Here is a 72,089-nt window from a genome sequence, read left to right as displayed (position 1 = left end):
CGCGTGCAGGTTTTAATATTAATATGTATATATATGTACATACATAGTACAATAGACGACGCCGGGTTGCGGTTCGGTGCCTGGGAACCTACGGGAAGTGGGAACATTCCGACAACTCTAATTACGGCTTCTTTATCGACTTACAAAGATTGTTTGTGTTAAATGTTTATTATGAAGCCTCGGTTTTGTTTCGATTTAAAAGGATATGGATACATACAAGTTATATCTAGTACGTGTAATGTATGTATTCTGTAATTGTTATGTTTCGATTAAGTTACACTTACAAAACTAAAAATATAATAAAATATATATGGGAAAAAAATAATTTATTCAATATAAAATAAAAAATGAATCATGTTTACCGAGGTAATATAATTTTTTATGTAATATAATGCATGATTAATAAAATAAATAGCGTGTATTGAATTTAATTTTAATAAAACATAGGTTTTTAACAAACAGCTGACCGACATAGCAACAAAATAACAAAATTACGGTTCGAATTATTTTATATAGGTAATATTTGTATTAATATGTAATAATTCTGTGATAAAAAATGTTCCTTTTTTTAATAATAATAATGTTCTCCAGACCGATTTCGGCCACGGTGGTCAATCTCAAGAGAGATTAGCCAACTACGCAGGAGATATTATAGTGCACAAGTGTGTGCGCAAACACAGGTGCACTCTCTATTCCCTAACTCTCATAATCCAATGGGACGGCAATCCGCCACGACCGGAAAGAGTTCAGGCGCAGGACCAACGGCTTTACGTGCTTTCCGAGGCACGGGGGTGTTAACACTTGCAACTTCCAGACTCCAGGCTGCTACTGAGAATTTTCTGACGGAAAAACCCATTAACTTTTTATTGGACCGACCTGGGAATTGAACCGAGGACCTCCGCGTCTGCGGCCTTACATCAAGCTACTAGACCAACGAGGCAGTTGATCTATCTTATTTTTTTTAAATAAAGATAGATCAACGCTATCACTGTATTTTATAAGACTTATTAAGACCTTGACTCCTTCAAATCTGCTCTACAAAGTTTTGTTGGATATGTTATAGTTTTGCCATAACGTTGATCATCACAGAATAATTAAATATAACCTATAAAATATACACTATAGTTTTTATCAACACCGACTTTTAGATCTCGAAGACGCAAATTTTCAAATTTTAAATAAATATTTACAATGCATTTTTATTTTAAAAACATAAACAATCTAAAACTTGTCATTTCACAATACCCGATAGATAAAAGCTATTTGTTTGTGCGGAATACACATCAGATATCACATTACAACTAATGTTTTACCAAACGGATGTGCGGGGTACATATCCGTTTGTTAGCGTACGGTACAATTAAATATCAAGATTTCTCAAATGTAATAATGCATTAAGTATAATTCATTTCATATGATGATGATTTTTACAACAGAATCTAAATAAAGGTTCGAAATTATTAAATTGCAAAATTCAAAAATCGTTAAATAACGTTTGTGTATTAAGGGATATTATAAAATTAATGACTTCTTAGATGATAACACACCTAGGGAATGAAACGATCGTATCCTGGTTGTTTAAAATGGAATTATAAAAAATTGCATTGTAAATAGAATTGTTTAAAAAAAGTTAAATCCTGCTGTTTCTCCACCCACCTACGTAACTAAGCAACAAGCCTGTATGTTGTATATGTATGTACATAGCCCGTGTACATCACAATATCTATTTAATAAAGTTTTCTTACGTATTTATTTGTAATATTCAAAATTATTGTAATTCAGTTAGTTTTGTCACATTTTTTTCTCGTGTATGCTTCTGTGTGTGTGTGTTGTAAATGTAAATATTAATGTTGGAATGTTGACTAATTTTTTTTTTAGTGTTCAGTATAAAATTGGTCGGACTGACCTCGGATTCTGCAGCCTTATAATGAGGCTATATATACGCTATTAATAGGCTTTAACCAGGAAGAACAAACGAAACCATACAGTAAACGAACACATAAATCATAAAACGAAATGAGTCAATAACTTTTAATTATGAGTATTTACGATAACACGTCAATTACAATAATAACTATAGTAACAGCTAGCTAGGAATAAATTGCTTATTATTAAGTCTTCTGTATTTAAAATAATATTAACACGGAGCTTTTCTCCGTTTAGGAGAAGACATAATAAATGGCAAATAAAACGTCAACAAACATTGATGTTAGTAATTCTTGCATTAAACAAACATAGCTAAACCACTGTCATTCACACAAATTCGGATGTACTCGTTATAATTATTAAGTAACATGTGAATGTCCCACTGCTTGGCTAAAACCTCCTCTCTTTTTTTGAGGAGAAGGTTTGGAGATTATTCCACCACGCTGCTCCAATACGGGTTGGTAGAATACACATGCAGGTTCTTCGCGACGTTTTCCTTCACCGTCAAGCACGAGATGAATAATAAATACAAATTAAGCACATGAAAATTCCACGGTGCTTGCCCGGGTTTGAACCTACGATAATCGGTTAAGATTCACGCGGACTAACATTGAACATTAAGCGAAAACAATAAAAATATTTTTTTAATTTTATTATATAAAATTACCATTTCCGCCGTACATCGCCTCTGTACGTTGACAATGCTTGCCACAAACACGCAACAGACTTTGTCCGTGAACACAATGTATCCCCGAAGAGATATTTGTCTTGCCAACTGTCATCCGCTTATTTGTCTCTGGGCTGTCTTAGCTTCTGTTATTAAATACAGCGGACATGGAGTAAGTTAATAGTGGATTAACAGTTATGTCGTTTGGAAGCATAAGTTTGCCCTTAACTTACTTAAATTCAATGAATATTTATTTTATTTATTTATTGATATAAGAAACACCATCGGCATATTCACAAAATTAACAACGATTACTGCTATCGTTCACTCAGTTCGATCAACGAAAAGTAAATATAACAATCAATTTTAAGAAACATGTTTATGTTTATTATTGTATTTAAATTAAATTTTATTTTATCGAAATAATTTTGCGTTGAGTTCAAGCTGGTAAAAATATATGTAAAGAGATTGATATGATAGCGAGAAAAATGTATAACATAACTTTTCTGTTTTCGTATTCAACGTAATTATTATAAGAAAAATATTCTGGCTTACTAGTATAGATATATCTTTAAATGACAAAAAAATACTTTGTTACTTTAAAAGACAACCGATCACAGCGTAGCTGATAGATTTTACACAGTCGACAAATCGTAATTCTGCGTTGTCGTTCCGTTGCGAGTCGCTTAAAGTAACGAACTGAGATTCTTTATTGACTTAGGGTTGCCAATATTAGTAATTTAAGAAATCAATTTAATAAAAAAAGTGTAGCTTCGAATAATTGTATGGATTTATAAAATATTTTGTGCATGAGTCTTATTATTGAATTTCTCCAGATTCTGACGATAGTTAATAACAAGATGAAGACTTGTAAAGCAACCAAATTTATGTATGTTTCACTAAAGAAGTAAAATAAATTGACACCTGATAATGAGCCTATTATTGTGTTTAAAAAATAAACAAATTAAGATTTCTAATGATTTTCTTATTCATCTTGTAATATTTATTTATGAAGGCCAATTACATACAATAACTAAATTTACAAATATAATTAACAAATATTATTTGTTTTGTCTATTAAAATATCAACCCTAAAATAACTTAAAACTCTTTAAGAACTATCTTTGAGAAATCTCCTCCCACCCTCTTTCTAACGTGTGAAAGTTTAGTGCTGCTGTAACCTTTTTATATCTCCAGTCTTATTCGCTTTAAATATATATATGTATGTTCATATATACATACACATACACTAGTCCAGTGTACTTGATCCCTGCCCGTCTGCATACATACTTCTACTTAAAGAGCTAGACATTCTATTTTCAAAAAATAATCTAGGGTTATGCAATCATATGGGACCTTACTAATGAAAATAGATATGCAGGACGATGCTACGAACAATTATTATAGTAGCGGAATATCATCATCAGATATTCTATCGCAAAACAGCAGTACTTGGTATTGTTGTGTTCCGGTTTAAAGGGTGAGTGAGCCAGTGTAATTATAGGCACAATGGACATAACATCTTAGTTCCCAAGGTTGGTGGCGCATTGGAGATGTAAGCGATGGTTAACATTTCTTACAATGCCAATGTCTGTGGGCGTTGGTGACCATTTATCACCAGGTGGCCCATATGCTGGTCCGCCTGCCTATACTATATTTTTTTTATATATTTTATATATATTCAATATGGTCCAATAATCCCAAGTAGCGTCATTAAGTAAATACAGCTTAATTATTATTATTATTGAAAGAAATTTTTAAGAAGACAATGTTTCAAATACAGCTTTGTTTTGTAGTGCAGAGTGAAGGATGAATAATTGACTGTTAGTGTGGACTGTGGCATTTGTCACAGTTGGCAATAACTGACCCAATGAAAGGCAAATAAACAACTTAGAATGAAATATGTATTATCCTTCGTAAATTAAAAGTGTGAAAACAATATTAGAAGTGGCAACCCTAATCTACTAAGGCGATTTGGATGCGTCTCACGAACGTCGAGTATGTGAGTGCGACGTCTGCGCCATTCAATGGTTATGAGTCTTACTGGAATCCGATACTTGATATCGTTTAGGTGGCAACATTATTATAAAACGTCGCTTAAAGATAAATGATTTTTGCTCATAGCTTTTAAAGGTCTATTACATAACACAATTTTAATTCTATCAATTTTCAAAAATCTTTTATTATTTAAATTTGATTATAAGTACTAAGATTGTTTTGATTTAAATTATCTCTAATTTATCATACTAGCATGTAAAGAATAGAAAAAGAAGTTTAATACAGTGAGTAACAGAATCAATATCTCACTAGTGGGGATCCTCTCCATTGTAAGTTCTGGAGCTCATACCACCACGCTCTAATCTTCTTCTTCTTCTTCTGCCTAGCGTTTTCCCGGCCTAGTAACGCCAGGGTCCGCTTTCCTGCATCTATGCCTCCACTTTGCCCGATCTAAAGCGTCCTCCTTAGTGAGATCGTGCTCTCTCATATCGTCCCTCACAACATCGAGCCAGCGCTTCTTGGGCCTGACGCGGGATCTAGGGCCTTCGCCAACAAAGTCCAGGCGTCGGTTCCCGACATAGTCTGGTGGTCTGCGGCTAATGTGGTCAAACCAACGCAGACGGCTTTCCTGCAACTTATCCGCTACATCGCAAACTCTAAGGCTACCACGGATGTGCTCGTTACGAATGCGATCTAGTCGCGTAACGCCACACATCCACCGCTGCATCTTCATTTCCGCGACGTGAAGTTGCTGAACGTGTCTCGCGAGAGCTGGCCACGTCTCGCTGCCGTACAATAAGACTGGTCGAACAGAAAAGGACTCGGGGCCGAGCCTTGGTGGACACCAACTGTAATCGGGAAAGGGTGTGTGTCGCCAACGACGGTCCTTACTATTGATTCCGAATTATGGTACATGTCTCGGATAATGTCAATATAGATTTGTGGCACGTTCTTCATCTTCAAAGCCCACCATATAATTTGGCGTGGGACGCAGTCAAATGCCTTCTGCAGGTCTAGAAACGCCATGTACAGTGGCTTCTTCTTTTCCCTGTGGGCCTCGGCTAGTATTCTTAGGGCGAAGTTGGGGTCTATGGTTTCACAGCCTGGGCGAAACCCATATTGACATTCCGAGACAGTACATTCTTGCCAGAGCCTTGAATCGATTACGCGTTCGAAGAGTTTCAGAGGTGTGGCACATAACCTTAATACCGCGGTAGCTTTCGCAGTCCTGTACACTACCTTTGCCTTTTTATATTGGAGTAATGATACTCAATCTCCATGAGTTGGGCATCTTCCGTCTAGTAAGTATTTGGTTAAAAAGGTCAGTAAGTAGGTTCACACCATGAGAACCCATCGCTTTCCACGCTTCAATCGGCAAGTCGTCAGAGCCTACGACTTTTCGGGTTTTCATTGTACGAAGACATTTGAGTACCTCGTCAGGTGTTACCGGTGCAACAAGTCCGAGATTAGGAGGCAGTTCTGGAGGAGAGACATTACCGTGTTGTGTTAAGCAACATGTTAAAGTAGTCGCGCCACCTCTCCTTCACCTTAACTGCGTCGCAAACCAAAGTGCCATTTGAGTCCTTTACACAAAGACATTTTGTAATGTCTAGTGTCGCTTTCTCCCGAGCTTTTGCCAAACGGAAGATAGTCTTTTGGCCCTCGTTTGTCTTAAGCGTGTCATAAAGAGGTAACAACGTCTGGGCTTTGGCAACTGGTCGTTTGGTGGCACATTTAACTGCTTTATACACGTCCCGTCTTCAGGAAATTTGGTCTCTTGCCACTTTTTAAACTGTGTCTTCCACCACGCTCTAATGTGTGAACTTTCACTCTTTTTGACACGTGCAGGTTTCCTTACTATGTTTTCCTACATCGTCGAGCACGAGATGAATTATAAACACAAATTAAGCATATGAAAATTCAGAGGTGCTTGAAATAAGAGTAGAGTAGATAGAGTAAGAGTAGAGTGAACAGGTTTCTTTTGGGTGGGCGTGAACCACCTTCATCTTCATCTACACTTTCCATCAGGTGAGATGGAAGACAAACGCCTATTCCAATTTAACTATATAAAAAAATGCGGGATATTATTTTTTACTAATTCGTTTTACTCCTTGCCCAATACTCTTTTGAGTTGTAAAGAAAATTCATGTGCTTCTAACTGACTACAATCATTCTTAAAGAATGCTAGCCAACCGCTGGACGTATTATAGTGCACAAGCGAAATACGTTTACTGTCTATCCGGGGGTTCTGTAAAAATTTAAGGAGCACGAACAACAACTTTACGTCCTTTACGAGGCACGAGAGTTTAAAATTACGAACTTCTAAACTCTGAGCTGTAACTGAGAATTTTTAGACAAAATTAAAAGTGCTTTTCATATGCAGAATGTTAGTATACACAGTTTTCAGCTTAAAGACTAAAATTACTGGGTGTCTTACTTACCAAAGAGTTCCATTTGAAATGGGAGATTGGTAATTTTTTTATTAACTTCAATACAATGTAAAAGTAGAAAGTACTTGTATGTTTGTAAGTATGTATGTGAGACAAAAAATTTTTTTTTACCCCAGGCTTTAATCCCCGGACTTTGGGATCTGCAGCCTTATGTTTGTGCCTTTGATCAATATATATATATATATATATATATATATATATATATATATATATATATATATATATATATATATATATATATATATATATATATATATATAAGAGCCTCCTTGTTATCATTGGGTAGCATTAGAATTTAAGTTTTAACTAAAAATACTTACTTATTATATAAATTTACTTAAAAGTGATAATCAAAATATACCTACTTTATTTAATTAAGCTCTTATACGCAGATTCGAAAGCGGGTTGAGATGCCTTTTTTACTAGAATACGTTTTTGTAGTCAATTGTAATTGTGAGTTCAAACCTGGGCAAGCACTGTCGAACATAAATCGATCAATCGAATAAATTCATCTCGCGCTCATACATCGCAAGGTGAAAGAAAACATCGCGAAGAAACTTGCATGTGTCCAATGAAAATCTTCCACATGCGTATTAACCTTGCGCGTTGGAGCAGCGAGGTGGAGTAAAGTCCAAATCTTCGTCATTTTTCGTGTGTGGGTGAACGAAAGGACAGAGAAAGAAGTCTGAAAAAAAATACGCATAAGCCCTACATATCTATAAATATACTATGAGTTTTATTGTTTACATCACGACAAAAGTTCGTAAGCAACTTAATACAAACTGAACAATTTCAAGCAGTCTACTAAAACGCTAATCGATAACTCGTCTACACTCGGCTATAGTCATGAATCGTTGCAATTATGCGTTGTTTTCTCCCCTTTGTAAGCCGTCAGGGTTGACACATGAAAGTTTTGCTGCGGTGTCAACATGATAACCTTTTTAATTAATTATTATTATTAATAATTTAATTAATATCAGAGGCAATTTTAATTTACATATTTATTAAAAAAAATATCATGTAAATTGACTTACATAATAAATATGAATGCGATAGTGCAGTATTGATAAAAAAATTTGATCCAATTTGAGTGCTAAGTCTTTTAAAAAAAAATTAAAATATATAACTGTTTATTGCAAGATTAAGTACACTGTTTCTTATTGCTCTTATATTGCGATTATGTAATTTAACAATATATAAATCGTATATTAATAAACGCCTATCTCAACGCTGATTCTTTTGATTTTAAAATCACAGACTTTATTTTACTTCCAAAACCCTACCATCGGTAAGTTTTAAGTATATTTTCCTTAAAGCTTTATAATATATCATACACAATATTTATACTAGATCCGTTTCTATTTTTATTATGAAAATATTACTTTCCAAAAACAACAACCCTATGACTTTAAATTCCAGCTACGACACAGCGAAAAGATGTTAAGATTAGAATTTGTTTTATATTATTTTCACGATAAGCTTTATTAAATATTCCGTTACATGAAACAATTTTACAAAACGCTTTAATATTTAGAATATTATACTTTTATATGCGATTAAATGATAATACATTTTCAGTCGAGATGGCCCAGTAGCTAGAAAACGTGAATCTAATCGAAGATTACGGGTTCAGACCCGGGCAAGCACAGCTGTAATTTCAAGTGCTAAATCTGTATTTACAATTTATATCGTGTTCGACGGTGTCGAATGCAAATCTGCCACATGTGTATACCACCAACCCACCTGGAGCAGCATGGTGGAATAATCAATAAGGAGATGGATTTAATATAAAATTGTTAATAGCTAAATTCATCAAAACATTTTTCACGGTTCGTTTCAAACAACGTATTTCAATTTGTAGCATTAAATGTATTGGAATTCATAATAATTTGTAATCTTGACGTGAATTTTAATTTCAATTATGGGTTAGTCACCCTCTTTACCGGAAAGACTTATCGTTAAGCTGAAACCATTTATCAATTTCTTTTAATGGGGATTGTTTTATAAAAAATATCATCAAAAATTATTAACGATAAAATAAATCACGGTTAAAAGAAAAGTTGGTGTATCTTTTTAACAGAAGAAGCTTAGTTTAAAGAGAAAACGTTTACAAAATGTTAATGTGCTTTAATTTGCTTAAAATATTAACTACTTATTTTCTTGACAATATTCTCGATAGAACTTATTGTCTGAATCAAATTTCGACAATTGAAAAAACAAATAAGATTGTACTTTTGAAAATCAATCAACAAACCCTGAAAAATGGCAAATCATTGTTTGAATTTAAATAAAGGTATTTTAGGATGATTCAAATCTGTTAGTTAAGCAGTTCGACAGAAATCGACTCTTGTGAACGCAGAATTAGTTGCAATTCGAAAACATACAAGTTTATTACACCAAACACTGCCGTGGGACATTAACCTTATATTTAACAAAAATTGGTATTAAGTATGTGTTCTTTTAATTTGAAACTTATTATACAGACAGACTTGCAAAATTAACAAATAACTCAATACTTTTTACCTATAAAAGATAAAAAAAATGGATTCTAAATAAACCAGTCTCTAGAGATATTGTTAATTAAGTGACATATGTTTTATTTTATTGTTTACATTTTATAAATTAATATATATCAAACATGTTAATTTGCAGACAGCATAAATACAAAAGCAAATTTATGAACTTATAATAAAGATATATTATTCTTTTATTCCATGAAATGATTTAAAGTCATTGCATTTATTTGTATAATTAAATAAAACATTATACATATATATATATATATATATATATATATATATATATATATATATATATAGCTTTTATACTTTTATTTCATGGCATTATATTTCCATTATTGTGACAGGGCGAAGCTAGCCGGTGACGCAAAGATCACCGGTTTAATCTCTTAGGCTATATCATAAATCACACAGCAAGCTTGATTAATAATAAAATTATTGAGAGTGCAGAAGAATGTAGTGTAAATTTACATAGTAATCAATAATTTTTAATGTTTTTTTAGGGCTTCTTACCTAACACAACTCGTCTGTACACACCCTTTTTGGCTGAGTCACCGCTAACTCACATCGCATTCGTAAGGACACGTACTTCTATAGAAATCACGCCATGGAGTTTTTCGTTTAAGTTGCTCCGTGTTTAATTCTCAGAAAAAGCCTTTGTTTTCATACGTATGTATATGAGAGTGTAAATAATTACTTTTTTATCTTAATTTTTTTTAGACTTGTCCATTTAGACATGTTAGCCCCATCATATCTTAATCTATACAATACACAGATTATTCATTACAGTATAAAGAGAGTCACTAACGAGAAAATGCTACCAAATCATATATGGCTTCCGCAGCTTTCGAAGTTGGAAAACAGAGAATACTTTGCGCAGCACCCACATTCATACAATTAACATTATACTCGTATGTTGCTATTAGGGACTTTCTTTGTGGTTTATTCTTTCTTTGACGAGCCGGTTGGCGTGATTGGTAGAAGAACACTTGCCTTTCACGCCGAAGGTTGTGGGTTCGATTCCCACCCAGGACAGACATTTGTGTGCATGAACATGTCTGTTTGTCCTTAGTCTGGGTGTAATTATATATATAAGTATGTATTTACAAAAGAAAAGTAGTATATGTAGTATATCAGCTGTCTGGTTTCCATAGCACAAGCTTTGTACAAGCTTAGTTTGGGATCAGATGGCCGTGTGTGAAAAATGTCCTAGGATATTATTATTATTATTACTACATTCCATAATCAAATGATACACATCTTCTACCATTACAGACATCGCAATTTGGTGAATCAGTTTTTTTCATTAAATATGCAAACTTGTTGCATAGGTTGTGTCCCGATCGAATACTTATTGCTATGTGCTTATACTTAGAAGAGTGTTTAATTACGTAATTCCTTTTTGCAGTAAACGCGTATGACGATTAAACCACTGGGTTGAAGTCACCCATGTTATCAATAATGCTAAAGAACTTTAATAATTTGTAAAAGTTGTTCTATGTATAACATTTTAAACAATATGCCGGTTAACTTAAGTCAAACTTTTATACTTTATACTAGCTATCCGTACGGGCTTCGGGAATTTTTTTTATAGAATCGGAAGGTGGACCGTATGCCCATACGGTCAACTGATGGTAAGTGGTCACCAACGCCCATAGACATTGGCATTGTAAGAAATGTTAACCATCGCTTACATCACCAATGCTCCACCAACCTTGGAAACTAAGATGTTATGTCCCTTGTGACTGTAATTACATTTTGTCCCTTGTGACTGTACATTGGCTCACTCACCCTTCAAACCGGAACACAACAATACCAAGTACTGCTGTTTTGCTATTTTATCTGATGAATGGGTGGTACCTACCCAGACGAGCTTGCACAAAGATTTGCCACCCGTTAAAAAGCTTTACCACCAGTGTAGAATGAGAGTCTACAGAAAATATTTATATCGTTATACATATCACACTATTTATGCTAATGCGGCGCCAGTAAAGCTCCCAGTCGGCAAGTTTTTTCCGACATCTACAAAAATCATTATAATTTAGCCAATTTACAGAAAACCCTAATTAATAATACATTTTTCATGAATAACTTCGTCCACTGGTGGAAGCGGTATGAAAATCTCTTTTTTTTATATATTCGCCGGGAGGGCAAATGACTCTACTCCTACTACTACCTGATGGTAAGTGGTAGTAGAGTAACGCATAGAGAGGACGCATAAACTCAAAACTACTGACGCTGTACTCAGCGTCAGTAGTTTTGAGTTTATTGCGTTCAGATATACAGTCAAACGCGGCGGGGGACATTGTATTATAACGTGTAGTGTTAATATTTGTTCATAATAGTTATATAAGCAGGACAAATTTTCAAGATTTGGCAACGGATATTTAACACTACGAGTCTATGCCCATTGGCTTATTACAGACTGTTTTAAATCGCATCCATTCTTACTTTCTTGCATTTAACCTCTACGTCAGCCCTTTGACTGTCGCCGTATACTGAGACTAATGATTAGACTTATACACAATTCAAGAGGCTTAGGACTGTATACAATTTCTAGATAACGGGAATATGTAGTTAGTAAACCGCAAGTAACCGCCCGTAGCGATTGATGATAGAGCACCATACAGGATATAATATACAGTACATAAATTTATCAAAAATCAACATACCTTAATTTTGATGTTCAGGATATTTAGTAGATACTCGTATCTCTGAAAGGAAAAAGAACAGTTTTGAATATGTATGAAAAACAGTTAATGTAGAAATAAGTCTCATATAACAGAGGCAAGAATTTTTGATAAAACAGTAAGCCGTCAAAAACTTGGCGGTTCCTGAGTACGTGGTGTTAGGGCTCTGTGCGAGCCCGTGTGTGTAGGTACTCCTCACTCATCACATATTCCACTGTTAAGCAGCAAAACTTAGTATTGTTTTTTTACAGTTTGAAGGCTGAGTGTAACTTTTTACACGTTATATACCATCCAAACAATGTTAAAGGAAGCAAAGGATTATAGTCGATAATATTTCATCTCATTATTTGTTAGGTAGTAATAAATTTGTACTCAATTTATTAAACTAGCTTCCCGGTGAGCTAGAGGCTTGAAAACTTCAAATATAGAAGGAAATACAATATTAACTCCTTTTCAAAAACAAAAGATACTTTATTCAATTAAGCTGTTAAGAATACGCACTAGTGCGTCATGTTGCGGGATTAAATTTAATGTACCTAAAGCTACCACCAGTACGGAAAGTAGATTCTACCGTGAAAAACTGGCAAGGAACTTACTAACTACTCTTTTTCACTCGCAAAATCACATATTTCGACTGTATATAATTATTTCCTGCACTATAATCATCGAATAATAACTCCACGCTTTTATAGCCGTATTTATTTAATATTTTCTAACTAACTAATAATAGTTAAATTTCGAACTGAATTTAATGAATTTGCTTAACGGTGCAAACCGATTGACTAACACAGCAGAAAATATTATATATTTGAATATCGATGTATATTCTATATTAGGTGACCTATATATTCTATTTCAATTGACTAGATTTGATAAATTTGTTTGATGGTGCAAACAGCAGAAAATATATTTGAATGTCTATATATGCAATATTAGATTTTAGTTTATTGTAATACCGTAACCGTACCGTAACAGCCTGTGAATGTCCCACTGCTGGGCTAAAGGCCTCCTCTCCTCTTTTTGAGGAGAAGGTTTGGAGCTTATTCCACCACGCTGCTCCAATGCCGGTTGGTAGAATTCACATGTGGCAGAACTTCAGTGAAATTAGACACATGCAGGTTTCCTCACGATGTTTTCCTTCACCGTAAAGCACGAGATGAATTATAATCACAAATTAAGCACATGAAAATTCAGTGGTGCTTGCCCGGGTTTGAACCCACGATCATCGGTTAAGATTCACGCGTTCTTACCACTGGGCCATCTCGGCTTTTTTTTGTAATACAATTAATTACATTTGTAGCGAACAGTATTGGTTCAAGGACTTGGTATAAAACGTGCAATCTGTTATACAAAATAATTCTAGGTTTCGAAAGAGATGTCGTTAATTGTCACAGTTAACGAAGTACTTGAAGTATATGTGGTTACATACATAAAAGATAAAGGTGTTATTATTGTCTGCATGTTCCTAGTTGGTTGAAACAACTGAGTTTCATCAACTTCACCCAGCATGCCATTGTCAAGTTCACGGGAGGCCGGGAGTGCACGCTGCTCCATTAAATCATTAATTAACGAATCCACGGTGCAGTGGATTTTAATGACTCTTGCTGCGTGATTTTATTGCAATTTGTTTTATTTCAATCCCGAGATATAAATTATTTTTTATTTTAATTACTTCATACTGGGTTCATAGTTTACGATGACACTTACATATTAGGAACATTTTTTAAACATGATTTTATAATATAATAGTTTAAAGTGGAACTAAATTTTATAGAACGCCTATGAAGTTAAAGTTCATTATTTTGTTATTAATTGTGACTGATAATGTGTTTATATTTTTTGAATTTTCTCGCTTACATAGTGGGAGACCATGTCGGTTTGAACGCTTCTCTGGATAGACTTATAGTATAGTTCTCGGGATACTGTGTGATCGACTGTGCTGTACGAATTCACTTCGTATCTCGCTCGAGAAATATTAATAACTGTAGGGCTATTGTAAAAGAACAAAATCGATTCACACCGCAGAAATCCATCATGGAATGTAAGAAAGTGATATGCCATTATAATGATGTGACATTGACCATGATAATTTAATCATTTTAAGATCACACGCATCAAAATAGTATATCACCATAAGTCGGTTGCCAATATAGAATTATATATAGAATTTTTAAAATCGGTTTACAGCTTTAAGCATGAAAGCGTTACAAACAAACAAACTCACACTGAAATTTAACAATCGTGGTCTATGGTGAGTTTCGTTTTTAGTTACGTCTTGATTTCCAAAACGTCAACGTTCTTGTTTTTAGATAGAAACATCTTTTCTGTTAAAAATATGGGACAAAACATACGGTCACTTTACTTCGCGATTAATAACTAATAGATGATTTGGTATTAAAAAAGGCTGAATGGCCACAAAAAGCCGTTTGTTTTTTATTTATTGTATTAATTAATTGTTATATTACTTTCATTAAAATAAAATTGGAATAACAATAGTGTTTTTAAAGTAAATTAAAAGGTATTTCTCTCTTACTCTTTCCATAAATATTATTATCATTGAATGTATATTTGTATAAATAAAAAAACACTATCGCTGCAGCCGTATTAACAAAATATTCGTGTTCATTGATCCGTTATATTGCTCCAAAACTATTCATGCGTTCAAAGTTTTTATAGCTCTTAGTTTTAGCTAGCAAATATTCGAATAGCCAAATCGCTTTTGCTTTTTTTCTGCTTCATGATTTCATCTATTTTTGGCAGAGGGTAGTAATTTTGTTTTGTTTTCAGTCAAAAATATTTTTAACAAATTATGTAATTATGTTTGTTATCTAGTTTGGAAAACCCGATGTGTTTAATACATCAAAGAATAATAAAAACATTTTGTTTCATATGGTTAATTTAATTATTATATAACCCCTACACTATAAAATACATTAATACCATTGAAGTGTTTACCAATAACATATTAAAAGTTTATGAGTTACTTGAGTTAATAATAAGCGATATGATATAAACTCATTTATTTCACACAAGGCACTTTTATATCGTTATAAAAATAAGAAAGTATTTAGTAGGTATTAAGCCTGGCGTTCAGAAAATAGCGAGCTTAATACAGAAATATGTTTTATACCATTATCTCTTTATTCGATAAGTGAATCGCCTCCTGCTGGAGTCTGGCATCCACTGGATAGATGACATACGAAGATATGTTTCGTATTCGAATCGATCAAGTTGAATTTAGCTATTAGTTATAATATCAGATGCATATTTTCTCTAAAATTCTCACACAAGTTGAATATTATTGGTCGTTTATATAGTTTTTAATGAATTTTTATAAATATATCGATTATTAATAAAATAGGCATTATTTCTTTCAGATATACATTTGAGATTAGTCTATAAGTTATACACTATGTACATAATAGTAATTATGAGAGGATACACCGCATTGTAAACATTCTTTTGGACCAATCAACTACCGCGGATTTCCGAATACAATTCATATACCAACTTCATCTCATATAGCGAATATGAGATGTTAAGTAGTCGGTGTGCCTTATAAAACTCTGTGTAACTTCAATGAAAACGTCGAATTTAACTTGCAAAGTTTTCCGGCAACGACAGAGTTATGAGGCAAGTTGGCTTACGAACTTCGAATGGGGGAAAACAAAAATATTTATAACTCACATAAATTGGTACCCAATCGGGAAGTTTTTTAACGGTGAATTATTTTTCGTTGATAAATATGATCCATGTGCGAAGAACAGAACTATACACATATTTTATAACTTGGTAAGTGTGAGAGATGTTTTTATTTATTTATAACTCTACTCGTAAAATCGACAACGGTTAAACTAATAAAAAAAGGAGTGAATAGGCATCTTCTAAGCCAGCGCGATCAGTCGATACTTACCATCCTGTATGATTGTGGTCAAACTTAAGCCTATATTATTGTCAATATAAAATGTGTCTTCGGTTTAAGGCGTAATTACATGGAACCTACTCGTAATTGTTTAACCAATGTAAATATTACTTAATAATACAGTTTAATTTTTATAAATCCGTGGTACAATGACCTGAGTCTTTCTTAATTAGATAGTTAAAATCTCATTCTAACAGCATTTTTCAAAGTGGGGAAAATGAGAATAAAATGTTTTGCTCGTAATTCGTAGCCACGGGGCTCTCGTAAAACAGTACTTACGCGCTTTCGTAAGTCATTTCCCCGTGGAGAAGTGATAAAATAGTTCATTTAGAAAACGTGTTGAAATATGCATATGTTATTTAACAAAACTACGCCAACCATTTTTGTAAAAGTAACAACTGGCTGTATCTATTGAGATTAAATTATGGGATTTGATGCAAAAAATGAAAATTCCAAATTAACAATAGAAAACTGTGATTTTAATCAAAGGCACTATTATAATATTATTATGTATTAGACAAACTTTTTTTCACTACCCATAATATTCATAGTAATATTTAATAAGTCCTAACAAACTCTGGTAAACGGATCGTTATTCCCGCAGTTTGGTTTTTCCCAGAAGTGACCTACATCAGTTTGTGTTTAGTTCAGGATATCTAAAGCTTAAAGATAATGGTCCCCGCGACTTTATGTGCATACATTTATTAACATATACTCATACATAAATATAACGTTTTGATCCTTTGGTGTCTTACAATTTGAGTATAAAAATATTATACGTTTATTTAGGACAGAAATGAAACTGCTGAGTGTATAAAATAAATTTAATAATTTATATTGCTTTTTTATTTACTTTAGATACGGTACATAAGAATCGACACTTCTTTATTAAGTATAACTAAATTATTCTAATATTTTAAATCTTGATGTAAATATATTACAAATAATTTTACCTGGAGTTTTATTTAAAGATTCGCAAAAATGAACCTTTTCCCAGACGTGGAAAAATAATAGAACTATGCTTTATATTGCAATGTTAACACTTCAAATAATGTTGCAGAAAATATTTAAGAAGCATGACGTCATCACAATTCCTTAATCATGTACAACTACCACTTACCAACAAGTTATCAGTCTTATTTATCTAAAATATTGACATAAAAATGGATGTAAAAAGGAATAACAAGATGCATCTCGCAAGTCTTGAGGATGTTATCTAAGGTAGAGTCTATTCATAAGCTTACATGTCAAAGTGACAAAGCTTGAAACCTCTTTTATTAGCTGTAAACTCTTTTGCTTTTACCACCGAGTTACGGGTATAAGTTCAAATTAGTAGACTTTACTATTACAAAAAAGGTTTTATAATTTACATTTATGTAATTCTCTATAATACTCTAATTCTTATTACAAATAATTAATTTTAATTCGAATTCATCATTAATTATCTAAAGGCAAAGGCCTTTTCTCCTCTTAAGGAAAATAGAAAAGAATTTTTAGTTTATTCTACCACGCTGCTTCAGAGCCCGCTACTTGATAATCGTATATAAAATACATAATAATTATATCATATAATAATAGTTGAAAATACCCATTCTAACAACAAAAAATAAAATTACCAAAAAGTATAATTTGATATTAATTAACAAAAGAGGAGAACATTATTAACCTCTAAATCAGTTTTCATTTTAAACCATGTTGCAAACATACGATAATTTTGCATTTAATATGACCTCGTAAAATGAAAATTCTCAAGTGATTGTAGTATATATATAAGTATAGTATATAAGAAAAAATAATATTCTTATTCGTATTGATATAACTGATTCAATAAATCAACAAGAATTCAACACCAATTCTTTTCGTATAATGTAAGTGTTTGAAAAATACTTCATATAGCTCAATGGAACATGTTAGCGTCTGCGTACCGCGTCTTAATGTTGTACGTAAAAATAAAAATGCAAACATTCAAGCCGTTAGTGACAAAAACAGTCACGTAACATTCGTTTCCGATGTCTACAAACTTACGCGCTCGACATAAAGTAACAAACATTCCTTACATAGTACTAGTAGAAACATGAGGTCATCGATCTTACAACCTCGTCACATTCGCATTGAACAGTGTTGCCCACACTTTCCTTGTTAGTAAACATGTATAAAAGAAACAACCACTGAGTTCCCTTGCTAGTTCTACATGTACATATATTTGCAATTATGATAAAAATATATGCGTTTAAGAAACGCCTCATACAATTATTACGCCTTATTTAAGTTTACTTTAACGTTAAAACAAGAAACACGTAAATTGTGTAGAACTCAATAAAAATCGCTATTTACTTTAAGAGCGCTTTTAACTCAGTATGTACATAAAAATAAAAGAATATGTGATGAATAAGAACGAATAAGAAACTTATAAAAGTTTTAAAAACGTTAAACTTATAAACGTTACGTATGTATGTGTAGGTAGAAACGTTATCAAATTTGTAATTCGATATTTTACTCGGATATCGCCCAAAGTAAATTCGTTAGAAATCATACAGAATATGATTTCATTACCCTTGAATGTATTTCGCTGTCTATTTATATTAAGTAAAAAAAATAGTAACATATTCCATTTGAATGAAGACAAATTTGTCATTACATATACATATGCATAATAGATGTATAATTGAACATCATAAGCCTAGAACTGCGTCCCCGAGCCCTCTCGTACGCATTAGGGTGGCGAGTTGGGGATGATCCCTACAACAAAAGATGTTAGGAGCGCATATCGATTTACCACCCCAACTGTTAAACTTTCCTAATGAACGAATAGCATTCGGACGCGTTAGTTAAAAATTTAATCAAAATGTGTGCGCATAAGATATTTTTAATGTTGCTTGAATAATAAATAATGTATTATACATTATAATAAATAGATTTAATATAAAAAAACGTAAATTATGGATGTTTAACTGACTTATATATAAAAAATATATAAAAAATGTATCTCTTTTTATTAATAAATCGATAAGAATAGTACTCTTAAAAAAATGATCTATACACGAAAACATGACATAAGTTATTTGTTTATTTTATGACAACCGGTTATCAATACTAGCAAGTAAAAACTATTAGGTCATTCTTCATTAAATCCATACCGAACCGTTGGTACCTCCACTATAAATGGACACGATATTCTCGTCAAATTACGATTTAAAGTATTTATAGATATATTTTGATAGTAATTTTACTGAGATAATAATGAGATACTGGCTCATATTCAGATCCTGACGCATATCGGTGAGGTCATGTGGTCAGTTTATTGTAGTTTATATATTTCAACATTGAAAGAAAGAAAAACTACATTCAGAACAAAACAGGTATACCAGGCAAAAAATATTAACTAAATTCAAATCAATCTAAATATTCGAAAGTAAAAACAAAGAAAACAAAATGCATAAACATTTAAGTATTACCTAAATAACAAAAGAAAAAAAAAAACAAATTATTCATAAAAAATGCATATCTATAAAAATAATAAATGATATGTTACAGTATCTGGATGAAATTTTAAATATTTATATCAGTATTGTGAGAGCAAAATATAGTTTTGATTGTTGGTCAAAAACCTCCATTCTTGTTTAGGTTATTATCATGTAGTTCCATAGCTTGGCAGATTACCCAGGTATCCGATTACTTTTGAAAATGAAAGTTACAATGTTATTCTGCGTATGATTTCGTATACTTTAGAGGAATCGTAATCACTTCATACCAAAAACATCCCATCGTGATTCTTTTGCCGGTTTCTTTGGAAAAACCAAACGTTTTTAGGTCTGACGTATTTCGTTCCGACTTATTGGTAGATTTTTGACAATCGATATTTAAATGTAATGCCTCTACATTGAGTAAAGAATTTGACTTTGCGTCGTATATATAAAAAGTTCAAAAACTTTTAGAAGCAGTGCAAAACGATAAAAAACAATGAGTTGCTATTATCCAATTGCCAAGGTCGATTCGGATGGATCTAATGAGAGCCGTGGGTAGTCACGGTCATTATATATAAAGCAGTTTAAGTTAAAACAAGCAGTAACAATGGCATCGTTGACAATTGTAGTAGTGTTCGCAGCTCTCGCTATGTGTGCTGCGGCGCCGAGTGACCGTGAGTCAATAATATTTATCACGTAATTTAGGACAATTCCAATCACACCTACCATGTTATTATGTTTATTAAAACTAGTTTTTTTTTATACTACGTTTTGTTTTCATTACTTTTGATGTTTATTTTTTTTGTTACTGGGTCTTGGGTCCAACTTTTTATACATTAATTTATTTGTTGAGATTTCTGTTTGAAATATTATATATGTGCGATTAAGAGATTAAGAACAAAAACAACTAAATATGCCGCTTAATTTACTTTGATAATTTGTATTCAAATGATTGGAATAAAACATTAATCTATGGTTTTAAGTTATGTTAACGGATGGTCAAACTATATAATCAAAGTCTAAGCTAATTTTAATGGAATTAGATTGTGCTCTAAGAGTTGATAAATAGTATAACATTAGCGTGTTATTTTTGAAGAGAAGAGGCTTTAAGTTTTATAGTTTAAGTTACTTCACTTTGCAGTGGAAACTTAAAGAGAACTTTATTATTAACGTTCGGTTAAAAGTTAAACATTATCATCAACTAATTTCACGCTAATTAACTTTTATAACATTATGAATTATGAGTAAATTTTATATACTAATAATTCATAAATATATTAGCTGAACCTTGATACAGACTAAGCATATTATTTAAAATAAAATCGTCTAAGTGTCCGCAATTTAGTACATCTGACGAGTAATTGTCACTTTGCTTGTTACGTATAAAATAAAATTCGTACTTAAAATTGATTATTGCACCAAATAAGTGTCCTCTTGATTGATGTCGAACACGGCGTCGATTCTTTCGGAGACAAGCCAACGGCTCAGGAGATATTATAGTGCACATGTGTGTGCGCAAATACAAGTGCTATCTATTCTCTAACTCTCAGATTCAGACGGCAATGCGACACAAGTGGAGAGAGTTCAGGTGCAGGAAGAACGGCTTTACGTTTTCCGAGACACGCGATTGTAAACAAAACTACAAGTTGCATTTGAAAATTTGTTTATAGGACATTTACACATTCCATGCGATTTGCTAATAGCTCCGCTATTTTATTTACAAAAATTTCTTGATTAATATATCTTTTTAATATAATAATTTTTAATATGAGTATGTATTTACAAAAGAAAAGTAGCATATGTAGTATATCAGTTGTCTGGTTTCCATAGTACAAGCTCTGCTTAGTTTGGGATCTGATGGCTGTATGTGAATAATGTCCCATATTATTTATATTTATTTATAACACAACACTATTGCACAAACTACTTATATCCACTTTAATTTGACTTCCAAAGTTCAAATTATAACTTTGTCGACATTCAAGACGGCAACGCGAATTTGTATTGAATATCATAAATTATTCAAGATCTCGAACAATTATATCACATCAATCCAATAACAAAGTTGTATATTTATATTTACTCTTGTGGTTGGAATAGGCTGTACATACAAAGCGACAAAACGTAGAAGTATAAGTTTGCTTCATCCGATTTAGACAGATAACAATCAACAACGTAGGTGGAACAACGTATGGTGGTAGGGCTTTGTGCAAGCTCGTCTGGGTAGGTACCACCCACTCATCAGATATTCTACCGCAAAACAGCAATACTTGATATTGTTGTGTTCCGGTTTGAAGGGTGAGTGAGCCAGTGTAATTACAGGCACAAGGGACATAAAATCTTAGTTCCCAAGGTTGGTGGCGCATTGGATATGTAAGCGATGGTTGACATTTCTTACAATGCCAACGTCTAAGAGCGTTGGTGACCACTTACCATCAGGTGGCCCATATGCCTCGTCCGCCTTCCTATTCTATAAAAAAAAAAAAAAAAAACGTCAGATACAATCCGATCAGTAATGTAAGAATTCTTGCCACCATTGAATGCAAACATTATTTGTTAAGTAGCTATTTTAAATCCTACTAGCCTTAAGTGTGATTAATTCTTATGTAAATATAATATTAAATAACATAAATTTTGGTTTAAACATTATAGTTTAATTATTTTAAAACAAGTTCAATATTCACTTATTTTATAAAAAATGAACTAGCTATTTCTAGGCGTTTACTACACGTACCGTGATACATAATGAGTAAAACGTTTAGTGATTCACTTAGACATTGTTGCATATAAAACGTTTTTCCAAAATATATATATTTTCAGTTAAAATTGCTTACCTATTCATAGTCAAATTGAATTCATTACAATCGGGAAGCGATTCAAGAATTTCATCAATTCACATTCCGGATTATTTGCAGCCAATGAGAGACAATCTATATACTCTACATATATATGTATATGTTTATATATTATCCGTATCCAATTTATATATGTATATATAAATAGTCTTATCACTTCATTGCGGTTTGACGTATTCAAATTTATTTATATAGTTTATTTAATGTTAAGTTAAATAAAAGCTTGAAATGCTATTTAATAACTTTGTATGTTCAATTTTAAAATATGTTTCTACAAAACGGACGCCTGTATTGGTAGTACATAAGTGTCATTGATGCAAGTAGTTCCTTTAGTCAATATTTGTTGAGAACCCCTTACCGACTGGTCGAAGCTCCTGCATATTTGATACGGAACCGGTTACGATCTCATTCCCGAGATACTATGATAAAAATTTGTAATTGCTAAGACCGGTCGAAGTGGTTCATTGAAAAGTATTTGTGTGTATAATAAAATAAGTCATTTGGCTCTGTAATAAATTTATAAATTGAATGCCGTTTAGAATAACGAAATCGATTAATATTATCGATATTTGTAAAATAATATTATTTAACAAAACGCAATTTGGAGATAGTGATTAAATTGTTAATAGTTATTAATGAAAAGCAAAATATACGCAGTGGAAAAGCGTGTTGAGATACCCCTCAACCATATTATAGTACTTGCATGTGTTAAAAGATACACTGCATTTCTAAAACTGAAGTGTAAGCTAAGTATCTCAAACTTTACGGACTCATTATTATTTATTCAGTTCGGAGATGTTTTACATCTCCAACTGAGATAAATAATAGAGGAAAATTCGTTTTGTATGAAAACACAAACTTTGCAAAGAAAATATTTTTTTATAGTACTTTTTTTCTTCAAATCATACACTGTATAATAAGTCTACATGGGTAGCTTTAAAATAAATTTTTATTATTATATTGATAACATTAATGAGCTTCGACGGAAAAACGGAGAAATGAAATGCTTAGTTTTTTTTTAATTTGTCAGTGACGAGATTTTAGTAGTTTATTGATATATTTTTTATTAATATTATACCCGTCATTAAAGTAAAGGTTACCTATTAATGTCCTTCTTCTGGGCTAAAGTTTCCGAGCTTATTCGACCACGCTGCTCCAATCCTTCACCGCCAAACACGAGATGAATTATAAACACAAATGAAGCCATAAAAATTAGGTGATGCTTGCCCAAGTTTGAAACCGCGATCATCGGTTAATTAAAGCGTTCAAACTAAATATATTTTAAAACGGTCGCCCTTTTTAAGCGTAACGGCGTGACAAACATAAGATCATACGAAAGAGATGCTTAAATCTAAATGACATAATATACAATACTAAAAAACTCTAAAAAGTAACAATACATTCATTCCCTACACTTTGCCTGCCCACACGATAAAGCTATCGACATTTCCGCCGTAAACACCACAATCCTGTCCCGTGTAAAAGGATACGCTAGCCTCGGGACACATCCAAACAAAGTCAAAATATTTTAAGGTAATTTAAACCTTAACTTTAAAACAATAAGAACTATAAGTAGAAAGTAAATTTAAGTAGATCCAACTCGATATAAATTGCCCCCGATTGGACCTCAATGTTTTACGAGGCAAAAACTCAACGGAGTTTTGTTCAAGCGACCTTTTTTAATGTGAAATTTTATTTGTGATAAACTTATGAATAAAAATATTTGAATATTATATCTGTGTACACCAGATGCTTGTTCAAGTCCAGTAGTTGTGTAGTTGTGAACATTCGGTAGCTGCAGCTTTATAAGTAGATTTATGGATTGCGTACAACAAAATAAATAAATGAAAAAAAAAATTAGGAGCTTGATTTTGTTTATGTGTGAGACTTTGACCTCGTCTAAAAGTACAAAGAACTTACTGATTACCTTACTATGAAAGTTAATACGTTCAAAAGTTAAAATGCTCTATATTTATATAGAGATTTAAAGTTCGAAACAATGTTAATAATATATATTAGTTTATAATTTATATTAATATTATATGTAAATGCGAAAATAACTTTCGTCTGTCTGTATTTCTATGTCGCTATAACAGCTAAAGCACTGAACCGATTTTGATGACATTTGGCATGAAACAAGCATAAACGCCAAAGAAGGACAAAGGCTGATACTATTCGATATACCTAGTAGGCGAGAAGTAGTATTACACAAAGCTGAAGAGTTTATTTTATAAACACCAATGTATTCTACAAATAACTAAGTTAAAACATTGAAGTGCTATTATAAGGTTGCCGATTGGACCTATCAGGTATTATACTCGTTTAATGTAAAACATCAATTGGTGCGTTTTGGGATGACACGTTTCGTATGACGTGACGGCATACGGCATGCATCCTCTCCTCTTTACTACCTTGTTTGTGCGTGGCTCGTATAAAACGTGTATACTTCGCTGCTATATATTATTATAGTATTAAGAATATGCGCATTTATACATGTATGAGTAAATTATACAAACTAAGACTTAATAATTCCTCTGCGATAGTCGGACGTTTTACATGTTTTGAATGTTCTCGGTATTGTTATGCAAATACATACCCGGAACAAGTACCGTCCTTCCTTTATATAATTATTGTAAACATAGAAACTAGGACACGAAATAAACTCATTAAAACCAGACATATGCATCGTTTCGCGACATGCGTTTAAATTTACTCATCCCTCTTTTTTTGTGCTTTCTATCTCAACAGACTTGTCCGTACATTTAGTGTATCTTTTTATTGTTAATTATTTTATTGTTAATCTTTTTATTATAATTTGTAAAAAGGTACATAGCATCTTAATTCCCAAGGTTGGTGGCGCATTGGTGGTGTAAGCGATGGTTAACATTTGTTACAATGCCAATGTGTATGGGCGTTGGTGACCACTTACTATCAGGTGGCCCATATGCCCGTCTCCTTCCTATTCTATATAAAACAAAAGTTTATGCTTACTTTTTATATACGACATTTATTGCAGGACAATTTGATAAAGAGCTGAGATGGCCCAGTTGTAAGAACGCGTGAATCTTAACCGATGATCGTCGGTTCAAACCCGGGCAAGCACCACTAAATTTTCATGTGCATAATTTGTGATTATAATTCATCTCGTGCTTTACGGTGAAGGAAAACATCGCGAGGAAACCTGTATGTGTCTAATTTCACTGAAATTCTGCCACATGTGTATTCCACCAACCCGTACTGGAGTAGCGTGGTGGAACAAGCTCCAAACCTTCTCCTCAAAAAGGGAGAAGAGGCCTTTAGTCCAGCAGTGGAACATTCACAGGCTGTTACGGATACGGACAGGACAATTTTGTACGTTCTAGATTTGAGTTTTAAGAAGAAACGCACAGTTTGAAGTATTGCATACCCTATAATATGTTTTATCCTAAAAGAACGTAAGTATATAACTATCAAGTTTATATTTTTTATGGCATGTGTGCGAGAAAGAGGGAGACAATGTAACCCTTACGGCAGCAGGCAATGTTCTCTAGCTATAATGCAACGAAAAAAAATAAAATATAAATCATTTCAAGGATAACTGAGTCATGTATAAAAGTCTCATAGTTTAATTTCTTAAAATAAAAATTAATAATGATTGTTCATTCTTTAAAAAATGGTAAAGCGGGGATAGCGTGTTATTAATAATGGGTTCCAACAAAATCCCCGCCCTTAAATTAAAGTTAAAGGTAGTTTTTTGTAGGCGTTCGTCGTAATTTACTGTGAACCCAACTCAATAACTGTGTTCACTTCACGAGACGAGCCAGGTATTTTGGGATAGATAAAAAAAAAGATAATTGCGTTTTTCTCTATATTTTTATGTGTCAAGAAAGATTCTTTTGCAGAACTTTTAACGCAATTTCTACTTACGTGCAATGCTTACGTGTCATGTTAAACAACCAAAGAGATTTTATTAATTACAACAATAATTCAACCAAATTCTTACTTTGTAATAATGATTCTAGAATTTTCATTAATTATATGCGACAAATCGTTAAAATTATAATGTTAAAGTTAACAATTGAATATAATTAAAACTTAAAAGATTTCAGACAAAACATACTAATTTAAAACGAAGCAAACTTTGAATTTAGCACAATAGCCGAACCCGAAACAAAATGAGACTGTTAAGGACAAGTTCGGGGGAACTTTTCGATGTAATCTATTCAAAATTCATAAAGGGATCCACCGCCTCTCGTTAACACTAATTAAGGATGCTAGGCGCCTCTTAGTACCTAACCACGTCAAAGCCTTAGGAGGTGATCGCTAAATTAACAAGATTACGTCTTTGAGATAATTCAGTACTTTACCGGGTATTACTTGAATATTAGCTTTGAAATTTGACATTACGTTATCTCAACTATTACGAGATTGAAATAGCATTAATCTTTGCTACTTTATTCACTTTGAAATATCTTATTTCGAAAATATAATACCTAAAATCAATTTGTCTGACAGAAAGGAACGGATAATATAGAATAATTAAAAGTTTATTATAAAGTTTTGCCTATACAGAGACAGGCCGTGTTGCGAATTTTTCGACAAAAATTCCAACTTTTTATCAGCCCGACCCAGAGTTCGAACCCAGGACTTCAGAATCTGCGGCCTTATATCTAGCCACTAAGTCAACGAGTAGTAACAGCCTGTAAATGTCCCACCGCTGGGCTAAGGCCTCCTCTCCCTTTTTGAGGAGAAGGTTTGGAGCTTATTCCACCACGCTGCTCCAATGCGGGTTGGTGGAATACACATGTGGCAGAATTTCGATGAAATTAGACACATGCAGGTTTCCTCACGATGTTTTCCTTCACCGAAAAGCACGAGATGAATTATAAACAGAAATTAAGCACATGAAAATTCAGAGGTGCTTGCCCGGGTTTGAACCCACGTTCATCGGTTAAGATTCACGCGTTCTTACCACTGGGCCATCTCGACTTATTAATTTAACGAGGTAGTCGAGTTTAAATAAAAATAAGATAAAATTTACTGATCTTACAATTTTTACTTTGTTATGCCCCTATTTATTATTTAATAGCTAACTCGGGCGACACCAATTTTATTTTGGTACTACATATATCAGTATTCTTCAACGATAAGTAAATGCTTAGAATAGGACACACTCAAGAATTTTTTGTACATATATTATAAAACAATCGATGTCCAAATAGACTGGCCACTAAGTATAAAAGTAAGAAAAATATTTGTTACTTTTAAAGTCCTCTTTTTACAAATGCTTTTCTAAAAATATGTCCTTGAAATTTTTTAACTACTTTTAATTCAAAAGTTTAAATCTCTCTTTCGCAAATATAATGACAATAACCTTAGACCATCTTACATTTTTAGAACGCAAACTTCTGTATTTAATTTTTTATATTATTTAATAACTTAATTAGTCTTTCGAGTGTTAAAAAGTATAAAATTTAATCTTTCATACTTACTAATGAGCCAAGATATTACTTAGAAGCTTATAATGTAATTTAAGTTTCAAATACCTATTAGTAACATATGTTACAGCAAATGCGGCATTTAACCAAATCCCGGTTTGGGTACATTTCCAAATCCGTATTATACGAAAAGCCTAGGTTTCAAAGGAAATTAGTAGGGTCTGCCACGGAAGGGCGATTCCGAAGTATGGACAGAATGTTCCAATTAATATTAAAGCCTTAGAAAGCGATCCCGAATGTTTAATATATCGCCAAATTATTCTCGAACTCCGCTTTCAACAGACTAGTTCATAACAAAAAACAGTGATGATTTATTATACGTTAATTAAAGTTGTTTAAAAAAAAAATTACGTTTTCGTTTACCGACAAATATGCCTTATTATATTAATTTTTTTTCATAGATACTGACTTTGATATTTTACAAATTTATGTTAAGTTTTTATTATTTTTTGGACCTGATGATCGATCTTCTTATATACTTCGGTCAGGTCACGGCAGCCATTCTCTAGAGAAAGAACATTGTATGCGATACTATAGTGCTCAAATGTGAGTGTGCGCAGACTAATTCAACACAGGAGCACTGTCTACTCTTTCACTTACATAATCCGATGGCAATCCGAAACGATCGGAAAGAGTTCAGACGTTGGACCAACGGCTTCCCCTGCTTTCCATGGACAAAAACCCTCAATACCTTTTGTTGCCCTGACCCAGGATTTTTAATCCAGGGCATCTTTAACCTTATATGCTAACTTTATGACCAATAAGGCATTTATATTACTAGATTTCTGTTCCAACTTCGTACGGGTAAAATAAACAATACTAGCTTACCGATATATTCTGATACAGTATATAATATGAAATTTACATATTGTAAATGAGGAAAAAAAAACATATCTCTTTTATAATATTTGTATCATTATACCTACTAATATAATGAACATTCAAATTGATTACAAACACATATAAAATAAGAGCAATCCAATTTTCTAGTTATAAATTGCGCAAATTTTAATCCCTTTATCGGACAGCCCCATTCTGCCCTTTGTCCTGGGCCAAACAAGAATCATACAGGATTAGGGACTGAACGAGCTCGCGCTATGGAGATTTAAACGTTCTATATCAGGATTAGGATAATGCGTGAAATGTGTTAATTCGTCTAAAATTATTAAAGAAAGGGAAAAGAACAGTTTTCACAAATAAAAGTATATATCATATCTATTTGCAAAGAACATATTCAGTAAATAGTATTTGCATACAAATAATTAATCGGATTTCGACATTTCAAATCCTTATAACACCAGCTAATGTTCAAGAGTAAAGGTTAAAGATTTCTTCTGACTATAATTCTAGTAAAAAGTTTTTTCTAATTATTAAACCACGTCATAGACAGACTAACAGAGGGGTTACGATTATCCGAGCGGAACTGGAGAACCCTCGTTTAACCTGATGAGGGTGGGGGTTAGAAGCAGCTGCTCTTGCACCACTGTATGTTTTGACATGAGATTTTAATAAATATGAGATTTAATTTTCTAAATTAATGCTTGAATGAAGTATATATATACAAAGAAAATGCTTTTGTTAAAACATAAATAAAAAAAACAAAGGCTGCTAAAGACGCGCATGACTTTTTGGCGCACTTGTAATTAAACTACATATTCATCACCTAATCAGGTATAACGCTTACTTGTAGATAAAATATTCTCAGTCTCTCTCTAAAAAATATAAGAGGCATATATAATATTTTATACGAAAAGAGGAATTTGGTCCTTAGTTAAAAATACAACAGACCGTCGTATCGAAATATGAGTGAACTCGTGGTTTCGCATTACACATTAGCCGTATCGAATAAGTGCATGCAATTACACAAGGGACATTAATATAGCGCAGACTAAAATGATCGATATACAAAGGGAATACCAGCTATATTGGCGTTTTCGTTATTCAATGGACAAAACGTTCTACACGAAGTCATGGGTGCAATTAACGCGGTGAATGTGTTGTTTGGTCGTTACTGTGTCTATACGGCTCATCCGCACTTTGTAAATACTATAACATATAGCCGTCCCTCTCTTTCCAAATTTGATCTATGTATAGGAAAGAGGCAAATCGAGAACTAACTTTAACAATTTCGAAATTATTATTTTTATAATATGACAGTATATCTTTTATTTGGTAATGAAAAAAATTAAATTTGTACGTTTATATTATATTTGCAAATGACGATTATCGCAACTAGTGAGAATTTTACATATTTAATTCATACTATGTATGTTATTTGAAGTAACATTTTGATTAATCGATACAATATTACATTACACGTCTGACTGTCCTGAGTCTGGGTGTAATTATCTATATAAGTATGTATTTACAAAAGAAAAATAGTATATGTTGTATATCAGTTGTCCATGTCCGGTTTCCATAGTACAAGCTCTATGCAAGCTTAATTTGGAATCAGTGTGAAAAATGTCCCAGGATATTATTATTATTATTATTGAAGCATATCGAAACGTTCTAAAGAAAAATAATATGCAGCTGTATAATGACGAATTTATCATACTTGGAACACGTGTTAGCATTTTGCATAAAAACAATTGAATTAAAGATGTACAAAAACAATTGAATACATAGGATACACAATTACGTAACGGAATAAACACACATGCAAATACGTCCGTTCAATGGAACACTTTTGCAATATAAACATTTTATTTCCGACGAGAAACCCTCGGTATTTTTAACCAAATTTTCATTGGATGGATATATTTTTTTAATCCGTGCCCGGCACATCTCTATATAAAGTTCGTTAGCATTAACATAAAAGTTTATTGCGTTTGTGCGTGAGAACTTGTATAAACACGAAACAAGCTATGCTTAATAATAATATTTCATGAGGTTATTATAAGAGAATCGTTAATCGGTGTTACGGGACGAAGTTGATCGTACGAAGAACAGTGTATATCCTCAATTATCATATTTATCAACACTATGGTTTTTATTTAACTAATTGCGGTAAATAACAACTATTAAATAAATATTATTAAATCAACATTAATTTGTTGGAATTAAAAGGGCTTGAACCTGACCCGGAGTTTGAACCCAGGACCTCGAGATGTGAAGCCTAATAAGCCAGTTACTAAACCAACGCAGTATAAAAACTATAAACAAAAACTTGAATCATGATTTATAAGGTTTTGATAGTCGTGTTTAGGTATTTAAAATACTTAAAAACTTTTTCAGGTCAACCAAAGTTGAAATTTAGAATTGATAAGTTAGAATTATTGGAGTTGGCGTGTTGAAAACTTGAAATTTAAAACTTAGTTTGCAGTTCACGCGGACTTATATTATTTTCCTTCACGTAAATTATACTTTCTAAGGGACTTATAACTAACTTAGTAACTGTAAGAAGTTCTACTGTTATGTATTATTTTGCACCTTTTTTTTACATAAACTTTTATACACAAAAGTTTGTATCTATGTCGATGAACGTTGAGGAGTAACTTCGTCTGAAGCCAATACTGGGTACAGCATCAGGTCATGATTACCATAAAAATTAATTTCCATCAAAACTGGAATCAATTTCAACTATAGACTAAAAGGAAATGCTTCTAATGTAGCTTGCAAGATTTGAATCTTAACAAACTAACAAACATTGCAAGTTTAATAAAAGTTGTAAAAAAATTAAAAGTAAACTTTAGAACTACATTTTTTATATCAGATACTTAATTTGATGACAAGTTGAGGTCAATATCTTAGGCGGACATTGTGTTATCGTTTGCTTAATTTATAAGGCATTTCATGCTCGCCGGTAAGAGAAACCATCATGATATTCACGAAACCGCATTGGAGCAGTGGGGTGGAATAATATTGTATCCTTAATAGACGAGGTAAATCCTGTATTACATATACAGGGTTTATCAAATAAACTTTTTAATTTCCAAATATAACATATTAGCACAAATAATAAATCAAATTAAACAGTTTCAGCAACAAGCTCATTTCTGTATACTAGGTTTCAGCTTAAAGTAATGTCACAAACAGAAACAGCTAGAAGTAGAAATTTTGTACGTAATTGCTGGAAGTTTAATAAATTCGTTTTAAAAATGTACGACGGCAATAGAAGCTTTTACTTGCAGTCTTCTTACGTAGGAATTGTTAAATGAACAGGATAGGAACTATTTTGTTAAGAAAAAGTATTAAGCTAATGAAAAGTGTTAATATAATTGTAGGAGCCATTTGAAGACAACATGTATTTCAATCTCTATATATTCTATACATTTTAAATAAAAACTTTATGTTGATAACAAAATTTAATCCAACAATTTTATCATATAAAATATATGTTGGACACTTGTATTTTATCAAAGATATAAATAAGAAGAATAAATGCATATAAAATCGTTCCAAGAGTCTCCCATTTGGCAAAGTTTTAAATATATTAAAAACCGGAGTTCACTCGCGTGTCAGTGACTCCACACTATTCGATTGCAATGATCACCGACAAACCCCTTGTAATCAAATGCTAGACAATCCCTTGCGTACAGTTTTTAATTTAAAATCCATTTACAAACAGCATACCCTAGATGTACGGCGAGATCTCTTTGGAACTAAATTTTTGTATGAATTTTTCATTACTAAAGTGCAGCATTTATTTTAAGTTACATTTTAATACCTTTAGACATTAAAATTAAACGTACATTTCGATGAATATTTCATAACATTTCCATTATTTATTTTATTTTTTTAAATGAGTGTTTTTTAAATAAAATAGTCTCAAAATGTATCATTTAAAAAATTATAAGTCGGTTTATTCGAAAAGTATTATGTTATTACTTTTTATATACGCGATTTTTTTTAAATAATTCAATTGCTTAATTATATCCACTGTGCCTAACTTTAGTGTTATATTTAATGTATGGAGAGGTGTAAAGTCAACAATTCACTTGCTCATTTACTTGCCAACTCTAAGCTTTTTTGAGATTGGTTGGTTTCTCGCCGTCATACGAGTACGCGCTTAGGAATCAACATACCCAATTGAAGTGTGCAATAGACAATATTTTTTTTTATTACGCACTACATTCAAGTGTTTTTATAAATTAAATTAACAAAGAACGTTAGTCCTTGAACCTTAATATTAAATACGTAATTTATTACGGTAATACAGAAATCATAAACGAATACGGACGCAGGTCACGCATTAATTACTTTTATTTCTCTTTTCACCGATGTAATACTCTCGGTCACGTGTGAAATAACGATATAACAGATTAATGGCGGTCATTATTGTTTTATTGCGACTATTATTCGTCTTCAACAGTATTTATACGAAATTTTTACATTTATTTTATTTATTTATTTATTTGGGAAACATACAGCATAATATAATACACTAACATTTGGTAACAAAATAAGTCTCACATAAGCCAACAAAGTTTCCACTTTTACATTCAAACATGGAGTGAACCTAACAATAACATGTTATTTAACAATTAATTAAAATATATGAATAATACATATAGAACATATTAAATTTACACAATATAATACAAAGTAATAATATAACTGATAGAGTATTTCTGTTTCGATTTTCCTAAATCGCTTAGCGATTGATGCCTAAGATCATCGAACTGAGGTAATCAATCAAATTCCACAAAAACTTTGTCACTTTTATTGCCATTTCGAAGTAAAGTAAAAGATTTACAGCTATCGGCTTACCGCGCCTTCTTACAACTGTCAATATTTCGTTTATGTTTTTTTAGTAAAATATATAAGAATTTATTTATTTACTTAATTCTCAAGACATTCTTTTAGAATAATTTTTTTAAGAAATGGTTTAGACAAAACCAGAAATATCACAATCGGCCTCTTTTGTCATATTAAAATTATATTTATTATCGAATGTGATTGCGCAACAGACTAAATACTTAAACATTTTCGAAGCTATATTATTTAAGAATAAAAAAGTAAACTTTTTTTTCTGTTTGTATTTTTAAATATTTTTTATTTGAAAATAAAAATTTGTTTGCAATACATTGACAATATGGTTTGTAGTGGTTTGGAGTAATCGTATAATGATTATTCAATAGTGTTCGAAAATCCGTCATCAACACATTTGTGCCGTAGCGCGGTCGTTAGTCATGCTTTCAACGTCAGAACGAACTGGTACGTTGACGGGCTATCCATTTCCTCAAACCATTTACTATTGTCCATAACGCAGGATTATATGTCATAAATTTTCTAGCTAATAAATTTTAGCGATGATGCCCTAAAACTTACATCATTTCTCGAGTTACGTGTTCGAGTCGAGAACGTAATGTTGTAAGTAATTTATTTGGGTACAATGAAAGTAAAATATTAATGTATAGTTTCAAAATGAAATAAGCACCTAATTTATTATGTTAAGTAATTATTAAAAGATACATCACCAAAAATAACTTTGCCGTTTGCTAAGTACGCATAAGCTATATCTACTATAAACATCAACTACATTTTCATATGATAATATTTTATTTTAATCAATATTACCTTTACAATTTAATACAAAAACAAGAAACATTTTTAAAGAGAGAGTTCCTTTGAATATGTTTCAAAATGAATTATTCACAGTCGCATTCGCAGCAATTTCACTAATAAAATAATAGAAGGTAATTCAACAAGACCATTTCTCCACAAAGTAGGTTTCAGCTTAAAGCGATGTCACAAACAGAATCCAGAAGTACGATTGTCTCTTGAACTTTGTATTCTGAATTTCGGAATCTTATTCTCTATTCATAGGAAGTAAAATAATTCGGAGATAATCATTTTGGCTAGACAAAGTATTGAGCCATTAATCAAAATGCAGATTTTAACAAAAATGCACGGGCACTAACAAATGCGTTATTCATATCTGTAAAGTTATTAAAATAAACTTGTAACTCAGAACGGAATACAGCAAAACATCGTGAAATATCAGAAAGTGACATGCGACATTGACTATAATTAATATTACATTTAAAGGATATATGCATCAAAATAGCGTAGCACCATAAGTCTGCTTTGAACACTTCACGAGTGGATATGATAATTCTAACAGAATAGCACCGCTGAATTTCATTATTTGTTGCTTTGTAGTAATAGACTAGAAGTAACTACGATTCCCTATAGAGTTAAATACAGCAATTGAGTAAAGCTTAAATATGCAATAATATTATTAATAGTAAGCATCAATAGGCAAATTAAGTCATTTTAGAATTTCTAATATAAAATAGCTATGTATTATTTGTTTTGACCGCACATGTAACTAACATATTCTTGGGTACATAAAAACTTTATAATTATATTAAGATCTGTAAAATGAGACAATTATCCAAATATAATAGACAAATATTAAAATAGATTTCGAAAAAATATTAAACGTTTAATGGTCTATTTTGTATAGGTAATAATTGACTATAATCAATATTTTCAATTATCTCTTTAAAACCTAACAGAAATTTCCTAATATAAGAATTTAACCAAATCGAAATTAAAAAAAAAAAATACAGCAGAATCCAATTTGTGTAAACCGAGAAAGTTGGCACAAGTACGCCGTGAATGAATCACAAAATCGATGTTGCCGGCGGCGTGTAAACAAACTTCGTGCGTAAATCTTTTTACTTTTACCGGCTAATGGTCACGTACTTACCGATTAACATTTGAACTAAAGTAAAATATGGCGACAGATAAGATAAGTTATATGATAGAGAAAATTAAAAATGAATTGAGAACCTTAGGTGTCGTTGAAAACAAAAAAAAATACCCTAATGACTATATTTTGTATAATACAACATAATACATATCTGCTATTAACCAAATATTCGTATTGGGTTAAAAAAACGAACATTATACTTTTATCCTTTTTAAATTCTATACATATGTAGATACATAGTTACATGCAGTTCAATTGAATAAAAAAAACTAATCATTTTCAATTATTATCATCAATCATCTTTTTACACGACTGCCAAAAAAGGAGTATACTGTTTTCAGGGTATGTATATAAGTTTCTTAATTACATTACATTTGTTGTGATGTATATCTGATTTGTGATTCACTTGGTGGTAGGGCTTTATGCAAGCCCGTTTGGGTAGATACCGTAGAATAATTTCATATTCTACCGTCAAACAACAAGTTCCGCTTTGAACGATGAGTAAGCCAGTGTGTCAACAAGCACATAACATCTTAGTTACCAAGGATGATGGCGCATAGGTGATGTAAGGAATGGTTTATATGTCAGACAGCTCCAATGTCAATGAGCGGTGGTGACCACTTATCATCAGGTAGCTTAACTGAATTTTGTAAGAATAATGTTTTACGTTGTAGGTTTGTAATGTATTTTTAGCAGCAATAATATAATTTTAGCACCCCATGTGGATCCTACACGGAACGTAAAAGTTTAACGTACGTACAAGGTCATAATTTTCATGGAAGTCGTAAAAAAGGCACGTTCCACCATGTTGGATGTTTGGCGGGAAAACGTTAATATTATTTTTCTTTTGTGTACAAAAAGTTTTGCCTTAATTTGATGTAAACTTTTATCAGGTATCTTGAGATTCAGAATTTTTTAAATATATTTTTTACTATTAACTTTAAAGTAGGTATTACTATAATTTGTAATAATAATTTGTTTGTTATTTAAATAAATTACTAACTATATATGTATATTATAGTTTAACAACATAAACTAAAACACAAATGTTTAAATTACGTTAAATGGCAACACCAGTATAAAAACACGAAGTGTTCTGGATGAATGCCTGTCTGCAATCTTTACTGCAATAAAATCCATTAATTTTCCGACGCAACGAATTGTCACTAATCATACTTCCAGACAAAATTTTAATAAGGATTGAGCTCCGAACACATTAATATTCCCCGAAGAAATTATTCAAATGAGGTTTTAAAGTAAAGGAGCGTTATGGCGTGGACACGTCATTCATTTGATCCGACAGAAGCTGTTACTTCATAACACACCCCATGTTTACTAATATGTATGTGGGAGAGGACAGGATGATAATGGAATTTGTGTTATAATCTCAATCACCTGGAAGATAGCGGATTCCCGGCGATCACTTTTTTTTAGTGTGTTCACTTTTTATTTAAAACGTCGTGCTTGACAAAGAATACAAATTGAAACTGTTTGATGAAAAGCTAGCATATTTGTATCCTCAAACCAGCACTGAAGTAGCGTAATGAAATACGCTCTGAACCTTTTTCTTGGGAGAAGAGGATGCCTTTGTTGTTACTTTATTTTTTTTTACATTCCAATGCTCCTTTATCGCTTCGTTTACATAGACTTTAAGGAGTTATTGACTCTTTCCGTAGCTTGTGTATAAAAGTATATTATTTACTAGATCAGTATGTAATATACAAGTAATAGCAAATGCAACGTAATAAGATTACCAATGTAATTTTACGACGTAACGACATACAGGACAATCAGTATTTTCAAAAAAAATTATAATTTTTGCTTTGTTGGTAAGTACTTAGATATATACAACCTTTTTTTAAATACAACTATTAATAAAATATTATTTTATCTATAGAATTGAAAGGAACAGAACACAAAGACAGTTTAGTTACATTTAGTTTTTACACGTATATGTACAACAAGCGGAAGATAGGCTTTTAATGCTATGGAACACTTAATAAATCTTTTTATTATGAATTTCTACCCTGAATGATAATAAAATCAATAAAAATATTTTCGTATAAGAGTAAAAAGTTTTTCGTTAAATTTAATATTAAAAAAAAATAAGCAAGTCTTAAATCAGATTCAGTTTAAAAATAAATCATAATTTACATCTTAATCGATAATAAATGTCCATTGAAACTTTCTCGAATTAAATTTATGATAATTGTAAAAATATTCCGGAATCCTGTTAACTTAAAAAATCCTCTCTAAAATCATTTTAAATATTTTTAACGTTTACTAGTTGGTACATTTAGTTATATCACATATTTCTTACACTCAATTAATCAAGAGTCGAAATCAAACACGTTTGCAGATTCTCATAAACAGATAAAGTTATTTACGTGTACCCAAATACAATGGCACTGCGATTAAAATCGGAAATATTTTAATTGAGACATAGGAATAAATTCTTTGCAATACAGCGTAATTACAAATGTGTCGGTGCCCGGTATCTCGACCGCAACGCGTTACGAACGAATTAACCAGATTTATAAAATCGTGGAACATTTAACTGGAATAATTTTTAAATCACCACAAATTTATATATTTTTATTAATATATATATATATATATATATATATATATATATATATATATATATATATATATATATATATTTTAAATACTTTCAATGTTTGAAACTTTATACTAAAAATAATGTATAATAGAGACGAATAAATATACTGCTGATAGTGTTGTCCTCCTGGCTGATTTTGCGACGGCCATTTTCAAGAGAGACTGACACATTGCGGAGGAACGCAGGAGGAAACGTGGCAGATTTTTAAGTAGTCACCACCGAGTTCAACTTCAATATATCTCAAATGAATATAAAAATAAACTATTGTCTTGAAAGTGAGTTAAAATTGTTACTTTTGAAATTGATACCGTCAATGTGGTGGAACATACCACACAGACGCTATTCACACGAGTCTTTGTCAAGCCAATGTAAACGGAAGTAAATTTTATCCGGTTTAAAAAAAAAAATTAATAAAACAAACAATACAACTAAACAAACTTATGGCATTTGAAATCGTGTTCAAAATTTAATAATATCTATATAAAATATAAAATGTAAAAAAGATACTTTGCCTTAAGTGTTATTACAAAACCCTGAACAATTTGGGGTCTCCCTTCGAGACGTGAGTCTTGACAAAATACTGGCGGCTTGAACGAATCACGTAAAAAAGTTTAGTAAACTACATCAGAGGGATACATTTTAAACATAACTCGTGGCGCGGATGATGACTTAGTCCTAAGGGAATAAATTTGGTTGCAATTCATAACTTAAAACTACGAGGATATATCATTCGGATATTTAAATGTATGTGTATGTAAAAGTCGAGATGGCCTAGTGGTTAGAACGCGTGAATCTTAACCGATGATCGTGGGTTCAAACCCGGGCAAGCACCACTGAATTTTCATGTGCTTAATTTGTGTTTATAATTCATCTCGTGCTTGACGGTGAAGGAAAACATCGTGAGGAAACCTGCATGTGTCTAATTTCATTGAAATTCTGTCACATGTGTATTCTACCAACCCGCATTGGAGCAGCGTGGTAGAATAAGCTCCAAACCTTCTCCTCAAAAGGGAGAGGAGGCCTTAGCCCAGCAGTGGGACATTAACAGGCTGTTACCGTTATGTATATGTAACATAATTGTTTTACAAATGAATGAGTTATCGAATGAATGTAAATGATTAATAAAGAACAGAGCTCATAAGATAAACCATTGTACGCCTAACAATATTATTTAAAATCTCGACAATACTCGAAAATGACTAAATAAAAAACATTAATATATACTAATAGTATAAATGCGAAAGTTACTCTGTCTGTTACGCCTTCAAGGCTATAACTGATTTTAATGAAATTCGGTATAAAGCAAACTTGAATTCCAAGGAAGCACATAGGCTACTTTTTTATCTAATATCTGACCCCAGTCTCCTAACACGCGGTCGAAAACTAGTTATATATATGTATATAAAACTGATGATAAGATTTGTAAGTAATATTATGTAAATATCAAGCGAACAGAGTAGATAACAGCTTCTTATGTACGTAATATGATTTTTATAGCGGAAAATAAAATGACTTTTAGGGGAATGGCAGTATACTAGATTATACCAAGGCTTAGACGCCTTTATGGTAACGTTTAAATAAGATGTGGGCGCAGAAGTAAAGAATATAACGTTAAAAACGTTAAATATGTTTAAATTATAATTTTAAAAATGATTTATACTTTAAAATTGAAAAATAATGTATTGTAACTTATAATTTTGGCACAATATAACTACGCAAACAATTAAAAGACAAAAAAACGATGGACTCACCTTAAACTTAAGTAATTGTAAAAGCATCCACAAATATCTGAAAAGGAACATTTTTTTTTAATTATTAAGCGGATAAGTATAATTATTCTAATTAAGTAACAAGCGTACTAAAATATATTTATTTCGCTAATTATATGAGTTTTAATTGAATTTTTATCGTGTTATATGATGATGAATGACATTTCAAATCGTAATTTGTAATTACATATTAATCAGATAATTTATATAATTTTTAAAGTGTTTCTTTATGTTCAATCACTTTGAATTAAAAAAAATATTTAGATGTGTAAAAAAATACGATATTAATTATAAAAATATTTATTTACAACAATCAAATATAAATATAAGACTAATAAATAAGTTTTTGATGGGTATGCGAATAAAAATTCCATGCCCACAGTATGGTTCAAGCATTAAAAAGGAGACATCACAGTGCCACTATTAATACCTCGATTAAAATCACAGAAAAATAAACAAAAACTATCAATAGTATCTATACTAATATTATAAAGAGGTAAAGTTTGTGAGGTTGTAGGGGGTAATCCCTAGATCTTCTGAATCAATTTTGAAAATTCTTTTACCAATAGAAAACCACATCATTTGTGAGTGTCATAGGCTATATATTAACTCGAAGAATGAAAATACTTTTTCGTGGTAGTCGGATGTCGTGGCCAACGAGACTTGTCAGGAACTCGGTACTAACCGAACCACAATCATAATTTCATCACAAGTTAAAATGTTTACCGCCCAACGAAGTTTGCAAGGGTCAGCTAGTAGTAAATATAGATAATGTTTTTGATTTCACATCATGAATTTTCAATATTTAATTTCATAATTTTTTAAAAGTTTCAATTCAATCGAATGAATTATATATAAGACCGCATGCGACACAAATAAATAAACGGAAGTTTATAATATTCCTGTGACCGTCCGCAGCTTTATCCGCGTTAGGTTAGGCGTGTTTTAACAGTTGTTAGAACCAATAATCATTTTTTGAGGATAACATATGTACTTGGTAGTAGGCCTTAAATTAAATTCCTTAAGCCACTTTTCGTCATTTAGAAAAGCAAAGTGGAACCTAACGGCAACTTAGGTAAGACATTATATTCTTACATTTCCTTGGTGGTAGGGCTTTGGGCAAGCCCGTCTGGGTAAGTACCACCCACATCAATTATTCCATCGCCAAAACAACATGGTGACGCATTGGCGATGTAAGCATTGGTTAAAAATCTTTTCAGCGCCAACATCCATCTTACCATCAGGTGGCCCATTTTCCGGTCTATGCAAGTTTATATAAATTTTATAAAATATATATGACCTTGCATGTTTTACTCCTTTTTCTTTATACTCTTATACCCACTTTTTTATGAATACCAATAAATATCTATATATACCATATAAATCAAAGAAATCTGTTGACAAACACAGGAGAAAAAGATACTGAACTATTGTTTTTGCCTATTTATATTTAGATTAAGTTTTAAAGAGTGACTACCAAATAGTTGGCGGTTCTACTTAATCCAAGTCACATTTTAAGCTGTTCGCTTTTTATATAAACCATTAATGTCTTTTAAAATTTATTGGAATTAGCCTGTTTGACTCGTGTCTAACTTGAATGTAGTATTCTTTGCATTTATTTTTTTATCAAATAGGAAGCCAACGTTATATATTTAGAAAAAAACATTGTCTTATTGCATGTATTAAATTATTGTAATAAAATGTATATCAATTATAGGCTAACTTAACATTGACGAAAAAGAAAAAAAAAACATTTTTAACTTAAATAACATAATGAATAACTGAATTGTACATTTTGTGTATATAATCTCGATGGATAAAAATAAAGAAGTGTTATTGTAGTAGATATCATCTTTGAATTTGTCACAAGCTAGAACTCTTGCTGTGGTCATGGATTTAAGTGTATGTTCATTTGTATAAAATTGTGATTTCACTATATTATAAATAAAGTTAATCTGTCTGTCACGTTTTTATGGCTAAACCACTGAACCTATTTTGATGAAATATGGTATGAAGTAAGCTCGAATCCCCAAAGAACATAAGCTACTTTTTAGCATCTACCCTAAGGCCTAACAATATTTGATATAAATTAATCATTACTAGTATTTATGTCGATATTGTTTGTATACCTGAATTGAAACACTAAATATTATATCAAAATAATGTAGTTTATTAAAATATTATATAAGAAAATACCTTTTAAGTTTTATTTATTTATAATATAAAATTTACGTATATATAATAAACTCAACAGCTACATATACATATATACGTCAGAACGACCCCGAAATAAAAATGGCTGATAGGTCAAAAACAATATTAGACGGGTCCAAATGCCCAGATCAATAGGGAGTGCATGCGGTACGGTGTACTAAGGGTACAGTACGTGCAAGGGTCCTCCCCTCTGACTCATAAAGAGGGTGGCGGCTCCCTCTCACTTTTGAAGGTTTGGTCGATATAACTCTCTTTTGTTTTCGCGTTCCGAACTCCGAAGTTCTAAGTTGATTTTAGATAGTGATAACTATTTTCTTAAATAATTTGAAATGGTAACAAGCACGAGTTCTTTTATAACCATTGCCAAGTGAGGTACCATCTTAAGAATTACAAAAAACCCATTGATATGCTGATATGTGCCTCAGATATTTATTTTATGTCATACTAAACTTCGTCTGAATAAGTATAAACATACGATCGTAGTATATAAAAGTTCTGCCGCCAAATTTTAATATTAAGACTTTGTTAAGGCAAAGCTTTAAAGGCAAGTGAAATAAGTTATTTAATTTATTTCAAATTAATAAGTAAAATGTTTACTTCTTGAATCTATACCCACTGACGAATGATAGCTCTACAATTAGTAACTTATGTATTCAGAAGAAATGAATAAAAGCTTTTTCATGAGTGTTTGAAACTTTTGGGTGTAATTAAGTGTTTGGTTAATATATAAATATTTGAAATGATAATTTTTAAATAACGTTCAGAGTTATTAATGTTCGTGACATTAAAACAAACGATTGCAAAATTTAGAAAGATCTTTCAATCTCAGGCTTATTAAAAGAGATGTTGTACCAACCCTAAAAATTTATATCCTCGGTCATTGAACTTGAGGGTGTATCATTACAATGGTCAATAATAATGCTGTTTATAATCATAAAACTTACACATTCAAACTGTTTCACGCATATTTATACATTTGCTACTTATTAACTTATTTCAAGAAAATAATCCATGTTACGAAACAATAATTTATTAAATAAAAATACAAAAAATCACCCAGTGCAGAAAAAGCAACACATTATAGCTCTACAGGCTTCCATACATAAAATACAAGGACTCCATACAACAACAGCTAGTAAAAATAACATTATATCAGTGAACTGCTTCCACACGTTGAGAAGAGACAAAAAGTGAGGATAGAACCGTGGCCATCGGTCATAAATTGATAAATATGGCCTCTTTCTAAGGGAACCCATGTATAGACTACATCCGTAGTCAAGTCGTTCCCGAAGACGGACTGGGGCTGGCTTCTTCTTAAGGACTCGACGTCTCGGGTCATTATCAGCAATGTGTAACATAAAATTTGTAACTGCGTTTTCTTCTAGTTTATTTTTAATTCGTTTAACTCCTCTCATAGACAAGCACCTTAATCTTACCCGTTTCGCCGTCGCCGCAACACCACTATCCTGGTAAGCTGATTTTAAAGTACTCATTATTACCTCTGGATCTTCTTTCATAGATTTAAGCGTGTAGTAAGCTTGCTTGGGATCTGAAGTACATCTTGCGACTGAACGTAATATATCAGTACAAGCCGTTATTCCTAATTTGCCAATGTCAATAAGCGACTCTGCTGCTAAAATTATATCGCTTGACTTTGTGTTAATTTTTCTCTCCATTTCTTTATCTCGTCGCATTCTAAGTTTTCTACGAATTCGATCCTCTGCATTTCGTTTTTTCCTTATATCAGCGCGACGTTCGGCCACCTGTTTTTCCTCTTTCTTTCGGATTTTTAGTTTCCTCGCCTTTATTTTTTCCTGGCATATACACGTCATTTCTTCGGGGCGAGATGATAAGGATTTCATAGTTGCAGATTCACGGTCACAAATCGGACTACCACATACACATGGTTTCCAGCGTTTTTCACGAACGGGTACTTTGACCAAATCTTTATTCATTTTCTGGCTTTTTTTAGAGCAAACAAAACTGCCACAAGTACATGGTTTGGCCTTTTTCTTTTTTTTTTCAGCATCCTTTTTTTTAGCATCAATTTTTTTGGGCGTCAGTTGTTTTGGTATCAAGTTTTTCGCCATTAGTTCTTTTGGCGTCAGTCTTTTTCTTTTACCAAGACATATACAACATCGACATGATTTTTTATGAGACTTGGTCAATTCAGTTTTATCTTTTACTCTCATTTTACTTAATTTAGTTATATTGTCGATAACTTCATCTTTATTTATGATGTCATAGAGCTCACTATTTAACTGCATTTCAAATAATGGGCTTTCTTCTTTTTGTTGCCTACAGTTTTTTAAATTGTTATCTGTATTTTTAACGTTGATAAATTTAAATAAATCTTTTATTTTTTGGGGATTAACTATCTTATTTCGATTTTTGAGTGATTCGTCTATCAAACGATCACCTGCTGCTTTTAGTAATTCTTCTTTATTAAATCTTCCACCACAAAAATTACAACATGCGCAGTTTTCAGATTCTATTAAATTTACATTTCTGTTTTGTTCTTTTTTTACTGGCTTAACAACTTTTCTTATACCTTTCGTCTCGTCTAAAGATATTCTGTCATCAAAATGGATGGATTTTGCAGGAGGCCAACTACTTTTATTCTTTTGTATTTCCACATTACAATGAGAACACAATACTCTGTAATTTTTTTTATTTTGTTTTATTGACACAGTTATACCATTATTATCAGTATTAGGGACCTTAACATATTTTGAACTCACTTGAACTTTGTTACTTTCTTTAATATTCTTCTTTTCATGATTTCGTTTCTTATCTATAATTAAGTAAACAATGAAATATTTTATTTATTTTTTACTTTACTGGAAGTTTAAAATTTTATAGCTATCATGATACTTACTTTCTAATTTGAGACTCTTTGATTTCCTCACTTTCGTATTTTGATTTACATTTTGTTCTATTGGCCTTCGATCACTTTTAGAGCTTCTTAGATTGTCAAAGCACATATTTTCACATAAACGTTTTGGTTCATCATTATACATATACTTTTCATTTTCATTATTATTTCTTCTATGGTTTGTAGTATATATTGAATCCTTTTTCTGTTTTTTTAAAAATACACCAGCACATCTACATAAGAATCCTTTAATATTAGAAATACTTCCTACTTTTGGTTTACCGTCTTTAAGCAATTGTTCGTTATAGTTTATTTGTCTTTTACTTTTTTTCTTGTTTAATTTTAAACCTCGCTTTGTTTCTTTACTACTTTTCATTTCATTTTGTAAAGGCAAGAATGTTTTACTAGTCGTGTCTTTAAATTTATTTGGTGTGAATGGCAGAATTGTCTTCATTTCTTTTGTGTTCGTACCAGCTGTACATGCGCAAACGTTTTGATTTGCTTTCATGTACTTTTCATTTATTCGAGTCGAAACTGATCGCACTGGCGTTTGATTTTTCTTTGTTGCCCATTTAGAATTTGGTTTAACAGACACTCTTCTTACTTCAAAGGATTGTGGGTACTGTGGATATTTGTGGTTTTTTTTAAGGTAGCTTGATTGTTTATTTTTTTGTAATTTCAATGTGCAGAAACATCTGTTTAATTCATTTTGTACGTCTAATATCTTATCTTCTGATGTAATAACCTTAGCTTGTGATCCACGATTACGTCTAATTGCTGATTTGGTGATAATATTTTTATTATGGCCATTTTCAAAGGTACTTCTTCCTTGAATAATTTCCGGTGTTATAGGTGCTATTGTTGGTTGAGAATTTTTATAAAATTCTATATTGAAACTAAAATTCGAGCCAATTTTTACAGCTTGCTTATTCAAATTAGTAGCAAGTCTAGGTTTATTTACTGTACTTTTTGCTGTAGCCGAGCGAGCTAAAGATGATTGATTTTTTTTCTTTCTATATTCACCTGCTCTTACACCTATACATTTGTCCATACATGGATTATTTATCTGGGTACATATATTCTGCGATTTTTGTGTCATATAACATTTTTTATCACATTTATTTCGAATACACAATTCACGTGCTTTTATACGTTTTTCACACTCATAAGGATCACATTGTCCAGGTATGCATACATTTGGTTCACATTCATAAGGCAATAATCTTTGTTGTATTGCAATGTTATGTTTTGGCACAAAAGACAAGTCTTGTTGTTTAATTCTTTCATTGTCAAATGTAGTCGCAGCATCCTTGCGTCGATTTCTTAATTTATGTAGTTTTAAAACGCAAAAACATTTTTTTATAAAAGTGGATGATTTGTTATTATTTACATTTGTTTGTTTTTCTTTTGGTATATTTTTTAAATTTGGACAAGTCAATACGTCACACGTTTTCTTTTGCAGTTGAGATTTAGCGTTATGAAATGATTTCTTTAGATGGTTTTCTTTAAAGTCTGATTTTTTTATACCTCTGTGTACTTCTATTTGATTGTGCTTTTTTGTTGCGCGATCGAATGGCGCATTATCCTTATAAAATTCAATATTAAAATTAAAATTAGACCCTATTCTCACAGCTTGTTTCTTTAAATTTGTTTTATTTTTGGTTCGAAGTTCACTAACCGATTTAAATTGACTTTTTTTTGCCTTAAATTTTGTTTTTCCAGGGGTCATAGTACTAGCACTAAATTTTGTCTGTGAAAAATTTGTGTTTGCTCCAAAGTGTTTATTTCTTTTCATTATTCGCTCTAAACATTCAACGGGGTCACATTCTCCAGGTATACATACTTGTGGTTCACATTCGTACGGCAACAATGTACTCGTATGTGGCACAAACGGCTTTTGAGTTTCAGTACCAATATTAGATATTTGGTGTTTTTTGATAGGTTTCTGCTTATCCTTCGCAGATTTCATAAGCAATGTGCAAAAACATCTTTTGAGCTTATGTGAGACATTAATCATTTTTGATTGGGATTTCGTCTTTTTGTCACTAATCTTCGCAAATTTTACTTGCTTCTGCATTTGTGTTTTGGCGTTACTCACGTTCCTTTTAGTTTCATGTTTAAGGTTTATTTGGGCAGGTTTAGGTTGTTTATTGATTTGAAGACCATGATGTTGATTGTTTTTATTTTTGAAAAATTCAATATTAAATTCAAAATTAGACCCGATTTTTACTCTTTGTGATGAGATTACTTCTTTGGGCTTTGCATTATAATTTGTGTTTTTATGATACTTTCTATGACCTATTGTTTGAGTACTTTGCTTATATTTTTTCAACGAATGTGTTACATTACTAACAGTAGACTTCTTAGGGCTTCTAGTCGACATTCCAAATTCTCTATATTCCTGTTGCTTTCTTCTCATTTTTATAATTCGTTCACATTCGTAAGGATCACATTGGTTCGGTACACAAATGCCCGGTGGACATTCAAAATCTTCAAGAATAAATTCATAACGTTTAGGTGTTTTTGTCATTATACTTTTATCACGTAATTTTGTATCTTGTTTAATTTTCTTTTTCTGAATTTTTTCTTCATGTGAATATTGATTATGAAGTTGTAACGTACAAAAACAGCGTTTCAAAAAATGTTTCTGTCCTGTTGAAGGATCTATTTTGCCAATTGGAACTGCCTGAGACTTGTGTGTACGAGTAGCAATTACCTCAGACTGCTGATTTTTCAATTTCTTTCTAATTACTTCTTTCTTTTCTTGTCGTATCGGTGGTAATTTTATGAGATGCTTTGATGGTTTATTTTTATAAAATTCTATATTAAAGCTAAAATTTGACCCAATCCTCACCACTTGCCGATCAGAATGTTTTAAAGATGACTGCGAAAGACTTCTTTTGCGCGTCTTGTTAACTTTATAATTTTCCCTATTTTTCAACTGTATTTTAGCATTTTTCGTTCTATGCTTCTGACTGTCAATAGAAACAGAACGCGAATCACTCATTTCTGTAGTACCAGATAGCTTGGACATTGTTCTCATTCTGTTTCTCTTTAGAATTTTTTCACATTCGTATGGATTACATTCTCCTGGTATACAAATGCCAGGTTTGCACTCGTAAGGGGCAAGCTGATACCTTATTCGTTTTTCATTTTTAGTATTATTTTTTTTATCTACATGATGTACCTTATTTATATGAATTCCTTCATTTTTTACTGTTGAATGTTTTATTGATTTAATAAAACAAAAACATTTATTTAAAAATGTAGGCGAAGAATCTTTCTTTAGTTTGGCGGTACAAAAACAACGTTTCAAGAATGTCGATGTCATAGTCGAAGTAATTCGATTTGGATTTTTTTTTATTTCAGTGTCTTTATGTCGCTTTAATTTAGAATCTTTAGGAGTGCTTATAGCTGTTTCTCTGAGATTGGATAAATATTTTCTTTGATTTATGTGTTTATTATCTTTGAAATCTTTAGTTGTTTTATGTGTACCTACTGGTGATCCCTGATCTTTAAAAAAATCTATATTAAAGCTAAAATTTGAGCCTACTCGTACTAGTTGTCTTGATGCCTTAAAGACATCGGATTCAGAAGTGTTTCTGTATAGTTTCACCGAATTTGCCTTTGGTTTCATTTTTAATTGATTACTTTTCTGCGTCTTTTTAGAACGACTATCATCAGTTATATTGGATGCAGATTTTTTATTTTGTACTGTAACTATACCAGATTCTTTTGTTTGCTTAAGGAGATTTCTTCTTTTCATTATTTCTAAGCACTGGTAAGGGTCACAGTGGCCTGGAATACATATATTCGGTTCACATTCATAAGGGTTTAATGATTGGGCTATTTTCATGGGCTTAAAATCTGTATTTTGCCCTCGGCTGATTGTGTTGTTTGGTGTTTTTGGAATAGTTATACTTGGTACATCTGTAATATTTGTGTACTTTTGATTATTTTTCATATGTTTTCTGCCCTTCTTGTGTAATTTTAATGTACAAAAGCACCTTTTTGATAAAGGCATAGCAGCCGATCCTTTATGGATTAATTTAATAGCTGCTGATTGCGATTGTCGTTCAAAAGATGTATTGTAATTTCCTTTTGTAAAAATAGTTTCTACTTCTTTAGGTTCAATCCTTATCGGTTTGTCTAATCCAGTATGAGAGGAATATTTTGAAGATAGATTTTTACTGAACGCTATATTAAAACTGAAATTAGATCCTACTCGAACAGAGGATTTGTTACCTTTCGAGAATTCCTTAATTCGTTTACGAGAACCAGTGGGTATTGTACTGTTTGGTTTTTTCCCGGCCATATTTTTATTTGTTAATTGTAAATTCATCGTGCAAAAACATTGTCTTATATATTGACTTAGGTTTGTGATTTCCGTTTGTTTTAATGACATCAATCTCTCTTCTATAAAACTTATTCTTGATTCCCAATTGTCATCACCTTTATGGTTTAAGCTATAACATTGCGACTGTTTTTCTAGAACAATTAAACTTTTTTGACATTGTTTTGACTGGAGGCGTTTTGGACTAGAATCTTTAACTTTGCTTTGTATGCCACTTGTACTATTTGTCTTTTGGGATGTCAAAATGGTATTGAATGCAGTCGTTGCTCTATTTATCATATAGTCCCTGGGAAACATAGAAGTTGTTAAAATGTCCTGTTTTCCCTTTTGATTTTTACGGTATTTTTGCAAATTTAGAGTGCAAAAACATCTTTTTATTAAATGGTCAGCCATGGAAGATTTAGTAACTTTATTCCTTTGTTTTGATTGCGTAGTTATATTAGCAACATTCAATTTGCTATTTTTCCTCGTTCTACCAATTTTTTGTATTCTAGAACGCATTTTAGTTTTCTGTTCAATATGTGGCTTAGAATTTATTTTATTTACAGATGTGTTGGTTTTAAAGAATTGGATATCAAAACTAAATGATGAGCCAATTTTTACCGCTTGATTAGAATTACCGCTAGGTGAATATTCTTTTATTTCACTAGCATTGTTTTTGGTTTTCACCAAAGTCTTACGATCTTTTGACTGAGGTTTAGATTGCACCTGAATAGCTCTTAAGGGTTTTTTCAAATATGTAGTGCTAGAGACAGATACTTTCTCTGGAGGTTCCGTAACTGAACCGACTTCTTTTAAACGATTTCTATTAATTCGATCTAAGCATTCATAAGGATCACATGCACCTGGAATACACACAAATGATTCACATTCAAAATAATTTAAAGGCGGATTTTTCTTTGTCTTAGTACTTTTATTATAAGTAACTATAGTGTTTGAATTCATGTCATTTACAATATTAGTTCCTATTGTGACCATTTTCTTCTTTTTAGTTTTGTTTTTCTCTTGAATTTTCAATGTACAAAAACATCTCTTAAGAGTAGTATCAAATCCAGCTTTTTTATAGAGTTTTTTATTAATATGAGTGGTTGCTTTGTCTGCTAGAACTTGTTGGCTTCTCGTTTTTTTATTTAATTTTACATTAGATCCGTTTGACAATATTTTGATATTGGGCGAGCTAATATGATGAGGATTTTTAGTTTTATAGAATTCTAAATTAAAACTGATATTTGAACCGATTCGAACAACTTCGCGGTTATTTTTACTGTAATTTGTTCGGTTTATATATTCTTTTTTATTTATTTTTTTATTTTTAATTTTTCTTCTTTTATATGAAGTCAAAGAATTTGCAAACTTAGTTTTCAAAGATGGATAAGACGTTGAAGATAATCTTGGAATAGATTTGGTTCTTTTAGTTTGAGAAATGTTAACTAAACAATCGCACTGCACCGACTGCTCTTTTCTTTTTGTGTTCCTAGTATATATTAGTTTGATACATTGGTATGGGTCGCAAATTCCTGGTATACAAACGTTAGGTTCACATTTATACGGTAGCAATATTTGTTTTTTTTTTAACCTTTTATGTCCTTTTTTCTGTAATTTGATTATTTTTTTATGTGTATTATTGGTGACAGTATTGAAAGTCGATGAAGATTCTTTTATATGCGTTCTTTCATTCATACTTGTGTTGTTTTTGGGTTTTTTTCTTTTGGACGTAAATTTTAGAGGACAGAACGAAGAGCAACTCTTTGAATGATCTCCACCAGTTTTTGTGTATTTCAATTTTATTTGTGAACCTCGGTGGCGGCGATGAACAGTTTTAGTTTTTTTTCTATTTTTTCTTTCTCTATGATCGTATTTAATTGGCGATTGTTTCGTTATATCGGGTAATCTTTCTAAATTTAATCGAGATATATTTGTATTAGGTTCGCCTTTGTTTTTATAAAATTCAATGTTAAAATTAACAGATGACCCTATTCGTTCGACTTGCTGTCGACTTGCAATTTCACGAGGTGGCCCTATATTAAAATTCGTAGCTCTAGTTTTATTTGTAACGGCAATACCCGGTACTCGTGCACTTTTATGGTCTCCTTTTTCAATATCTTCATGAGCTTTTTTGAGTATTTTCTCTTCCTTGTTGGTAAAATGGAGCCAAGGGTTAACTCTCTCACGGGTCTGTTGTGCTCGTAAACGAGGTTTTTGTTTATTCATTTTAAACGGCATAGTACCTACTTCACCTACTTGTTCCGGTTGAACTTTGATAATAGGTTTTATTAATGATTCACGAATCATTTCATCTCGAATAATTAATTTGTCTTCATTTTTTTTACGTCGTGAGCGTTTATGTTTTAGCTTGACATAGCACTCTTCTGGAATACAGATATCTTCAAAACACTCTGGATGACACTCCCAGTCTTTTAACATTTTTTTCCGCTTTAGGTTATCCTTAAATTTGCTTATAGAATCTTTTTTTATATGCAACAGTAAATTGTTTTCTGGACATTTACAAATTATTGAACTATTCTTTTTTGTTACTTTAAAACTCTTTACTTTAGATTTTATATTTCTTTTTAATTTGCTTAATTTTTCTAGAGATTTTTTTTCATGTAAATCAATTTTTCTTTGAATCCTTAACTTTGTCTCGCTGAGTTTTCTAATTCCTTCCAACATGGTCTCTTTTAGATGTGTTTTAGATTGTTGTAAGTTTTCATTTGAGAGAAATGATAAATAGCTATTTTTGTGGGGTCTTTGATTTATTTCTTCATCAAAAGTAAGTTTTAAATCGGCAAATGGTTCACGATGATCATCTACAATTTTTTTTGGTGTTCCTTTAGACAAATGTTTGAGCATACCGCTGAATTTAAATGTACAAGTGCAAGGATCAGATTTGATGTGCTTTGTTTTAAATCTCACTCCTCTTTTCATGTAGTCACCAATTTTATGTTTAACATACCTGTGCCTGAGAGCACCTGGGTAGGCACGTTTTAGTCGGTGCTTATCAATATGCTTGTAATGATCATCATATTTAGAAGAGCAAGTACAACAACTACAACAACCGCTTAATTCTTTTGATTCTAACTTTTCACCTTTATCAACTAAATCAACTAATTTAAAAATCTCGTTAGAATATTGTGGGTCTTTTTTTAATTTTTTTGGAGATACATTCCTATTAAGTTTTAATACAGATTTTTTTTCAAGGCTTATCGTACTATTAGATATTAATTGTGCCCTGATGTCATCATATACACCTCTAGTTCTAACTAGTTTTTCGAGGAGCTTTCTTTCACGAAGCGGAATATATTTTCCATAGTAAAGCCGATCAATACGAGTTCCTTGAGAAATTATACGTCTTAAAGCTGGATGATCCGCCTCGCTTTTATATGTACAAGAAGTGCAGGAGCAACTTTGATCACCAGTGTAACTTATATCTGTTGACTTCATATTGTGTTGCTTTTTCTACATTAAAACACTACAAATACATCAACTTTGGGCCGTACAAATTGAACATAATTTTCCAATCACAGCTTAGCACAACACATGCCACGATTTTGTACACCTGAAAATACAGGTTTTTTTATGTAAATATCAAAAAAACCGCTAAGTTTTTATAGTAGGTACCTACTGACTTATTGAACTTATATATAAAAAAACATTTGATGGGGTTTTCATTATACGCAAATATCAATATCACGAAAAATATTCTACTTATCACATAATTTAATATATAAACATAAAATAGATATAGAAAAAGCGTTAAACGTATGTAACGTTTAAGCTAACGATAGGAAGCAATAGATACATTTTACTGAACTATTGTGCACGAATTATGATATCGAAAAACTCTTACCAGACATAAACGGACAAAAAATACTTATACACGGACATATTCTGTCGGACATAGAAAATCCTAAGTTACTGTCAGCTCTCCAACATTTTAATCATCGTCCTCAAGAAAAGACGATAGTAAAATAAATAGAAAAACACAATAAAGCGCGAAATTCGAAACCTTACAATTATTGACAATTTGAAATATTATTGACGAGTACTACTAATAGCTGTGACATCTATTGCAGCCAGTTTTATCCGAAAACATATATTTAAATAAGTTCAATATATAGTTCAAAAAAACTTCTAGAGACCTAACAATTTAAGTTATAAAATAATAACGAAGCAACAAATTAAACATGTTTTTGCATATACATAGCGACAATAGCATATCAATCATTTTTGATAAAATTAAAAAAAGCTCTATCGTAAATCGGTATCTTGAAAGTTATAGTAGATATTTATTCATCACGGAGGTTAGTGACTTGTGAGACACCTGCGTGACAGGTTGCACAAAAGTCGAGTCCCGAAACAAACTTACCTTGTTAGTTTCTAACTTTTATCCGAACAAAATTTTGTTACTGTACACACACACATATCATACACAACACTATAATTTCACCGCAAGTACACTTTAAAAGTAATTCAAGAAATAGTTATTCCGCGAGTTTAGACCGAAACTCTGCACGGCGTGAACGAACTCCCCCACTCGAGCAGTTATAGGAAACTAAACTAACGGACGCAAAAAGCAAGCACGTTTCAACGTTCAGACAGCGAAATAATTTCAAAACAATCATAGTTACGCCATCTACACTACATTTGAATAACTAGTATGACATCCATGATGAACATAGTTTAAAATGATTCTCAGGTTTCATAATAGATGGCGCTTTAAATAACTATATGTAATGATTTTTTTTTACATTAGTCTTAAATAACTACAAATAAAAATTAGTTACTGTATAAATCGTGACCGCGTGAAATGATGGTAAGAATTCTAGCAGCATTTTCCTTTTTAATGGCAATTCCTATTCTCTGGACGAAAAATGAACCAGCCCTCTTGTCACCAGTATATCCAATAAGACGGAGTGTAATATTTTCTTAAAGTTTTTGCACTATTACTCCAAAGTCTAAGCATTTCAACTGCGGAACAATAATATAATTTGGAATATGAAACAAATATTTGTAACGTTTATTCGCTTCAGCTTTTTCTGTAACAGCTCTGGCTTTTAACATTGTGATATATAAATTATCTTTATTTAACAAAAAGCATTTCACAAAGTGAAACCCATATTTTTATTTATATATATAGTTGTGACAAATTAACTTTTTTCATATATAATACTATAACATTACTTTTGACTATTGTATTAAATAATTTACAAGTTAAAAATTTGCCCGAATTTTACCTTAAATACTAACAAAATAGATTTTATAAAATAATAAAATTAAGAGGAATATATGGAATGAAATATAATAAATATAAATTATTTAATATCAGAATATGATTACAAATAATTATACTTTTTACTCAGTATCATCACTTTCATTGTCTGAATCACTTGACGGCCACATTTTTCTAGTATCTTTTTCATTTGCAGCAGATTCTAAGTATTTGCTTTGTGCTTCTATTACACTTTTACTATCTGTACAATTCGAATACATATCTAATGCTTCAGAATTCAGTTCTAAAAACGAATGTCCCCATGAGAATTTTGATAAATAAAAATTGGCTTCTTTTTTATGACCTGTAATAAACATGGCTGCGGCCAAAGCTTCTACACAACTTAGTTGGTATGGCCTGCCATAGTTTATGGGATTGGCCGCGACTAAAAATGGTAATAGCCTTGGATGAGGAGATTTCATTCGTTGAAATGGTGTCTCATCAATTTTAGCCCACGAACAATCTATCACAGCCAATCCAAACTTTTCTATTATATCTTTATCACTTGGACTAACACATTGAGTTCCAACTGGAGAAAGCACAACCCCTTGAAATTTTTGACCAAGTTTTAAATTCTTGATAAGTTTATGCCGCAAGAGTTTTCGTCCTGAGCATTTCTTTGGGTCACAATGGTTTAAATCCCACATGCTTACTGCAAATGTAGCTTCTACGCCTTCAGTATCTGAACTGTCTGAACTATCTTCACTGTCTCCAGACGAATGCATGCTTAAATCGTTGAACCTTTCTGCATAATCTCGTTGAGTGTGTTGGTTAGATCGTTTTCCACGGACTGAACCATTTTTAGTAGGCGCCATAGAGACTTTATTTAATGGAGGATAATGATATGTAAATCAATTTATTTTAAATAAAGATAAAATAATTGTGAAAAAATAATATTTGTTTAGTTTAAGATGCAAAGCTGACACTGACAGCTTGCTGTCAGTTGCTAATTTCGTCATGGCTGCCAACAAACAAAACCTTTGTAAATGACACTCGCTTTATCGTGCTAAATTGTTATACCATAGTAAGCTAAGTAAAATAAAAATAATTTCAAGTGAGTTAGAAAGTTGTTTTTATCCTTTCGATTGAAAGTTTTGCAAATATTTAACATTCTATACATTACTTTGAAGAAATAACATTAACGTTAAAATATACAAGACTTGTTATTTCATTAATATAATTGAAACTTAAAAGAAAAATAAAAAGTGACATCATTGTCTGTACTGTTTTTTACAAAAAATTGAAACTGCATCTGCTTTGCATATAATTACATACTAGTAAGAATATATTATATTTCAAGATTGATTTTACACGCGGCAGGATGAGCAGCGCCTCAATGGCGGGTAATTATGAAACTTAGCTTCTATTTAATATGTATAATTTTCGATAGTTTTTATTATAAAACACTCGTAATTGTTTTCAAAATTCTTATATAAATCGTCTTGTGTAGTTTTTTTTTTGGTAAATATTTCTTGCGATTAGGGCTGGACGGCAGATTTATTTAGTAGTAGTGAAGTACTAAATTTTTGGCACATAATACCAGCTATATGGTGCTGGCACCTCTTTGTTCTTCCGTGATATTTATTGAAAGGGAAGTTGTTTAAAAACCTGAAAAAACGTTGTGTCAAATTAATATTTCATTATCAACGTAAAAGTGTGACGGCGCATTTATTTTCTATAGATATTCAGATCTACCGACTTGAGAAAAAAATCTTTGTCCAATATGTTTACATTACAATTTATAAGCAAGTTTAATCTTAACTGTATCATGCACATATAATACAGTACATGACCCTCTAACTATTTTATTCTAGACATATACACTATAATGATTTTTGATAACAATGACAAATGATGATAGCTCGATAGATAAGAGACTTTAATTTAGCTGGAACTGTCTGACTCAGGGTAGACTATGATATCGTTTATTGTATTAAATTTTAATTCTACGAACAAGTCAAATACCATAGGTTTGCTCTGGTTGAAATTGTTATTTTATATAACTTTTTATTTTACAATAATAGTTACTATAATACCATCTTCTTATTGGTAAAGTCATTTCCAAACGCTTGCATATTTCCATAGTGTTACCTAGATCAATTTTCTTGTTAAAGATCTGGCTCAATCTCGAGCCAAATAGAGAGCAAGGCTAGACAATACCCCCGCCTCCTTTGTACTCATACTATGCGTCATGCGTTCTCAGTAAAACGACGTTTTTACCTAAGTTGTGCAATAAGGTATAGTGAATTATTTAGTGTTTATTTTTAAGGCTTGCGTAGAATGTATTCCCTGTTTTACCTAAGAAAATCTTAGCCCAAGAGGTAATTCGTAATTATATTGTGTATTCAAGAAGTCGGGATATATGTTAACTACGTTTTTTCGTGTGTGCTTTAAAAAACATGAGTATCTAAATTATATGTAATAATATGCGGTAAGTCAAGTGTATATAAAAATATATATAGATACTCTTTAACATGTACTGAGTTATATAATTGAATTTTGTACGATATAAATTTTTTTAATTTGTATATATATATTCGAAGCTTTTAAAATAATAAGGCTTAATTTACTTCAGACAATACATAATACTAATGATCGTACATAATTTAACTGAGTCGATCGATTCACCGGCGTGTAATTTCATTCAAAAGCATCATTATTGACACGGGAGTGATAGTTGAATGCTGTTTTTTATTGCGCTTACGGAATTTTCACATTTTATAAATTAGGTAAGATAAAAATTTATATATTATCAGGGTTTATTTAAGGTGTCTACTTGATTTTATGGAAATATATTCTATATTTTATAATTCAAATGTGGACTTTTATACATTAATATAATAAAATTTACCTATAAGGATGAAAATATAGGATTAGAAAGTTTTAAATCACGTTAGATGATAATTAAAAAAAAAAACTTTTAATAATGTTTATTTATTTATGTTTTATAAATTATTCCAAATTATTCCGCAGCTACGTCGTCGTCGTCTTATGCGCAATATCGATACCTACTGGATGACATCGTTTTTTAGTAACCGCTTTTATACGTCTTCCCTTGCTTAAATTGAATTGATCAAACTTAGTAATATCGAAATTACGAAAAATGTTTTTGGTATGTTATATTTAGCTAATCATTCACAAGCCATAAACTAATACCTTATGTCACATTATTACGAGTATACTAATACATAATATTCCGTTTTTCAAATATGTAAAAAAAAAAAACATTTAATGCCAAACACAATCCATTATCAGTTTTTTTTCTGCTTGTTTTTATTTTTTTATTTTTATTAGCGTACTATGCAAGTCCCGTCATTTTGGACTTTAGTCAAAACACGTAGCCTATGTATGACACGCGGAACTTGCACGAAGCGAATACGACCTCATTTGTCCTATATGATTAGTAGTTTACTTACATACTTACATAATACTTAATTCTTAAAAGCACAAAATTGATTTTTGCTAAACTAAATTTTCTAAAGCTTGTAATAAATATATGAATATACATTAAAATCTTTCTTATAGACGTTGTTCACTGGATGTTTAGTTAAAAACAATTTTTTCTCTTTCTGTCATCATTGATTAGACATTCGAAAGTAAATTAAACACAAGATTGTTTGATCTATTCAACCCGTAAACAACGTATAGATGAAGCCAATAGTGTTAACTTGTCACACACTAAATGACTTTTCATTTAAATATTCAACACATATCATGAATTCCTATTACTTACATGTGAAGGCAGTAGAGTAGGTAGAACTGTTCGTCATAACTTGCATAAATTATGACTAAATTAACTATTACTCAATGAAATAATCAAAGAAAATTAACGGAAAATATTTTATTTTTGTTGACAAATTTCAACATTCGATTCATTCTATTTGATATAAACTTAGTAGATTTGAAAGGAAATTGACAATTTGTCATTGAAAACGTTCGTTAAGGATGAACAAATCTTGGCGAATTGATATGGTCTGTTTAGAATTTTATAGCGTGGGTTCGGCTGAATCGTGTAGAGCGTTTGCTAGACCGTGACGAGTCTAAATTAACTAATGTATAAACAATAGGTCTTCAATCTTTAACCACTATTAGATGATTTCAAGAACGCCTACGCCTTGAATTAAATCCATTAAATCACTTATTTTTTAATTTATCTTAGAAGTGGTCATCAGCGCCTATATATGTATATTGTAAGAAATTATTTTCTTACCTTTATTTGGTGGATGCTACACTGTATTTGTAATATTTTGCTCACGTTGTTCACGACAGATACAACTCACGCAAATAAAGGTAAATCTCAATATAGTGTTTGAAATGGATATCATACGTCGCAAAGCTTAAAGTGTACAAACCAAAGACATTAAAACCATAAATACTTTCAAAAGTATATTAAATATCTATTGTTATCTTATAATAATTTAGATAATGATAATACTTAAATAATTGTATTATAATCGAATCGTTGGTAACTAATTGATTAACTAATTCCCTGTCTATACAACTTAATATGGTAGGTACATTAAAAGACCATATGTGGTATTCTTAATTTTCCCAACCGATTTAATAGCTGTATACAATCTAATCAAATATAATACATAGTTTACTCTGTAATTTAACGTGACGTACCCATTCCTTTGTATTATATTTGGGTAAAAGTATTTGTATTTAATTAATAAATAAGCGCTACACTCGGTTCCGTGTGCGTAAATGCGGAGCACCCGTCGCCGTAAGTCGTAGCTTTTTATTCACAACTAGCAAAAGCCAAGGCTTCGTCAGCGTGGAATTCAGTTTGTTATAAAAATCCTTTAAAATCTGCCATTGTAACGCACAAATTGCCTAATTGAATTGTACATACTTGTAGTCTAAAATAAAGGAATTCTTTTTTGGTTTCGATAACTTGTAAACTGTATTAACTAAAAAAGAGGCAGTTATTTTGAAATCATAGAGGGCACTTCAATATTACTTACTTGTATAGATGTATATATAAATATTTATTTCTTCTTTACCGGAAACTAGCCCCATAAAATTTTATACCACAAGAGTGTAAGTGTGAATAAATTTTATATCTCATAATCCGATATGATGGCAATTTTAATTCCAACATGACAGAAGATAGTTAGGACAACGTACTAACGGCTTTTTTTATAGTATAGGAAGGCGGATGAGCATATGGGCAAGTGGTTACCAACGCCCATAGACATTGGCATTGTAAGAAATGTTAACCATCGCCTACATCGCCAATGCGCCACTAACCTTGGGAACTAAGATGTTATGTCCCTTGTGCCTGTAATTACACTGGCTCACTCACCCTTCAAACCGGAACACAACAATACCAAGTACTGCTGTTTTGCGGTAGAATATCTGATGAGTGGGTGGTACCTACCCAGACGAGCTTGCACAAAGCCCTACCACTAGTAGTTTTGCGGTAGAATATCTGATGAGTGTTTCTGATTTTAAATAGGTACTTACTTTAAATATTGGTTAGAATACATATTAACTGAAATAATAACATAATAGAAAATCTATTTGTTATCCATACAACAGTTACCGTTCGCATACCTACACGTCAGTATTTATAAGCTAACTTTTGTGAATTTTTGTGTTGCTTCTAAGAATTATTAATAAAACAATAAGTTTAATGAAGATTCCCTGGAGTCATGGAGTGTTGTCAAAGTTAGTGTAATTTCCCTTGACGCGAGTTTAAGTATTTTTTTAAGGTTAATAAAAGCACACAAGGTAACGTCGCGTCAATTGCTCGTTATTATGTAGTTACGTAGTTGAAGCAAACAATTAATCAATAATTGATAGATTAGGCTATTATGTTAGTTTGTAAAGGATACCATGAAGTAGTGAAGTCTAAAATTATTTAGCAAATTAATTAGTTTTAATGCTGGCCTGTCCAAGCATTAAAACTAAATAATTTGCTCATAGTCATTTAGGGTCTTAAAGAGGATAGTTTGTAACATATATACGTAAATATTTCCCTCCAATTTTCTTGTTCACTTAGAACAAAAACAATTAATATTTTAAGGATTTACTAATATTCCTATTTATCCACCCAATTAAGCGTAAAGCTTATGCTAGGAATGAGAACGCAATAGCAATCGGAATCAACCGTTGCGGAAATGACGCTTTTAATTTTAAGTTCTAACCGATATTGGTTTTTAGAAAAGTCAATAACATTCTGTGTTCTCTACAGCCTGCTTCAACTACGGGGACGCACCTAATTCCAGCCGAGGTGACAAAAAGGACAACAGCTTGAATATAATGGACGCCGGATGTGAGTACAAATCAAAATATGTTTTACAATAATAAAATTTAATTTAATCGTATAACGATTAAATTAAATTTGAAGTAACCGCCGTTTCGGAATGTATATTCTAACTTAGGTAGTTAAGTTAGGTATTTTTCTTGAAGAATTAACTTCAAGCTTTTTTTTATCGGCATAGCCTTTTTTGATATATGTATATCTATATAGTATAGTAATTGTAAAATTGATAATCTATTACTCTGATTTTACTGGCTTGTTCTGACTCTGGGATCCACAGCAAACAACGCAACTTCACAAACTCCAGCAGCGAGACAATACGGGCCGTTTGCTTTGCTTTATAATTAACGGCTATGTGTAACATTAAAATCAATACTGTAAATGAGCTCCCGCCCTTAATACTTAAGCCGGTAGTTTTACGTAGATATGCCGATACATAAATTTAAAATACTGTTGGTATTATCTTTAATTACCGAAGCGTAAACTTAATGCGGGTGGGTGCGGAGAAATTTTAAACCCAAGCAGAAAAGTAAAATCGAGCCTCTAGTCATCTTTGTAATTTGACTAAAGTTTACTGCTATAACTTTAATTAAATTAAGTTCTTTAATGAAATGAAAACGATTTATTAATATTTTAATTCTGATTTTGTGATTTTCGTTTCCCTTCAATTTTATAATAACGATCAGTAGACATTTTTTTTGTAAAAACAAGTTCTAAACTGACCATGAATTTAAAATGACATAAAGTGATGTGTAGCCTTAAAAAAAATTATAACATACAACAAAAAAGCGTATACCCACCCGTATACATCGCGTAACTCGGTTTTCCATATATTACGAATAAGATACGAAGTGAGTTCTTACGAACAGTAGGACTATTCTGTAAGAACAAACTCGAGATTTGCCGCAGAAAACGGTCGTGAAATGTCAGAATGTGATATGGGATATTGACCTTAATAATTATAACATTTTAAGAAAAAACGCATCAAAATCTCATATCACCATAAGTCGGTTGTTAACATTTCACAGATAAGTAGTGAAGTGTATTCTTACAGAATCGAACTGCTGCACTGCGGTAGTTTATATATTTCAATAACAATATATGATGGGTAAAATTCCATTAGTAAAACTCTTATCAAAATCAATTATAAAACGATCGTGTATTTATTAAAATTAATAAGCTTCGCTAATTAGAATTTTATGTTGCACGAGTCTACAATTAATTATAATATTATCATAACATTACAAGTTCAATTTACAAAATATGTTTTTAATCTTCTACATAGTATAATGTTTAGCAATTTATACTTTCGTGTTCAATGTACTTAAAAAATACAATTAGCCATCGCCATTAACCACGGACACGTACCTATGCTTTTAATTATACGATGGGCGGGGTTCTAATAAAATTGAGGTTAAAGGCATTTTATATGACACAAAATTTTGATATATGATTAAATATGCTTGTCGTCCTTGTTGTGTCTAGGTGTGTTTCTTAATTGTTGGGTTTTGGATTGTAAAGTTAATCTATGGTTCTATCTATGGTTGGTTATGGTAATTATAAATTCTAAGCTATTTTAAAAAGTAGGTCTTTGGTTTTGTTTCGATTGCTACTGTTTTAAACTATATACATTTTAATGAAACTTAGAATTCATGTATGTACGCTTATGCCCTTAGAAATATATTCAAATGAAAAAGAAAATGCTCCCATTTTATAATAAAAAGAAACTCTAACGTTAACGCATTAAGTAAGATCCATGAGGATCTGTTTAAAAAATGTATGAATATAATATAGTTTACTTATATAATATTATTTATTTATTAAGACAAACAAAACGATAGCATAAACTCTATACACGTGGTATATATTATCGGCTTTGCTTTGAAACATATGCATAAAAAGAAGTAACGGATTAAGCAATGAAATGTTATCGCTTGGATCAAATAAAAAGGTAAAGAGAAAAGTAAAATTTATTAAGGTATTGCGAAGGAACGATATTGAATTTTATTAATCGTTAACCGTTTGCTAGTGTTGACGGTAACATAATCGCTCGCATGTTGCTAATGATATTCAAGTTGTTACCCCACACGCGACTACAGCGCAATCCTTTCATGTTCTAGAAAATAAAATATCCTGGACCCGAAGTGCTTAAACAAACTATTCTAGCTCTTTAGTGCATTACACTTGCTTTATAATTGCTCTAATTTCAAGATAGACAGGTTATTTATTATAAAAAGGGAATAGATGTTATAGATTTCTTTTTATATATTACGTAATTTATACAAGCAGTGATTGCCCAGTGGTTAGAATACGTTAGTCTTAACCGAAGTTTGCAGGTTTAAAAACAACACTGAATTTTCATATGATTAATTTGTGGTTATAATTTACCTTGTGGTAGATGAAGGAAGGCATGAGAAAGTGAGGAAACCTGCATGTGTCAGATTAGAATCTACTACGTGTATGTAGCCAGTCCGCATTGGAGCATTGTGATGGAATAAGCTTCAAACTTTATCCTTAAAAGAAGGGGAGGCCTAGCAATGCGTCATTTTAAGGCTGTTACTTTACTTTTACTTAAGGAAAGTAAAATAATGTTGTAATACATGCTAATGGTTTTTATTACGTTTGCGTCCTTATATTAATAGTTCGTTCGTCCTTGATGCCATTATTATATTTGGCCTTTATTTATTATTAAATTTGAATAAATAGTCACGGCCGACTAACCCCATGACCCCAAACATACAGCATAGTCTGTCAGAACTTTTCTTATGAAGGAGTCTGTGACGGTACTTCAAACACATGTTTGAAGTAAAGAAGAAAATTGCAACTCAGCGTTCCGGAACAACATTTCTGCAGATACTTGCAGGAATTTAATAGCATCCATGCCCCGTCGATGCCAAATGGTTATAACCAACAATGGTAACCACACGGGTTACTAAAATATTCTTACAGTATATTTAATTAAATTATCATTTACAATAAAGATAAATTGGTAATTTTATAAATTACTTTAATATGATTCCTGTTAAGATGTATTTACATACATTATTTACATGTATTACATTACAAAAAGTATTTAATTTATAGTTATTGTTAACTGTTGAAAAAATAAACCAACTTGTTAACAATGCAAAACAATTTCACTTCCACCTTTATTCAGGGTTAATTGTGCTTTCATTTATTAACCAAAATAAGCATCAAAGCTCTACAGATACACTCGTAATATAGACTTAAAGTAAATATTTAGTCGCATAGAACTATTGTCCCTAATTAGTTGGCCACGACTGTATATTACCTTAAAAACATACAAATGCAAACAATAATACGCAAGTGTTTTCTATAAAATACATAAAAAAATTCTGTTAACTAAAAAAATATGTTAATGATATTTCTTATAATACCTAGTATTCATAGAATCTACATTTCATTAAGCGTCGGTGTGTTGAGACTAATTAAGTCATTACTGTAAGATTAAAGTGGAATATAAATATTACAAAACAATGTAGAGACACGACTTAATTCCATTTTCAAAATTGGTGCCGTTGTTAGTTGCTAGCTTATATAATAAGATTAATTTATATTCTTTAAAACATACAGCGTCGATCCACGGGTCAGTGACTCCGCTACGAAATTGAATGTTTTGAGTCAGTCGTTCGTAGCACCTTCTACGATGAAGACGTGCGATCGTTAAAATATACAATAATACATAATTACATTAACTTTTTTGTGACTTATAAATGAACGCTTTAGAAATGTATCGAGGAAAATCTAAAATGAAATCCAATCGTAAGTACCGTTATTTATTTATTTTACAATTCACATTATATATAATTTACATATATAGTTTTATTTTATCAAGATCTATGAAAGTGGGTGATTTCTTAAACAGACAATAGACGTTACTATCTATATCGACAGCCATTTATTACATAAATATGATATAACATTCATATCGATTGACGTTTTAAGCAGAATATATAATGTGGACAGTTCATGGCATATAACGGAAGTTTATATCACCGTTTAGTTTATAACTTTGTAAAGGTTTTTATGATAGGAAATTTATACGGGATTGAATAAAACATTGATACAGACAATTATAGTTGAATCATAAATATTTTATCGTTTGATTTTTTATATTCCAATAGATGCGATTTATAATTCATCCATAGACTTGGAAGCCATTGGAAGTTTAATTTTTTAACATTTAAATCTGTATATAGATACTGCGTTTTAAAATAATTACAAAACGAACGGAACGATTTCACCACATGTCGCATTTATCGATTCCTTAACAGCCAATTTGAAGGTTATATCGTTTCCATAGATCGTATTTAATGTAAGTACTTTATATACGTATTTAGTATTCTTTCTACGGGCTTAAAAATACAAATAAGTAGAAAATAAATGTAAGTTGAAAAATAAATTATTGTATTTTCAAGTAAAAAGTTACATTTGTGCATTATGAAATATGGCATGGATACATTTTTTTTTATATAAACATTCGCCAACATATCTATTCGCCCGTATTAACGCGTGTATTTCAATATCTTGTCATATTTATAAAACTACTGATTCGAAAGTATAAAACTTATATTTTATTTTTTTAACAACTAACCTAAAGTTGCCATAATTTTTTGTCGGATATCTATTAATTGGCGCTGACTTTTCCATGGACAGCTAAAAGATTTTATTTTGTGAATATTTTATAGTTTTGACAGCGTTCACTTCGAAAATGCCTTGACCGAGAATATCTCTTGTATTACGATGGATTAACACAGTATATAAAGCCCATGTCTTTCCTGAAACTGTAAACTAAAATAACATAAACGTTCCAATATTTGTCCAATTAGTAGTTTATTGTTTATTGGTAACAGCCGGTGAATGTCCCACAGCTGGGTTAAGGCCTCCTCTCCCTTTTTGAGGAGCTTATATTTTGTAATATTATTATGATTACACTACTTTCTTAAGAATTATGACATAGTTGCAGGAATTTATTATCGAAAACATAAATATATGTGCTTAGAGACATATTAGAATCACCATTACCTTATTATTTTAAGAAATAAATAAATTTAAAATATTTCGTATTTCTTACATTGAAATTAAAATATTATATTTATTTCTTTATTGATTACATATTTTTATGAAGCATACAACTTGTGCCTCAAATTTGTTGTCTATGCTTAATTTTAATTTTATCCGTTAAGAAATGTTCGCGTAATATCACAGCCTTTATACCGCATGTGTTTCTCTTATAATAGTATTCGTTTTAATTATGATATTTTTACCGACAGTTCTATAACCTCATTGAGAAAAAAGTTTAAAAAAACTGTTTCGATAGTTTAAATTGTTTAGCTATTAAAAAAACTTATAAGCTTAGGTATTTGTTGCTGTGTTTTGTATATGCTTTTTTTGCACTTGATCAAAAGCGCATGTCGTGTCTACATCAAGAGAAATGTAATCATTTGAATTTTTTTATTGTCATTTTGCATCGTTGACCTATATACATAAAATAAAATCACATGTAAAGACAGAATTTTTTTTTGAAATTTGAAAACTTTATTATTTTATTTAAACTGTACCTATACAATGTTTGTCTTCTCGATTACTCTTAAATGAACTCTTTGTTCCATAAGTAAAAACATAAATCATTTATTTTTCACGTTTCCCTTAACAGTAGCAATGCACCGTCCGCAATCGGCTTCCTCCCGTCAAGAGGAGGAACTGATTCAAAAGAGCACGCGTGCTCTCTCCAACACCACCGACCCGTTGGAGAAGTTGCGGCTCCTGTGTCTCTCTCGTGGCGCATCAGGAATCGTCGGACTTGGAAGGTGAGTTTACATATAATATTAAATATAATTTGATGCACAAGTGAGTGTGCAAACACAAATGCACTCTAAATTCCCTCAACTTTCAAAGTCCGGTCACCAATCATGCACTATCGCAGGAACATTTACATGACTTCTGAGGCACGCGAGACCAACTTTGTAACTCTGGGCTGCTACAAAAAATGCTTTCTTCAACAAAAAACTTAATAATTTTCTTACAGTCCCGAAATCAGATTCGAACCCAGGACATTGTGGTTTAGCCTTCTAAGCTAGGCACTAGACCAACGAGTGAGTTAAAATAGTTTCTAAATAGAATAAATAAATGCTGTGTATTTAATTATAACATATATCAGTAAATATCATTCATTAAACTCACTGAACATTTCATGCGAAGCAAACAGATTAAACATTAACGCTCTTTGGTATTAATTAGGTCAAGATGTTACTTGACACCCTTCAGTGCTCCTAGTCTAAGAATAGTACCTTTGATATAACTACAACTGCCACTAGACAGAGCTTTGAGAATGTTATAAAAATATGTTTTTTTTTATGCGGCTTCTAATGCTTACTGTTATAAAAGAAAAGAAAAAATTATAATTGTTATACCTTATACCTAAATGCTTTCCATTTAAAAATTAACCAAGGCAGAAGCTATCGTCAGATTTGTAGGCTCGTGTTAAATTATAATTAACAAGTTTCCGCCCGTGACTTCGCTAGCGTTTGAATGAGGGAGGGGTCAGGTACTATAAAAAGTAGCCTATGTCCGTTTTTGGGGTTCAACCTTGCTGCGTATCAAATTTCATCAAAATCGGTTTAGTGAAAGAGTTACAAACAAACAGAGGGACGCATTTATAATGTTAGTGTAGATCCATAATAAAAACGATGACAAACGTAAAAATTCAAATCGAAAAATATAGCTCTGTAACAAATCGAAATAAAATATGTACATAATTGTTTTTTTTTTGCTTCTAAATTACTTCTCGTAATTACATTTGTCCGTAAGCAGGCCCGGACTGCCGATATGGTTCCATCCGATCCATTCCGAAGTGGTTACAGTAAAATTATATTATTTTTGGCTGGCGGACCCTTAGGTACAAGGCACCGCTTGTAGGCCTAGACATATATCGAGGGTGTCCGTAAGCAAAACGAATCATCATTTTGATAATAAGTAATTTTAAGTAATTATAATAGCTGGACTCGATCTTCTCAAGTTTACAATTTCATTTACATTTTAATTAGAAATGTGTGTTATTTTGATTAATTTCAGAGTTTTCCGCCGAATGGATGATGATGGAAGCAAGCAACTTAATAAGGAGGAGTTCCTCAACGGTATTAAAGAGACAGGATTGGAAATAAGCAAAGAAGTATGATTATCTTTTGAACCCTAAAACATAAATGTACATAATTTATACCTATTGAAAATATTAAATGTATGTGATTTCATTTTTTTTCAGGAAGCTGAGAATTTGTTTAACAAGTTTGACACAGATAAAAGCGGCTCGATCAGTCTTGACGAATTTCTTGTCCGGATACGGGTAAGATATCACACATTCTACCCTCTCGCTACATTGCGCTATTGTATGTTCCAAGCGTCCTATATAAATGTTGTACTACATAGCGAAAATAACTAATTATCTTGTTGTGTTTTATTAAAATAATAATTGTGCAATGCGCACAAGCGTGGTGAAATAATCTCAAGCCTTTTTCTAAAGAGGAGAGATGGCCGTAGCCCAGCAGCGGGACATTTCTGTTACTTTTTCACTAAATATATTAATAATAATAATAATTTTCAGCCACCGATGTCAGAATCGCGTCGCGCTATCGTCGAGCAAGCATTCAAGAAACTTGACAAAACAGGAGACGGCGTCATAACGATCGACGATGTTCGCGGAGTGTACTCTGTTACAGCACACCCAAGGTGAGAAATTTTGAAGATAATCAATTATCAACTCAAAGATTTAGATATTTATTTATGTAGGTACATATAAATATTGCTTAGAAGATGATTAGGTTAACAATTATATGTCAATCATATCAATGATGAAGGAAAGATAAGTTCGTGTTTTAATTAAATCACTGATACATAAGGTTTATAAGTAAAATCGTTTGTACCAGTAACAGCTTGTGAATGTCCCACAGCTGGGCTAAGGCCTCCTCTCCCTTTTTGAGGAGGTTTGGAGGCTTATTCCATCACGCTGCTCCAATGCGGATTGGTGGATTACACATGTGGCAGAATTTCAGTGAAATTCGACACATGCAGGTTTTCTCACGATATTTTCCTTCACCGTCAAGCACGAGATGAATTGTAATAAGAAATTAAGCACATGAAAATTCAGTTTTGCTTGCCCGGGCTCAAACCCACGATCATCGGTTAAGATTCTCGCGTTTCACTGGGCCATCTCGGCTTCGTTCCATTTTCGTTTATTAATATTTATTATATTCGTCTATCTTTCTATTAGAATGAACTTATCACGACCAAAATCAGATCCCATAGCTTAACTATAGCCCATCCAAAACCGTAACAACATTACATAACTTTTATACGAGTATCGTTCTACTGGTGGTAGAGCTTTGTGCAAGCTCGTCTGGGTAGGTTGGTACCTAGTGGGTGGTCCCACTCATCAGATATTCCACCGCAAAACAGCAGTACTTGGTATTGTTGTGTTCCAGTTGAAGGGTGAGTGAGCCAGTGTAATTACAGGCACAATTGACATAACATCTTTGTTCCCAAGATTGGTGGCGCATTAGTGATGTAAGCGATGGTTAACATTTCTTACAATGCCAATGTCTACACGTCCGCCTTTCTATTCTATAAAAAAACAAAACTCTTAGTATATAAATAATGTATATATATCGTTTATGGTTTGATTAAAAGATATATTTATACAAAAATGAGCCGAGCTCGCCCATCGACACGTCCATCTTAATCTTAGTTCGCGAGTTTAACAGTAAACACTACAATTATTTATCCTTCACCAAGAACAAGAGATGAATTTGAAACACTAATTAAACAAATTACAAAGAAGTGATGCTTGTAAGGTTTTAATAGTTTTCGCTTAAGATAGGGACTGTGTCATCTCGACTCTGGATGAATTTTTATGATTTATTGTAATTAAAATACAATTACGAATATTTTGACGAGCCGGTTGGCGTGGTTGGTGGATGCTTGCCTTTCACGCCGAAGGTTGTGGGTTCGAATCCCACCCAGGACAAATATTTGTGTGCATGAACATGTCTGTTTGTCCTGAGTTTGGGTGCAATTATCTATATAAGTATGTGTTTACAAAAGAAAAATAGTATATGTAGTATATCAGTTGTGTGGTTTCCATAGTACAAGTTCTGTACAAGCGTAATTTGGGATCAGATGGCCGTGTGTGAAAATGTCACAGGATATTATTATAATTATTATATTTTTATTTTATTTGTTAAATTTTATCCACTCAAAATTATATTTGTCGTCCGTATTTTACTATAAAACTAACGATATGTCCAAATTCCTAAAAATAATTTTGTAAATTATTGGAGTCTTCATTCTTCACTTTATAAATAGTGCTCATTATAGTGTCCAAGAAGCAAAGAAAAACTTATGACTCAGTCTAATTATTTAATTATTACAGATACATGAGTGGAGAAGAGTCCGCTGATATGATTCTGCACAAGTTCCTCGCAAACTTTGAAACCGAAGGCTCTGTCGATGGAAAGGTAAGTACTACCGTCCGAGTTTACTACATAAATAACTTTGTTTTTACAGACATGGTATATTAAATATCAAATTTAGAGAGAAAATATATTTATTTCTAAAATTATTTAATGAAATAAATCTAATGTTTTTAGAAACACGAATATTTTCATTGAAACCCATGACTAGGGAACGGGCGTACCGAACCGAACCGAACCGAAACAGCCTGTGAATGTCCCACTGCTGGGCTAAAGGCCTCCTCTCCTCATTTTGAGGAGAAGGTTTGGAGCTTATTCCACCACGCTGCTCCAATGCGGGTTGGTGGAATACACATGTGGCAGAATTTCAGTGAAATTAGACACATGCAGGTTTCCTCACGATGTTTTCCTTCACCGTAAAGCACGAGATGAATTATAATCACAAATTAAGCACATGAAAATTCAGTGGTGCTTGCCCGGGTTTGAACCCACGATCATCGGTTAAGATTCACGCGTTCTTACCACTGGGCCATCTCGGCTTTTTAACGGGCGTACATTTCAGTAAGATTTGCTCACTGATTTTGAGCTAACAGCGAATCATATAACACACATTTCAATATTTTTGATTTGCAGAAATTCATTAAGCAGGGGCAACATATTGGCAGACTACTTTTCTGTGTATTTCGCAATGTCAATCATTTTTTTTAATAATAAAAAAAAATAATAAATAGGTTACTACAAGAGTCAAGGCCCTTAATGTTAGCCTTTGGAATCTGAAACAGCGTCAGAGGGGAACATGAGTAAACAACACAGTACCCCCTCTTTTACAAATTGGAAGCGCTGTCATTTGACAATGCAGCGCTACCATGTTGACAGACGTAGCCCTTAATGTTTCTTCTGGCACTATTATTAATAATGTCTGCTTCATATTCTCTCGTTTCAGATAACCCTCGAAGAGTTTATGAACTACTACAGCGGTATAAGTGTCTCCATCGACAACGATTGCTATTTCGACCTGATGATGCGTCAAGCTTACAAGCTGTAATACTAAATGTATATATGTCTCGCTCTCGCAACATCCGCACACGTGAGAGCGAATGCGACGTGTAGACTTGTATGTCGAGTGCACTACTTTCTTTATTCTCTAATGTCGTTGTAATAAATTATTAATATTTTTGTTGAAATTATTGTGTGGTAATATTATCTAATAAATACTTATTTTAACTTTGCTTTTGATTTTTTAATATTTAATAACATTTATAATATATTTTGTATATCGTTTGATGTTATTCGTCTTCTTCAAAGCCGAAACTAAACTATATATAAAAAATAATAAGGAGGGACGGATTTAAGACGTTCATGTGTCACTTTCTTATCAGATTCTGACTGTTTTAGAGCCGTGTGTTATCACTAGCAAAGCACATTATACAAAGAATTTCTAGAATTTACTAATTTTGGGCGACAATATTGTACATAGTTCCTAAAAGCTTCCTCGGCATGCCAAATACTCCTTGGGAGATTGCCGCTTTCATATCATTCAAACTTATGTATCTTTTTACAATATAGTGTTGCATAACGGCTCCTAATAAATAGTGGAAACC

General features: G+C 31.8%; 4 protein-coding genes across 8 annotated transcripts in view; 1 reads left to right on the top strand and 3 right to left on the bottom strand.

The window, feature by feature from the left end:
- Nucleotides 1-12,269, bottom strand: part of LOC126768608 (protocadherin-like wing polarity protein stan) — a 138,991-nt gene extending 126,722 nt beyond the window's left edge. Inside the window, exon 1 of the mRNA XM_050486794.1 lies at nt 12,233-12,269. The gene's annotated coding sequence lies outside the window, so the exon portion shown is untranslated. The remainder of the gene's footprint in view (nt 1-12,232) is intronic.
- Nucleotides 12,270-20,230: 7,961 nt separating this feature from the next.
- LOC126768702 (calcyphosin-like protein) lies at nt 20,231-71,717 on the top strand. 4 transcript variants are annotated; one of them, XM_050486966.1, is made up of 8 exons: nt 20,231-20,310; nt 60,935-61,015; nt 66,681-66,834; nt 68,099-68,195; nt 68,286-68,366; nt 68,625-68,749; nt 70,449-70,533; nt 71,432-71,717. In XM_050486966.1, the coding sequence occupies exons 1-8, from the start codon at nt 20,244-20,246 to the stop codon at nt 71,531-71,533; spliced, it is 792 nt and encodes a 263-aa protein (XP_050342923.1). In that variant the 5' UTR covers nt 20,231-20,243; the 3' UTR covers nt 71,534-71,717. The 4 variants fall into 4 exon arrangements, with proteins under 4 accessions (XP_050342923.1, XP_050342924.1, XP_050342926.1 ...); XM_050486967.1 differs by lacking the exon at nt 20,231-20,310 and adding an exon at nt 56,042-56,078; XM_050486969.1 differs by lacking the exon at nt 20,231-20,310 and adding an exon at nt 56,868-56,972.
- On the bottom strand, nt 43,252-52,366 carry LOC126768609 (uncharacterized). Of its 2 annotated transcripts, XM_050486796.1 has the most exons (3): nt 45,116-45,239; nt 44,979-45,031; nt 43,252-44,895 (listed from the first exon to the last, which is right to left on the bottom strand). In XM_050486796.1, the coding sequence occupies exons 2-3, from the start codon at nt 45,014-45,016 to the stop codon at nt 43,290-43,292; spliced, it is 1,644 nt and encodes a 547-aa protein (XP_050342753.1). In that variant the 5' UTR covers nt 45,017-45,031; nt 45,116-45,239; the 3' UTR covers nt 43,252-43,289. The 2 variants fall into 2 exon arrangements, with proteins under 2 accessions (XP_050342753.1, XP_050342752.1); XM_050486795.1 differs by having other exon boundaries at nt 43,252-45,031; nt 45,116-52,366.
- LOC126768705 (18S rRNA aminocarboxypropyltransferase) lies at nt 54,750-55,666 on the bottom strand. The gene has a single exon (XM_050486973.1). The coding sequence runs from the start codon at nt 55,548-55,550 to the stop codon at nt 54,819-54,821; it is 732 nt and encodes a 243-aa protein (XP_050342930.1). The 5' UTR covers nt 55,551-55,666; the 3' UTR covers nt 54,750-54,818.
- Nucleotides 71,718-72,089: the final 372 nt, after the last annotated feature.

This window comes from Nymphalis io, chromosome 5 (assembly GCF_905147045.1).
Source record: "Nymphalis io chromosome 5, ilAglIoxx1.1, whole genome shotgun sequence".
Taxonomy (NCBI): Eukaryota; Metazoa; Arthropoda; class Insecta; order Lepidoptera; family Nymphalidae; genus Nymphalis; species Nymphalis io.
This window is presented reverse-complemented; position numbering and strand designations above follow the sequence as displayed.

What these genes read in the sequence shown, in the direction of transcription:
- LOC126768609 (XM_050486795.1), bottom strand. Translation starts at nt 52,316, where the DNA reads ATGCTCAAACATTTGTCTAAAGGAACACCAAAAAAAATTGTAGATGAT. An exon ending in AAAGAGTCTCAAATTAGAAA is followed by an intron (nt 45,032 to 45,115) that starts GTAAGTATCATG and finishes ACTTAATTATAG; the next exon opens with ATAAGAAACGAAATCATGAA.
- LOC126768702 (XM_050486966.1), top strand. Translation starts at nt 20,244, where the DNA reads ATGGCATCGTTGACAATTGTAGTAGTGTTCGCAGCTCTCGCTATGTGT. An exon ending in TGCTGCGGCGCCGAGTGACC is followed by an intron (nt 20,311 to 60,934) that starts GTGAGTCAATAA and finishes TGTTCTCTACAG; the next exon opens with CCTGCTTCAACTACGGGGAC. An exon ending in AATTTCTTGTCCGGATACGG is followed by an intron (nt 68,367 to 68,624) that starts GTAAGATATCAC and finishes AATAATTTTCAG; the next exon opens with CCACCGATGTCAGAATCGCG.
- LOC126768705 (XM_050486973.1), bottom strand. Translation starts at nt 55,550, where the DNA reads ATGGCGCCTACTAAAAATGGTTCAGTCCGTGGAAAACGATCTAACCAA.